Here is a 67,395-nt window from a genome sequence, read left to right on the forward strand (position 1 = left end):
TATTGAAGAGGTAACAGAGTGAAATGTTCTGTATACATCTCTGTAATTAAAGGAGTTCGGAGATGTCTATTTATATGGGTATCGTATTTAAGTAGCCATGCATTTTTTGTCTAATCTCTAATATTTCTATCAAAATGTGCTTGGTTTCCTCAATATTTCTTTCGATAAAAATACAATTTTAATTTCCCAGGGCTATTTGAGGCACTGTGTTACGGCAGCCATAGTGGCTATATCAACAAAAACATCACATGATTCATGATTATGAAAACACTGTTTTTGCATCAATGATATAAGTTGTACTTAAAATATTTTGGTAATGGATTAATTTAATAGAAAGTACATATTTACAATGTAAAAATAGTTTTATAAGTTGCTAGGTTTCAACATATTAGCAACCACAGAAAGTTACCTTGTCTATTAAATATGCTTCTCCTTCCTAAGTTTGTGTCTTGGTCGTGTACAGGTAGTGTTTTGAACATGCTGACTGTCACATCTGGAAAGTCCAGCAGTGATTTGACTTACTTAGATGTGTTATGCGTGACAATACGATAACGCCGTCTCAGATAGTCGTTTAGAAAAGTATCCTCATGCATACATCAATGTCAACAATGTTCAAACGTGTCTATTTATATCTAAAAAGAGTCATTTTTATTATTCGGATTTAGCTCCATCATCATCATCATCATCATCATCATCATGACTATATTTCATACGTAATACATGATTGCCAGTGATCCACTTAATACATTTTAAATGCACTACTTTAAGGATTTGCATTTGTTTAATTGTGTGATTTATTATTACAATAAAACCCACTCATCCTTTCACATACCCATCTTATCCAGCGTCCTTGAAGAATTTCTTAATTTTCTACCTTTACATGCCATAAAGGTCGTTAATTTACTGATGCCGATTATGGTTAATGCTTTGTAAATGACACGTTTATGTATTATTATCATTTATCATGCTGAATAATTTCTAATATATACCTTGGTTTTCTTATTTATTCTAATACGATTTCCCTCCACATTGCACTGATACAGTTGATTATAACCAATGTACTGAATACAGGGATATTTTGAAACTGAAACATTCCAAAATAGGACCTTAAATATTCCCCACCTTCATCTATCTTATTTTCATAGATCTAAAGTATAACACGACAGCACGTGTTTTACAATCACTTCATATATGCCATAGCTAACGCTTGCACTCTGTTGAAACAGTTAAATAAGCAAAAAGAGGAGATATATCTGATTAGGAACACCCGTAAAAAACTATAAGACCGGGCATGCGTACTAAATAGTATGAATGTTAAAGCTAAGGTGTCCCTTATACAGACACTTGACCTTATTATCTCTACGGCAGAAGAATCCGCATTACCTGATCGAGGACACTTATAGCTCAGTCGGTTATATCTTCAGGTGAAAACTGCGGTAGATGTTCCTACACACCCTACCAGCGGTGGCTTGTGTTTCTCAGGAAGTTGTGATGTAGCACAAGCTACTTAAAGGAGATCCACCTCAAAATGTTCTTGAATGTTCACAGGACGAAAAACATAGCAACTTCATGCTCGAGGATTGATAAAATAGTTAACCAAAGCAAGGCCTCTTGCTCATCTTTTAACATATTATTCTCTGATTGAAACACGTCTGCTCAAATTATAGGAAGTTGAGGCAGTAATGATGTGGTGAACCAAATTATTTACATTGCTCTGAATAAAATACAATACTCTAAAACTGTCCTTTAATGCATGTTTCTGTATATGCCAATACATCTGGTTATAGGTTGCAACGTTTTTTAATGGTACATTTTGACATTTTAATATGAAAAATGTCTCCGAGAGGGCAAATCTGGGCAAACTTGTTTTCACCTTCTATACACTATCAAGGAAAGGTAAGAAAAACGCATCCTGAACCAAATTGATTTTATTCATTTTTTAAAATGTATTTTTAAGAAATGACTGGAACATAATATGGTGCATACAATATTTGATATTCACGTCCAAGACACACTCTACTTGTACATTTACAATAAAATACCCCAGTGAACTAATGGTAATAAGAATAGTAGCAATATCTCACCCAGTATCTAATCTGTGATCGCACTTATCAATATCATTATCGTAATAATCTTATCCGTTATTACAATTGTCTAATGCACCATTAGTTTTATTGATATGATTATCGTTATAATATGATCATGATCGCTTTCAATGATATTAATTTTGCTATTATTTTTTTCATTATTTTTAATGATATTTTTTATGATCAAGTCCGTGATCACCTGTTTTAACAGTAATATCTTTATAACTCCTGGTAATTGCTTCGGAGTGTCACACTATATAGCTGTAGATACAGTACTATTAATTATCATACTTAGTACTAACACTCGGAATGTCACACTATATATCTGTAGATACAGTATTATTAATTATCATACTTAGCACTAACACTCAGTGTGTCACACTTCATATCTGTAGAAACAGTACTATCAATTATCATACTTAGTATAACACTCGGAGTGTCACAATATATACATTAGATACAGTACTATCAATTATCATACTTAGTAATAACACTCGGAGTGTCACACTATATATCTATGGAAACAGTACTATTAATTATCACACTTAGTACTAACACTCGGAGTGTCACACTGTATATCTATGGAAACAGTACTATTAATTATCACACTTAGTAATAACACTAGATGGAAACAGTACTATTAATTATCATACTTAGCACTAACACTCGGTGTGTCACAATATATACTATACGTTAGATACAGTACTGGCAATCCAGCGTTTCCAAACAAGTCAATCAACACTAGCGCCATTCTCCTGTACTTTATTTGATGATTTTCCAAGTCCCTTCACCTCCTGATAAGTCACTATCAATTGACTCTGAGTGATACCAGTGAACGACACTTTTGTTGATACCTAAACGTGTCTGCCGTTTTCACTCGATGGTTTGCTTATGCTTTTGAGTGCAATAAAAAAAATCGTGACAGCTATACTTCAAGAAATAATGATACTTTGTTAAAATTCCCGGAAAACAAACAGAAAAGTAATGAATGATCTGTAACAAAATTTCAGTTCTACAACACCTGCAATCTTACAAAAAAAACAATGATATGTTAATATAATCATAATACAAAATCAAATAAAACTAGGGTAAAATATGAACAAAGAAAATATTGACACGGAGACCCTTGAAAAATAAGTATAAAAAAAAATTAACTATGTGTTCCCTAAGCGTTTTCTGCTTCATCGGCGACATCTGTCTTGTAAACCTTGGTAAATCAAAATTATTAATGTCACGTTCTTAATGGAGATCATGATATACGACAACAAAACCAAAAGCCAAATTAACGAGCATCAAACACGTCAAGCTTCATATCGCACCAAGAACTAGAATATTTCTCAATGCGATCACTATGGAAACCAATAATATTTATCAAATTGCATCTAATGAAACTCTGTGTAACGAGTTTGTCCGTCAATTGAAGACTTCCTGCACGGGAATCATGATTATATGATATTAAGTCAGTGACTCGTCGTACACAGATTTAGTCTTCAGAAGAATGGGCATAGTATTGACAAACGGATATACAGCTATTACTAGTAAACTGTAACTAAATATAGCTATAAAGACGATCGGTTATAATTGTTAAATATCATGGCTTGACGTCAGTAAGACAATGTCAATGGCATCTAGTTATACATGCAGATATATCTATCATGTCTCATTTTTAGATATGCAGCTATTTGCTATCAACGACTATCGTATACACATTTACCCATTTAGGCCTCCAGAATCGGAATAAAGAACACGCCAAATTATACTTCATTAGCCACTAACCTCGATATTTCCCTGCTATGAGATTGCTGGCCAATAAACCTTTTCTATTTTTCATTTATTTTAAAAGAAAACCCTGACCTTTTTATTTGCATTTCACACTTATATTTCCGTATTAACGCAACAAATCTAAATTTTAAATCTAAACATGCAAAAGATAAAGAAACAAAAAATATACAAAAATACCGATTAGATTTATCTACTATGATACAAACAAGAAGTTTTTAATTTCTAATCACAATGTTCTTTTTCTCACGCTTCCTACCCTCTCCGAAAGTTGACGTCATCTATGATTGTCCATGCCTTATATGATTATATTTGAAACTTCTACATTCTCTAAGTCCATTTCACTAGGTACAACTCTTCCGATGGTTGCATTCCCCGTTTTTTCGAGCAGACTTATAAGTTTTTTACGTCCTCAAGCGCTAATGATGCATTTCGATAACGCAAAATGTTAAAAGATTACTATAACACAGTCCCAATTTCTTTCTGAAAAAAATTACATCACGAATAAGTGCTGAACGAATGTACGGGTAAACTGTAGCCAAGTGTCTATTTTAAGATGAACTAACATATACAGCATAGACCACGTTAGCAGTCACAAGTAGCACAAAGAACGACACCAGGAATACTCGGTCCATCAACACACCAAACTCCCTTTTCGTTACCGTAGTCAAGGTAATTGTTTCTTCATCCTTTAATTCCATCGCTCCGTCGCTCTTAACTGCATCATTGTTACATGGAATTGAATTAATATCATCTCCAAATTTGTTCTTTCTTTTCTTGGCTTCAAAATGTTTTCGAGGGTAAGTGATTTTTGAAAGCCACATCGGGATTCGCTCTTCATTTTCTGCCAAATGGAATCTAAGTCCAATTGTAGTGAAGAAGAGAATAAGTGCACTGTATGTGACATTACAGATAAGGTACTGGGTGAAGATCGACACTGGATTTGTGACAGGGAGTTTCTCTGATATCAACGTCATGTACACAGAAAACGAGAGAAACATGGTGACGGAGAAGGACACTCTCTCCCCGGAATGTGGGGGTAGAAGGAATACTGCTAAGTTAATGAAGCACAGGAGGACAATGGTGTCAGAAGGTTAACAATGATGAACTCCGGTTTTCGTTGAAAGATAACTCCAAAAGCGATCGTACTCGTTATGTAGGAGGTTTCATTACATGTATAGAAACCATTTACTCTCCACTGTGAGACATCTTCAATAGTAGACAGATTACTTAAACTGACCGGAAGCAACACCAGTTCGTTTAAATAATCCGGAGATGTAAGTTTTATAGTACAGTTATGACGATCAAACGGATAGTAACTCATATCGGGTCGACAGGATGTGCTTGTCATCACTGTATCAGATATTATATGTTGTCCTGTGTAACCACCACGAACATTGCCTTCCAAAAAAATTGTCTTCGTCTTGGTATTTCCGGATGGGTTGTTCAGAATAAGGAATGGGTTCCACACTTGACCACTTTCAAACGTCACATAAAATACTTTGGAAGTTGACATGTTCCATCGCATTATTTCATTAGTCCATGTCGCAGTAAAAGTGGAAGTGCTCACAAGATCTCCTGATATTTCATGAAAAGCATTAATAGAATGAAAAGTCCATGTAACAGAAACATAAATTGGGTAATACTGGTTCCAAACAGGACGGAGATGTTTGCTGTAGTTCTGAAGAAGTTGATTGTGGAATTCTCTAGCAGATTTAAATGTCAGGACAGTGAATTCCAAACCAGATGTGATATGGCAAATGATATTCAGAAGAAATAAAGTGTTGATATCCATATCCTCCAACCGAATAGAATTCTGCTCAGCAACACGATAACGTGTTTGAATGTCATGGGGGTGTTACTTTATAGAATATCTGAATATCTCTGTTATTGCCAGTGGATCATATCTTAATTCATATTGGCCAAAGCTATTATGGAGAATGACAACGTGATATAGGTATATCAACAAATAATCGATCGCCCGTATTTTGTACTGTGACTATATACAATAATACGTGAATAATAAAAGCGCATTTTGAAGCGAACTGATATATCAATAAAGAGTAGGCTATTTGTTAACATACCAATTAGGATTTATATTTCACTAATGGAGTTTTGTTGAAACTGTCCAGAAAATTGACTGACCATAGCCATTCTTCCATGTGATCTGATAAAGGTAAACTCTATATACATATAACGGTGATTCTTTAAGTGCTGGACACAATAATGATTGATTCATAAACTTCAGTGCGTAACGATTGTGAAGCCATTCCTATCTTAATTCCACTGATGTTGTTGTATTGTTCTGTGTTCTGGGTAGTCCTTACATTCATCAATCAGAGCGTAGCTCTGGCCATTGCACCCAACGAAGTGGAATTTCCAAATGACAAGAATTTGATAATTAAAAGCAGTGTTTATTCCTTTCAATAAAAAGTAACCATATTGTCCAACAATTATTGAAAGTAGGTATATACATTTACGTATGTAATGATTTATATTAACTTTGAAAATAGATACTCTGACTGTGCTAATAGCCAGTTATCAAACTGTAAACGTCGTCACGGTTGTCAGCAATGATCAAACTGTAAACGTCGTCACGGTTGTCAACAGTGATCAAACTGTAAACGTCGTCACGGTCGTCAGCAGTAATCAAACTGTAAACGTCGTCACGGTTGTCAACAGTGATCAAACTGTAAACGTCGTCACAGTTGTCAGCAGTATCAAACTGTAAACGTCGTCAAGATCTTCAACAGTGATCAAACTGTAAACGTCGTCACGGTCGTCAACAGTAATCAAACTGTAAACGTCGACACTATCTTAAACAGTGATCAAATTGCTAAAGTTGTCACGATCTTCAGCAGTGATCAAACTGTTAAAGTTGTCACGGTAGTCAACAGTTATAAAACTGTAAACGTCGTCACGGTTGTCAGCAGTAATCAAAATGTTAACGTCGTCACGATCTCCAAAAGTGATCAAACTGTAAACATTTTTTGGTATTTATCCACCCCATTATAGCAATTCAGTAAGTTTTCCAAATAAGAGATGCTGTGCCATTTACCTCCATTTAATTTCATATTTTCCAGATTGCTACTGAGTTTGACAGTTATCCGGCTCATCTTTTTGCCGGAAATCTTACATTACGTTGTTTTTGTTTGGTTTTGTTTTTTTGTTTTTTGTTTTTTTTTTTGTTTGTTTGTTTTTCGTTTTGTTTTTCGTTTTGTTTTTTTTATTCATTAAATAAGTTGTTGTTTAAGTGCATGTGAATTTTCAGTCATCACCTCTCAAGCTTAGGACATAAAGACCAAGAATATGTCGCATGTAATAAATTTCAAAATACAAAGTTGTTAAGATTTGTTTCTGTCGGATACCGCGATATGATAATCCAGCCAACCTAGAGCCGTCAAATATACTGTATAAGAAGCCACTCGGTAGTTTAAAATTCACCTGGTTAGCCCTTTGAAAGGACAAAATGAAACCTAAGCCAAAGATTTAAGCTGGTGAGAAAAGATTTATTTAATGTGTATTTTGACGAAAAAGGCTTGACACATTTACTCAATTGTCATGCAAATATCCCCCCTGATATAGTTAGCATTCTAACAGCAAGTAAGGCCGGGCTGTAAAGCTTCCTAACCAGGATTATGCAGTCACGATGTTTCAAAAATGACATAGAACAAATTTAGTATATGAACTAGTAGCTAGTTTAATTAGGAACTGTCAATTACAGAGTTGTGTGCTCCTTATTCCGTCTTTTCGTAATGGAGGTTATCTGCTTGTGTGACCAGGTGTTAATTGTTACTTCATTCATTCATGTTATTTTCTCGCGTAGACTAATACAGAAACAACAAATACACACTCCCAAGAGCAGATAACTCTTTATTACGAAAAACTCTTAATGATAGTACTTGAATTAACACTGGAACTTTATTGCATTCTGTCCGAATGCTATAAGGTCGATGTTAATGCCTCTTTTCTTTACCCATGATACGTAAATATTACTTAAGTTTGCATTTAACTCGACATTATTTAGGTTTTACGTTTATCTCCTTGCATGCTGGAAAGGTGTGTATCTTCAAGCATAGTAAAAAGGTGTGTATCTCTATGCATGGCATAAAGGTGTGTATCTTCAAGCAAGGTAGAAATGTGTTTATTCTCAAGCAATGTAGAAATGTATCTATCGTCAAGCAAGGTAGAAATGCGGAAAAGTGTGTTGAGAATGAGAAATATCCTGTTTGGAAACCATAGACAAATTGTAGATATAGTACGTAGAGTATTTACGTAACATAATAAATACCTAATAGTGATCGCTGAGTATGGGCTACTAAGTGAAGTGTAGTGAAAGCTCTGGTAAAGTTCGAGGTGAAATAGTATAATAGAAATGCCTTATTAAATCATGTGTATGAAACTAACCCAGAACAACAATAAATATTTCAATTTCTACCCAAATCAGACTCAATGAAACTACTTCAACATTTAATAACCGTAACTTTACGTTTCAAAAAATGTGAAGCGACTGATGCCTGATATTTCTTGTTCTCCGCTTCGGTGCCTGTAAAACAATGGCCGACATCGCTTCGTTTGCGAGCCGGCGCACCACGTCTAGACGTTATTATTTCGCAAAAAAATGCATACTGTCTTTGTTGCACAGTATTATCTAAATTTTCATTAAAGTTGTCGAAAAAATATATTAAATAATGTTCTTATTTAAGTTTCATTGAATATGAAGTAACCACGCTGAAATATATTTCAACCTGTCACAATAATCTGTCTTCAAATGACGGACTATTTGCTTGTATCACGTCAAACGATATGATGACAAGAAACGAAACGAAAGTTTCCATGCTATAGCAAAAGAGATGCGTGAATTGAAATATAAGGGTTGAATCTTGCTTGTGTCGATTTCATGGGATGATGAATTGAATTGGTCTTGAGATAAATTTAATGAACTGCAAAGCAGTTCATGTTGAATTTGTCTCAAGACCAACTCAATTCATCATCCCATTAAATCGACATAAACAAGATTCAATCCTTAAATGAACAACAGAATGTTGTGATATCGTGGTAATGTAAGCAGGTAGTGTTTAAGACATTTTTTTTATCAGAAGAAGTGACATATTGGAGATGAATAGCAGTACCAGGTTAACCGTAGTGAAGTGTCTTGATAAGATGGTGTAATATACACAGCATTGAATGTATTCATCGTATTTGTATTGGATGAACAGCAATACCAGGCTAACCGTTGTTAAATGTATTTTGGAAATGATGTGACATAATAAGCACAGCTTACAATTGCAGTCATCAGAAGTACAAGGAAGGACAATAGCAACACTCTGTCCATCGGCCCACCTTACTCACTTTGCGTTACCGTAGTTAATGGATCTGTCCTCAACCTTAAAATCAAACCTTAAAATCACCCGATTTCTGCTGTTTCATTGATAAACGATTTTTGTGAATTCCACATAGGGATTCGCTCTTCATTCTCTGCCATATGAAATTTCTGTCTAACTATAATAGAGAAGACAATAAATGCATTATACACAACATAACAGATGAGGTCCTGGGTAAAGATTGACACTGGATTTGTGACAGGGAGTTTCTCTAATATCAACGTCATGTATACAGAAAACGAGAGAAACAACCTATATTTATAAATATTGACACGCGCTTCCCAGAGCAAGACAATCGGTGTCGAAGGCTCGTTATGATGACCTCATTGAAAGATCATTCTAAAGGCAGGTTATCACTGTAAAAGGAACAAGCTAGTATTTTCATTAGCAGCACCTCGAACTTTACCGTCCAAAACTCTATCTTCATTGTGGTATTTCTGATTGCGTTGTTTAGCGTAAGCAATTGATTTCACACTTGTTCAGTCAAACGTCACATAAAAGACTTTGTTAGCGAACACATTGCAGCGCATAAACTGATCAATCTATGTAATAGTAAAATATGATGGGGTTGCCATATTTCCATATATGTTCTGAAAGCATTAATGAAAAAAACGTTTCATTCAATAGATACGAAAATTGGGTTAGTTTGATATCTATTTGGACGGAGAAGATTGCTATAGTTCTGAAGAAGATGATTATAAAAATTGACATCAGATGATTCAAACGTCAAATTACTGAATTTCCGAAAGTGTTTGATATGGCAAATGACATTCTAAAGACAAAAAGAATGATGACAAAATACTCAGGTAGATGGAAATGCTGCTTATCATTACGATAATGTGTTTGTCAGTATTGTTAGTCGGCAAGGAGAGTTCATTATCTGTATGATGAACACAAAATGGTAAAGATCACAAATATAAGTGATTATTCTGCCATTTAGATTAATAAAGTTGAGGATCCTTGACAACTGTTTTATCACCAATGTATGCACAATAACTTTCAGGTATGACCGCACAACTTTCAAGAAATGTGCGGCAAGGCCGTAAAATTTGTTACAAGAAGACGTCACGTGACAGCTTCAGAGACTGCCCGAGCAATTAGAATACTGTATGCAGGACAATCATAACTGTCTGTAGCTGCACACTTCAATGTGGTCACAGTGTCATTTCTTGATCATGAAATCGCTTTCAGATGACCAGAAACGTCACCGATAGAACTCGAATGGAATAGGAAAGCCCTTCAGGATCGTTATCTAATTACGTATTATCAGAAATCGGTTTTGCAAGTTCCTAAAGGTTGAATAGCGACTTTTGTCAAGCAACAGGAAGAAGACCTTCTGAAGAAACACTGAGGAATAGATTTCACCGTTCTGGATTACGTGTTCACAGACCCGTGGTATGACTCACACATACCATAGCTTGGAAGCATTGGGCAGCTGCCTTTGTGAATTGGCGGCTACGTCAACGACACCTATCATTTTAAAGGATGAGTCCAGATTTCAACATGACAGGAGGCGTGTTTGGCGTGGGTTTGAGTTAGAGGTATGTTGACTGATGCGTCACTGAACATGACCGTTTCGGTTGGGGCTTGGTAATGTTTAGAGGGGGTTTTTATTGTCGGACTGACTTGTACGTGACTGGAGGCTCACAGGTTTACGATACCGGAATGAAGTACTTCATTCAATGGTAAGAGCCTTTGCGCATGGTGTCGGCCCTGAGATTGTGCTGATGGACGACAGTTCTAGACCACATAGAGATTCACTTTTGAAAAAGTACCTTCAAGTACCTAGTCTTTCACCCAACCTTAACCTGATCGAGCATGCATGGGGCATGTTAAGCAACCAACTGGAACATTTTGAATTTTCAGCGCCATCGAGATTTTATATTTGTTTTAGAAGGATTTGAACATTTTATGTAATCATACGATTCAATGCAATGTATTCAAAGTGGGGAAAAACCGTTTTCTTTTTGCTTGACTTCATTCTTATATTGCTTATTCCAAAAGATTTTGCCTTTCGATACAAATAAATTAACCTTTAAAAAGAGCCTCCAAACTTTTTGTGCCCAGTACATGGTCAATGGTTCAGATTAAGCGCTGATTGGCACAATTGAAGCAGCTGAGAAAATTCCGTTTATGTTCGTTAATAGACAGACATACTAATACTGGTAACCTCGTTTATGACATCCGACAATGAACCATCACTGTCTGTGTACAGGAAATACACCAAATAAAGTAGACAATGTCTTTTCAACGATCTATTACATCAAATGCATTTTGGTTAAATGTTTACATATAATTTAGGGTTAATATTTCACTAATGGAAATGGGGTTATATTTGAATCCTGTCCGGAAACAGCACAACAAATACCATTCATTCATACATTCATTCATTCATTCATTCATTCATAAATCCTTATAGAAGTAAACTATATTGTACATATTATGATTCGTTAAGTGCTGAACATAATACTGATTGATTTGTGAACCTCAAATGTGTTTCCTGTCTCTGATATGTATAATCAGTGACATTGTAAGTATCGCCATTACACTAATGTTGTCGCTTTGATATAAATCTATACAGGATGGCGAGTTATTGATTACATCTTATTACTAACATATTGGATATTTCAATATAATTATACATTTCCTTTTCATCCTAGTCTGTAAAACACCTTCATTACATTGCCAAGGTTATATTCGATATCGCTACCTCTCATTCATATATTTATAGTAAGTAATGCAAAATGGGATGTGAAAAAATATTGCCTTATTCGGGGCCACATATATCAGATAAACCATTTACAGATATCCCATCTTGGCGACCTGTGTTTACGAATACATCACGGACTTTCCCTACTGCATTATCCCATACCTCAACCTTGCTTAAAAGGATTTGAAATGGAACTGTCGATGTTACCTACTTCATGTTTAAGACGTGACTTGTATCGAAACGCTATACAACTTTTGCTTACGTACCCTGTGCTTGAGGAACGAAAGTGTTAACACATTGTCATTGTGCTTACTTAACCGTCGTCTAGGATCCATGATTTCTTCCTTTAAATTTCAGTAAGGATCACACAATCTTCATCTATATTTTACTGTTGAACTTCCTAATATGCTATCAGATAAGATATGCATTAACATACACATATATACTCTGAAACAACACAATGACGTGGTCTACTTGAAAACTTCAGTTTAGAAACACGCAAATTAAGATACTGAAATATAATGAGAATTTGGCCGTTTTCTGTTACTGAAAGAGTCTGTGAGACACCTGGCGCACAATAGCAAAGAGTGATTCCATGGTCCAATTTTCAAAAAATGCACTGGTTTGAACTTATTTGCCTAGTTTGGGCTTCAATGTCGTTCTTTTTTAACATCTCAAACAAAACATGAGACACTTTATACTGATTTAGAATGAAATCTAATTTAAACCGTCATATATGGAATCATTAAATTATCAACACGTGCGTAAATCGTTTGTCCTGACACCAATTAAAGTTTATCGTGCCTCCGCCGAACACACAATGCTATGTTCATAACGAGCACATCTTATTAAAAGTTCACTAATTAGAAAGTTTACAAACACACTGCAGTCATTTGCGTATGATTTCTACCGGCATTAAACAATCATTAATCCATTTTACATCCGACACCCACCTGTCCATTAGATTACACTGGCTTGTTATATAGTTTTCATGCGCTTCATACTCAGATTGTAGCTTTAAGGATATACGTGAACAAATATAACAGTAAACTACGTTAATCAGATCTGACACAAGCCATAAAAAGTCACGAAGCAATGCTCTTAAATGTAAAAGTTGAATTTGCATATAAGGGAATGAATGCTTTTAACAGCAGCGCTATTTTACATCAGAAGTCTGTTTTAGCTAACATTTCTCCATACTTTCAGCAGAAATACCCCTGTGATTTCCTACAGTAACCCCAAACCATTTACATCCAAACTTTTCAACTACAAATGAATGCTGCAAGAACTGAATGTAGATGACCTAAGAAGTACTCCTTTGTCAGCTCGGTCGTATTCTACTTCTACTTATAACTATGGTCCTACTAGGCACAAAGTATCTGGTGAATAAAGCTTAATTCAAACTGTTCAGCTACGACAGCTTAAGTATCGCAAAGCCCTGCCCGTTGATTGGAATAGATTTTCAAGATACTCATGGTTTCCGTTCAAAATATGCCAAAGATTGGGCGAAACGAGATTCACTTTCTGGGTGGGTTAAATCCATTTTGAAAAGGCTCAGCTGCTTGAAATCTAAAATAGAAACAAAACACTTGTCAGCTTTCCTCGATTCTGATGTTAAACCCATATTTCAAGATTTACATGACAAGTACGTTATTGTGACTGTTGTTTAGGGGTCCAATAACTTGATCCTTGTCTGCAAACATTATTTCATTTCCTGCATACAAAAAAGAACAAGGATTGTTTGATAACGGAGGATATCTCGTCTATACAGTATGCTATTTTTCCAAAGAAAAAATACTTGTTCAGCATACTTTGGTACTAAAATTATTTAGATTACCTATTAATGATAAGATGATAAGGATAAGGACCTCTCCCGTATAATTGGATTCCTACATTTCACAAGAATCTATATAAACGACGTTTTAATGCTGGCTCGTCTAGCTCCTCAACCAAACCTTTGTCAATACTAAGAACTCGACAAGGCTTTTGACCGATCTTCAAAACTCTTTTGTAAAACATACTCTTATACAAAAACATTTGATGTTTCCACTCTGCACACCACCATACCAATGCTAAGAAAACTGGAAGAATGCCTTCGTTCTCTTCTTAAGAGCTTTCTTTTTTAGACAGATAACTATACTGAAGTGCATTTCCTGCAAAACAATATATCTAAATAGGACGAAATAAGAAAAATGATCTTATTAAAACAAGTCACAAAGGCCATATAAAGTTTTTAAATAACTATTTCGGATATATTGGCATAGTTCAGATAACAAGAAATATATTGACGCAATTAATCGTATAAACCCCAACAGAAATAGAATTCAAGGAAAAGAACAGCTCTACTACATCAGCCGCTTATCTCGTTCTTTTCCGACAATCAAACCAGTATGAACAACTTTCCAATAAGTTGTATAAGTGTGATCATTTTACTTTCCCTATTGTGAATTTTCCTTCTCTGGAGTGCAACACACCTTCATCCTCATCCTATCGTGTTAACATATCGCAGTAGATTCGATATTCAAGAGTCTGTTCTAATTATCACGTTATCCATCCATGAAATCTTCAATTGCCGGACAAAATCCTAAATCTTTCTTTTGTTCAAATTTTGCCCTAGATCTATTGAATTTGGATTATAATTATGTGTTGATATTTTTCCGTTTTCTTTCTTTTGTCTTTTCTGGGTTTTTTTTTTTTATTATTATTATTATTTAACTCAGTGATAAGATTAATTTAACAACGACACCCACAAAAAAATCTGTAACTTTAAATGAAATACTGTTTAACAATCATTTTCTGGCTGCCTGGATGTCAGATAAAGTAAAGATAGTATAAAATTTACATTGACGACTTCTTTGTTTTTAATCAGACTATGTAAATACAATCCCGTGTCGATACCCATGTTAACACGGGGTAATCGAATCGTTAACTGCTTATTGATTTGCTCAAGAATAACAATAACAGTTGATGTCAATAATGGAACGGAATAACCCAACAACATTAACGATATTTCCTTATAGATATAGTTTGTTGAATGGCATTATTGATATTTGTTCTGCGTGGTAGAGCTTAAAAGCGCCCTCTTTATCATTTACAAAAAAATTGTCAAAAATCAAATACACTGTATGTGCACATAATCCGTTATTTTGAAGTTATCCATCGAGTGAGTAATAGAGACGTGTCAGCAATGGTGACAAACAACAACGAACGTAGGCATCACACTATGAATGCGTGGACCTTTCTGTTCATATTTGCCTGTTTTATGTGCTTTCATGTAAATTGTGACGAGAAAAAGAGTCATGTTGTTGACATCTCCTATGAATCTGTTACCGAGTTACAGCATTTATTGCTACAAAACTACAGCAAAGATTTTCGCCCCATACATAATCAAGGAAGACAAGTAGTGATATCTGTTTTCTGGGAACTACACAGCATAAATGCCTTCAATGAGGTCACAGGAGAGTTCGTAACAAGCTCCAGATTTACAACTGCGTGGGTCAATGAAATGATGAAATGGGATCAATCTTTATACAATACATCTTACATCATTCTTAACAGTGCAAATATATGGATTCCGGTACTTGCTTTCGATAACCCGACTGGAAGTACTGATATCAGGAAGGAATACGAACACGGAACCATTCGTTGTACTCCTAAAGGCAACCATTTCTTTGCGGTAGCGATAAGGACGAGCACAATTTGTCAACCTGACATGCGTTTATATCCGTTTGATCGCCATAATTGCACCATAATAATTTATACACCTGATTATCTAATTCATGAGATTGCCTTAATACCATTCATTCTGACCGATGTTTCTAAATTAATAGTGGTTTCCCAATGGGAGGCTACTAATTTCTACAGCTATAATGACGATACAAGAGATTACAGCCGGCTGGTATTCGGAATTGAGTTCAAAAGAAAACCGGAATTTGTTATCTTTAATCTACTGGCACCAGTTGTCCTCCTGTGCTTGCTCAATATAACAGTATTCCTTCTACCCCCACAGTCCGGGGAGAGAGTGTCCTTCTCCGTCACCATGTTTCTCTCGTTTTCTGTGTACATGACGTTGATATCAGAGAAACTCCCTGTCACAAATCCAGTGTCGATCTTCACCCGGTACCTTATCTGTAATGTCACCTACAGTGCACTTATTCTCTTCTTCACTGTAATTGGACTTAGATTCCATTTGGCGGAAGACGAAAATGAGATTCTTTACGGTTGCCTTCAGCGATTAATCAAAGCCGTATATCTCATTTTTTTCCTTTGTGGAAGACGAAGAAGACAAAAAGAAGATGACCACCAGGTGGCACTCGACAACAAATCTGCTGATACTGTAAGTACCACCGATTCGCTTCCTCCCGTGTTACCCGAAAATCACAGAGATTTGAATAAAGACAAAAACGTAGGAGATATTCTTATGAAAGACTTCGGCAGACTGATTGACAAATTTTGTTTAGTGTTCTTTCTAATGATGATTGTAGCAGGGAATTTAACGTTTGTGTTATATATCGCACTATCTTGATACTTGTTAAATGTTTGTATTGATTTACATACGCTTTAATTTATGTTATATGTATCCTGACTTTATCCTCCTTTCTCTTTACGTCATTAAAGCCCCAATATACGAAAAAATCACTATAAAAAAACAAACTTTATCTTATTTTCCCCGTAATATATGTATCAAAACAAATACTTTCCATGAATTAAGAAAATAAAACTGACTGTTTTCAATTTAACTATGTGGGACCCACAATAATTCATACATTACCGCTCGTAGCGATGACATTGCACATGCGCATATTCCGCGTGTGTAAACATGGCAGACACAGTACAGACGTTCACCAGTCGCTTCCTTTTTTTCCAATCATACATCAGGCCAGTTCTGAATTTTTACATTATAATTGTACGTCGTATCGTTTCTAAACTAATTATTCCTTCTAATAATTTCCCAAAAACTGAATGTTTATCACAGGAATACTTCAAGTCTACGACAAGACTTCGCAAACATGCGTCCTCTACAAGTAGAAACCTCAACTCTCGCGAGATCAGGTCATGAACTTTCCGACGTGGTTCGGCAACAATCGTAATTTCGATGGAGGCTGTTTAAAATGGAGGTGTGTTTACAAATAGCGAGTTTCAACTGCTCATATATCAATACTTTATGCACAAAGTCATGGTAACTATTGTTTGAATAACTTAATTCTAACTATATCTTAGAGAATATATCAATAATTATGTGTGATTCTACATTAAATTTTTGGTGAATGTTACGTATATTGGGGCTTTAAAAATAACATGCCCGTAACTGTGATTGAAAATAAAACTTTATCTGTAAGACTCAATATGTAAAGCATGAGTCTCGTTATTGTACTTGACAAATATATCATTATTCGTACAGGTAAATGTATCGAAAGTCACAAGTTTCAACATTTACCTATGTGACACTTCAAATTCTCTCTGTATAACATATGATATAATGATGTGTGTAGCATGACTTTATAGACAAAGTGTTGAGGAAAACTTTGTGTACATCCATTTTCTATATGTCCATAAAAATAGCTTTCCCATTGCTGTGATTGAAATAAAACTGTGTTTGAGATTGACTCAATTTACAGTATACAACATTGTAACGGGAAGACTTGTTTTGCTTAATTTAGATAACATATCACTGTCAACTGTTTTTAGTATACATGTATTTATTTACAATGATATAAAATGGTCTTAAGTCACTTAACACCAGAATCTCTCACTCTTTCACTCCATTGATAGAACACAATAAAATAATAATAACATTTGTAAAGATGGGATGTGGTCCACACTTTCTATACAACAGTCTAACAACAAACACTAATGTCTCCAAATCACAAGTAGGCAGTAATCCACAATGGTGCACACTGACGGTCAAATGTCCACACACCTACTAGCAGGCTGAATTCCACTTTCAGTGTACTGAGTCCCTAACTACTATAGCTACTCAAGGTACTCCACAACCTTAACCCTCCCTGGCCGAGGACGAATCCTACGTCAACAGACTCGAGGACTGGACGATCATACCAAATAACCATCCCCAGTTGGAGGACTGCATGGACCCTGGTATACATCACCGGTCAATAGCATTGGCCACAGGTCCGTAACACTACGGAAACGTCAATATGAGACCACATCGGCACCAACAATATCGAGTCAAACTACAATATAATTGACATACACTAATCACAAACGTATGGCCTATTATTCTCAATACATTGCAGTAAACATCTTACAAGAACATGTCATTACTAGCAACGCTACAGCAACATCCGTTTTGCGTGTAATACTATAAGCCACAATAGATGTAACCACTGTATGCAACTCATTATACCTATTCATAATTATTCCAGCTTATAAACAGTAATTACTTGACTACTGTTAGGTTTGTTATAGTGTTAAATATTATGCAATATCACTACTTGAACATAAAAATGTACAGCCACCACCTTACTAGCTAACAATAACAAACACACACCTGTTAACACGTGTATACACCTGTACAGTACAGTAGCGACTCTATATAAACAGAACTAGTAATGACATTGTTTACGTCTGTTTACCGCACATAAAATAGTTAAAGTTACTCATGAATTCAACAAAACATGCATAAACCTCTAACGGGTAAGGCACTCTACGAAAGCTGCGGTTTTCGTTGATGTTATTCCCGTATTTACGTTTGTTAACCGGCCATGGTTACCACGCACCTGCTAGTGTTCCCTATTCTCATGTCCTCTCCTCGTTTTCCAGTTCATATCCGGTACAAAATTTTCTACCGTGCGCACGTAATTCAAAGTTCATATGCATGTGATATGTGACAATAGTTAGGTCAGTGATAAGTAAGCCTTCAATAAGGAAGAGTAGAATTCAGGTAATGGCGTGAAAGAAAAACCTGAGAAATGACTATAGGGGGCAACTGCATATTGACCTCTCCTCCCCAAAGTTAACAACAAGGAAACAAATATATATTCACCTGGTGGAGAAGATGTGCAAAAAAAATGTTCGCATTATTCAATCGGGTACTTCATTAGATGTCCATTCGACTTCAGACAGACACGTGGTTGTAGTGAACCAATTATGTTTTGAAATATAAATATAAATAGAGAGGCTTTCGAAAATAACTCAATGAAATATGTAATTGGATACATGTATGTATATGGATGAGGTGGTGGGTGTAAGAATGTGTTCGTGTGTGTGTGGAAGATTGTGAGTGTGGTGGCGTATGTGTGGTTAGAAATAAAAAATTGTTTTCACATTCTCTTATTTAAGATATTGAAAAAGGTGCACAAACGATGAAGTCTTCTAAACATTAGCGCTTTCAGTATAAAGTTTCACATGCTCAACCATTAGGACACATTTACAAAGTACACGGTGGCAAGGATACTATATTTTGACGACACATATACATTCGATGACGTTACAATAAATTAATATAGAAAACTATTATGTTAGTGTTTAAACAATGTGATAAAATCTCGTTTCTAGTATTGTTTGTCCTAAACCGTCTTATATGGACGATCAAGATAGACACATAAAAATGATACTACCCTCAAAAGAGTTGTCCGCCCTTGTCTCAGAAAGTGAATGGCCACTAAAATGTATTGGAAAATGCTGGTCAATCCAGCAGATTAAGGAAAATGGATTAGTTTTAACATATTATCAATACAAGGATAGAACAGCATGGCATGAAACCTGCGGAGGCATCACGTCTAGTAATGAAGTAATGAAAACTATAATAAATATTTCTGATTTTCCTCATAATAAATGTTTAATATATCATTACATTATCATTACATTGAGTGGGAAAAACTGGCATGAAAAGTTCCATTTATCTCATATCAAATAAAATGATTTCATATAGGCATATTTTGAAGTAAACTGATTTCCAACATCCAACTGGAACTGTGTGACGTCATCTCATTATCCTTGCATATGTGTAAAATAAGTGTTACTACATCACATTGGAAGTTGTGACGTGGTCGAGTTGAATGTCATCAAGCGATACCTGAAACAAAGAAACATTTATATAAGACGAGCTAGCAATCGTTATGACATAAGAAAACGGCAAACACATTTAACGTAAAACACTGTGACACCAGAAGACTGTTTAGTTTTTATGAAAAAACAGCTATTCAGTTTCATTGTCTGTCTCTTTTTACTGGCGAAACATTCCTTGGGGGTGGAGAAGTTGTTTTTTCTACTTCATTTTCATTTCACTCATCAGTTTGTCTATTTCGCTATTTAACTGCCACCCTTCTCATATTGGCTATCATATTATTGAATTTAATAACATACATAAGATACCTATTACAAAGTATAGATTTACTACTGACCGGAAACATAGCTTTTGTTTTGTTTTGTTTTGTTTTTTTTTTTTTTTTTTTTTGCTTATATAGTCTGATATCTGGCATCAACGTTCACATGCAGTATTCAGTGTTTTTGTTATTATAATAATATCTTGATCATTTTTATGCCTTTCAAACAAGTGTTACTTCTCCAAAACTCTTTATTTTGTAAAGATAGTTATGACAAATTTGGTGAAATTCTTTGGAAACCTACGAAGTGATTACTGATATTTCGTCAATCAGCAAATAACAGCTTTAACTCGAGGTCAGACTCAGTTGATAACAAACAATGGACGATATTAGCCATATTGTATCTGGTCTCTGTATTGACGTTTCGACATCTTAAGTGGTGAATCTTATTTCATATCTGATATTTCTGATATTCGGAAGAAAATACTTTTACCATTAATGATCGAAAGAAACACCTGCACATGTGTGCTGTCTTGCTACCTTCCTTTTCAGGTTGTATTAAGAGTTATCTCCCTTTTTACCACTCTTTTGTTACATAGTTGCATCGTGCATGCTTCATGATACTCAAAACATCTTAAGGCAACTATCGTGTAAGTTTATTGTATCATTCCTATCTGATATCAGTTTATACTCAAATATTTGATTCCAGTTTAATTCAATTTATTAGTAATACACTGTAATGTGATAATTAATACCTAGATTTAAACATTGATCTTCAGGTCAAATCCATTCGGTATGTCCGTTATACACTGTTCGTTTATTTTCTATAACATGCTTGGAAAATTTAATCATAATTTCGTTTCTTTCAACAAAGTGTAATTTCAAATAGTGGATTTAGTTTAACAATTTAGATTAGGTTGACATAGATGCTAATTTTATTTGCCCCCGATTACGGTAACGGGGTTACATAGTATATTTACATACATGTATATGAAACCACTCAAAGTTAATAGATGTGATTAGTGTGATTAGTATAAAATGTTAAATTCCAAGCTGCACATTTTATATTAACTCCTAAATTTTTGACACATTGTTTTATTCTGTATTTTGCTGTTTTTCACCCTCTCTTGATGTCTGTGGTCATTTACAATGCCAAAAGCAAATAAAGTTGATTCCATCACAACATGACTGTAATAATAATTTTGTTTTTGTATAAGAAAAACTGCTTCCTAATTTGTCAACGTGTTTCATCTCATTTCTCGATAAGATATATCTACCTCCACCCACTTGATAGTGATTACCAAGTGTGTGTGTGCACCGCTGTCATTCGATGATGTTAAAAAAAACGGATTGAAACAGCATACAATATTTAATATCTTACAATATACACGAATATTAAGAGATTAACAAATAATGGTCTTGTCGGGAAAATAAAATTCAAGTTTTGTAATTGTATTTTTGCACATTTTGCTACTTAAAGCAGAATGCAATCTCACATCGCGCAAACAAAACCTTATACTGCCTTTAAATTTTGAGCCCGGCATACAAATAAAGAGTTGATTTCAATCCAGATTGTTGTCTTTTGCTTTGATGCCGAAAATGAATGATGAATCAGATGAGAATCACCAAACATCAGCAGCACCCTACCTGTTGTATCAGGATAGCCAGAATTGATAACCAAGCTGCTCTTGTTCTACTCAGCACTCTCATAAATCGCTAATCCTTAAGATTCAACACTCTTACGACAAAAAAATGTAAACAAACCACTTGTCACGTTTGCTCTCGGAGAACATGCGTCTTTACTCTAAATAGATGTAACGAGCCCACTCATGACCGAATTTTGAATGACAAAAAATGGCACGAATCAGCTTTTAATGATGTCTCGTTAAGTCACGCAATTTTTTATCGTAGTTATTTCTTCAAAAGTCATATTTTATTAAATTATGAGATTAATGTATTCATGTATTATTTTTGATTTGGAAACAAAGCTAAGAAATCAATTATCAATTTTTGATAGGAATATTTCAAGCTGGTATAAAAGAAAACTCTAATTGCGAGCTTATGAAAGCTTAATATAACTTACGTCATCCTGAGTAGATGAATGGTATTTGGAACCACAACAATATTTTCGTCTGGATGATTTCGGTATACAGCTACACAACAGGTCACCCACAGGAACAGTGAGACTTTTGTCTACAGCATCTGACTCTGGTTAAAATGTAAACCACAAACAATTTCTAATAAGCACGTGACGAGATTTACTCATCACTAGAAACAATAATTTGCCAATATAGTAAAATTGCCTTTCCCATATATACCATTTTCAACAATTTCCCCGTGTAAAGTTGTATACTACATTTTCCAAATCAGTGACACGAAAAAAAGGATTTCTTAAATTAATAATACTCCTTTAATTTTGAGATGAAAGCACCAAAGAAAATATTGAGTTACTTACGTCTAAGGCGACTGATAAGCGATCCTGCTATGAGGACAGTAAATATACCGATTGGTCTCAGCCATTTATAGGAAATAGAATATAATATGTTGACACCTTCTCTGAAAGTAAATATGGATAATCAGTTGTTAGTATGAAAATCAAAACGAATTGTAATGTATTCAATGTTAACCAAAAATTACCAGTACACATTTGGAAATCGATAGATTGAACGTTTTGATCAATTTTAAGGAAGGAACCAGACAGTTTTATGTGCTGTTATAAACTGAAAGATAGTATCAATCTGTATTCTTTCATATCCAGAATAATAAAACTGCATGTTTTGGTAATAGGTGTGATATTTCGTTGTTGAGAAAAAGCTACCAGAAAATTCAAACATGTCAACTTAACCTTCAGTCAAACTCAAAATCAAAAAAAAAATGAAGGAAAGGAAGACAAATTTAATCTCCATGGCACCATTTGAACATACTAAAGGTTTTTAAGATGACAGATATGACAGGCATTCAGGATTTCGAACTAAATCGAAAAATACCAACAATTGGTCAGGACCATCTCCAGGTCATTTTTGGCAGTTTCCCACCATTTTAACTTGAAAGTTGTAAATGTAAAAAGAAGTTTACGTGCAAAGCAAGACAACCGACAAACACGATGGCTATTGGTCAGATGACCTATAAACTTGGAATTCAATGAACAATTACGAGGAGAATGAGATCAGCTGTAGAAAATACTTCTAAAGTTACGTACGGTCCTGACGAGGTGGTAATATCGGAAAGTTGCGATGATGCAAATGTCGACATATTACTTGGTGCTATTGTACTGTTTATGTAGCTAGACATATTTGTATTGGTGATAAGAGAAACGTTTGGAAATATGCAGTTTTCCATAGAAGCTGGTTCAAGTTTTGTATTCACGCTGACTACATCATTTATGTATCGTCCGATCGCAAGCCATCCAACAAGTGCACAGCTCATACATCCACTAACCATGGCTCCCTGTAACAAACGCAATGTTCTTCAGCAGTCAAATTGGAGCCTCAGTTTTAATGATAGGAAGATTACATTATATAAAAAGATGGAGATATACACATCTTAGCAGTGTAAGGTCGGTAAATTACAGAATGATTTTATAATTGAGACAATTGAATAGGTAAAGAATATTGAAGAATATGAAAGTTAATTAAGGTGGAAATTGGAATTTATCAAAGCGTGTCAAATATTTTGTTTAGGAGAAAAGAAAATTGAAAGAGTTAATCACTTGAAAGGATTTTAAAGTTGTCAGAACTATTAATATCATACATTACCATTGTGTTCATGTCTCCTGCAATTACCTACATATCTTACCAATGACTTTGTTAAGATGAAAATTACCAATGACTTTGTAGTACTGAAATTGGTATCTTACCAATGAAGTAGAAATATAACGATTACAGAAGTCAATGATAATTTATCAATTATAAACTTGTTACTGCAATCAGTATCTTACCTACGAAGTAGAAATTTATCGATGCCTTACTCAAATTAATATCTTAAAAAAAGAAGTTGAATTTAACAGACGGGTTTCTAATTAGTGTAACTGAATATCTTACCAATGAGTTTGCTCGTGGACAAAACAGTCCAAGCAGAAATATACCGATAATTGCTCCTCTTAAACAGGAACTTGTAGTTCGGAATATCTGAAAGTAGTAAACCAAGTCTCATACTTAACACCATCCAAATAACAATAAGTAACGACAGCACACAAAATACACAGGACGGCGAATACAAGCTGGTATCAATGACAGTTGGATGAAATTTAATGGGCAGAATATTCTTTCTTAGGTCGCCTGTCGTCGTGCGTCGTGCGCCGTGCGTCGTGCGTCTTTAACTTTTCACATATTCGACTTCTTCTCAAGAACCACGGAATAGATTTTGACCAAACTTGGCACAAAGCATCCCAATAGGAAGCCACTTCAAGTTTGTGAAGAAAAAGGGCGTGGCCCCAATAGGGGCCTCAGGGGGGGGGGGTGGGGAAAGGGAGTAAAATTAGGTAAATCTTTAAAAATCTTCTTCTCCTGAACCAACAGTCAGATTAAGTTCATATTTGATATTTAGGGTCCTTATGGTAAGGTCTACAAAGTTTGCGAATGAAAAAAAAATTGGGTCAAAAACAGCACCACTAGGGGGCGCTAAAACGGGTCAAAATTCAACTTTGACCGTTTTCAACCAAATTTGGTAGAAAGCATCTCTTAGTGAAGGACATATGAAATTATGTTGACAAAAGTGACTATGTCCTCTTTGGGGCCGATAAGGGGTGTAAAAGGGGCCATATGTAAAAACCTTCATTAAATGACGACTTCTCAAGAACCAGTAGATGGATTTTGACCAAACTTGGCACAAAGTATCCCCATTGGAGGCCGCTTCAGGTTTGTGAAGAAAAAGGGCGTGACCCTAATAGGGGCCCCAGGAGGGGGGAAAAGGGGAAACTTGATACGAATGTTCTACACATGATCCTGGCAAGTGTTTTCACTTTTTGGGGCGATTCAAAATCCAAGATGGCCACCCTGGCCTCTGTTTGGCTAAGACATTATGGACTTTCTCTCAAGAAACATTGGGTGGGTCATGTTCAAACTTTGTACAGATGTTTCACACATGGTCCTGCACAAATGTTGTCACATTTTTGCAACATTTTAAAATCCCCAGATTATTGACATATATTCTTCAGGTGACCGCTAAGGCCCCTTGGGCCTCTTGTTATGAATAATATTTATATTTGGTCTCATAGGATGGAAACTGTTCTTTCACCCGTAAGCAAAACTCATCTAAGAATCCACCACACTCAATTAAAAGTAACACTTTTGATGAAAGTTTTTTTCCTTATCTTCTGAATTGTCCTCCATTTTTGTATATTTATTTTTAAAGGACACGTAGTTGAATTTAGCTCTGCTGGAATATTTTTCAACATAACGTTAAATACCACTGAATCATTTACACTATGTCGCTATGTCAATGAACCGTTATCATCCAATCTTCATGCTTTGATAAAGGAGAATTATTCTAAATAAAAATTTCCCGGTGTTCGACATAGATTAATGCTTGATAGCTGTTTCAGATGATCTATTCATATTCATCATTTACCTCTCTGAATCGGTTTAACTGTCTTTATGTAGGTAAACAGCTTGCTGATAAAATAAAATGTTACGCATTTCTATAATCTTTTCTATTCACTCCATGAACAAAAGCAAAGTGAATACAGATGTTTACGTTTTGATTCACGTGCATGTATCAGGGCATGTTCTCTTATCTTACCCGTAAATCATTACCGTCATCATTACTGTCACCGGGTATTCAATATTTGTTCTATTGTATGTAAGTAAAATGGAACGTTATTACCTGTACGATTGGGCCTTCAAGACCGGAAACCAGGAAGGCAACGACAACACCAATAGCTCCAAACACCAGGACTGGTGGAAATATAAATAACTACATTTTGTATACAGAATGGGGGATTTTTTTTTTTTTTTTTTTTTTTTCCTTATTACTTATTTTATTATCGTTGTTCCTAAGGAAAAATCAGAAGATTCTTCCAAATACAAAACACTTTGGTTTCTGATTTACTTTTCAATGCATCAGAACAAGACAAAGCTAAAGTATCAGCAATACATCGTAATGAACTTGAAGTAAAACAAATACAACAGATACAAAATTAGCAACGTGTTTGATGATGAATGTAATCATGCTGTGTCTTACCTGATAGCTGTGTGATAATTGTAGACTTTCTATTCGACATAGACTTTGTATGGGGTTTTACTATATCCTCCCAAAACAATGTTGAAAGACCACTCACTGTGGACGACATTGTGCTGAAGAGAAATTAATACCATTTAGGTTAATAAGCTGGTCCTGAATTCAACAACAATATAACGGCAAAAAAACGAAAGAAGGAAAAGTTTTCTTTCCTTAAAATCATTTCAGAAAAATCCACTGCGATTATTTCAAAACTATTTGAACAACTCTCATCTAGTTGCATTTAAAATGTACTGTGTTCTATTGTGTGTCATTTAATTACACTTATCCTATCATACATCATACTTTAGTTTCGTAATTAATATTTTCCAAACTTTTGACATATATCTTTTTTCTGGAGGCTGTCCATTGATTGCATTGCATTGATTAACAATTATTTTAAAATAAAGTGATTATTTTGAAAAGCCCCCTTCAAAACTAACGATAATCCAAATATAGCGCGAAACGCTGCGCCCTCTGGTGGGGAGAAAATTGTTTGTAAACAAATGCATGCGATATGGAGGCATCAAGTGACGAAACGGTGAATTGTTATTTGATGGTTTAAATCTGCCAAACACGGTCTGACATACATAAAATATCACCAGCGATGATGACGTATCACTTACCAACTGTCTAGGAGAGTCTTCATTACTTTGGAAAAGTTTCATTCTTGAACTTGTCCATCTATCGTTCTGCTCTCTTATTGTTATTCGAGGGTGAGCATTTTGACACTGGCCTTTTCTACGTTTTTGTGTGCGATGACGTGACCCGTTTGCTACAAACACGCTTCGACTGGGAAGCCAGATTTGTTTAGTTTTTTCAAACGCATTTGCGCATGCTCACAGGTCAAAGTGTGCATTGGCGACTTGCTCATTTGCATCTGAACAGACGATTAGGATTTCCCATATAATTAATTAAAAATCCGACGGAAAACACGCGCTTGTATCAATATGTCGGCGAGGAAAGTTCATTTGGATTATAGAACTACATTTTTACGGATGAATTTTTAACAAACTTCACCTAATAGCCCCTTTATTGTTTAGTATGAGGTACAGAATATTCATATCCTATTGATACCTGACGCCTGTATTGCTCCAGAATATCGGATATTCTTGTTACTAATAAAGATATAATATTTTGACCAATAAGCAAATGCATTATTTTAAACAAGAGTTATAACTTCTATTCGGAGGAACTGACAAAGTCTTAACTGGTCTTGATTATATTGTTACTAACTACGAATATTTATAATAATTTATAATTATCTCATTAAATGCACAAGTCAATCAAAAGCATTCATAGACGCGATTGACCTCACTTGATCTGGTCTTTACGAATATTTTGTAAATATACCAAACATAAACATTTTCCCTACCTCAACGATGCACTAAATATTGCTGCTAAGTACAATCCGGGGAGGCATGGGGTGTTCTTAAAGATGTCGACTACCATTTTTGCAATTAACTGAAAGTGATAAATATAAACAAAATATTACATGTTTCCATAATTTCAAAGCAAATGAACATTGAAAATAATTTAACGATAATGAAACTTATCAACAGGAAATTGTCAGTAATTACTAAGCTTTGACATATAGCATGACTTTAAGCGGTATTTTTTCGGATAGTAGCAAATTTTGTTACAAAACGTTTATTTTTTTTTTCAATTATATCATTCTGTCCCGTTGTATCATGGTAGCCGCGGTTAGGTATCAAACATCGTAGGAACTTCGTTTCACAATCCACAATTTGACATATCATGTTTCTAATTTCTAATACAAGATTTGTATTGCAATGGGTTTTTTTTATGTCTGTTCGCACTATTCCTTTTAGACAATTCTCATATGATTATGTCATAACTATTGTTGCAAGGTTTTTTTTGGGGGGAGGCGGTTTTTTCAATCATGATCACAACATTTAGATATATTCACATATCCAATGTGTTATATCCATGTAAATGATATCAACATTGATTCATTGTTGTGGTTTTGCGGCCACTTTCCCCTTTAACATTAATTTTTCTTTTGTTTTACATACTACGGTATAATCCATAAAGAACGAATAAATAAGAAAATAAAAATGAACTGAGGTAACTCAACTATAATACACAGTTTGAAATCTACAAAAACTTACCTGGTTCGGATTATTCACCTCCTTTGATTCCAATGGATCACAACCTTTTGCGTTATAGTACGCAAACAGAACGACTCCTTCCAGAGCAGCGATCAGGTTAGTTATAAGAAAAGCAAATGCCGTAAAGAGGTACATTCTGAAAGAAATCATGGTACTAGTAAATAACGTATAATTGTTGGTGTTATCAATAGAATAATCAAATACAAAGTTGTGAACTATTCTTTATTCATATTTCTAAAACGAATTTCATCAAGGATTGTTTATCTTTGCTGGTTGCCAGGATTCACAGTGCAAATATTTTTTTATCGAAGGGATCTGGCGCTTTGAGAGAGAAAACAACAAACTTACAATCAAGCCAAGTCATATAATCAAATGTTTGTACACTATTCGTTCCGCCATTTGTCCTACTATTTTTTTATTTATATTTATTTTACTCTAAATATTGCATTATTAAATCATTACATATTTACTTACATATCAATATGCTGATGTGATTTTATGGGGAAAAACACTTTTTGATGCATTTACAGTTTTAAATAAAATCTTCGTGAAGATTTGTTAGTTGCTAAACAATCATAGCAGGTAAAATGCATATACCAGAATGTTGCTGAAATGTATTTTTAAGGTATGAAAACCAATCGCCATGACTTTTTCTGTCTACACAGTGGATGTGGTAAATTCCTGACGCAAACAAGACGTTTTATAAAGCTAAATCCAATTAGACTTTAAAAATCATTTCTGGAATTGAATTAAGTATTTAATAAATAAGTAAGACCAGTGAAGGCATATACAGTTAAGAATATTTCACACTATAAAACCAGATTTTATGTTAATGACCAGCTATCCTAATTGAAATCATTTGTAATCTGATCATTGAGACAAGCTTCCTATTATAACACGCCAAACGCTGTTTTGTTTTTTTGTTTCGTTTTTTTTTTTTTTTTTTTTTTCTGTTTTAGTGCTTTTTAATAACAAAGCTTAACACACTATACTTTCCATATTGTTTCTACATGTATAGCATGGTCGGTATATGCTCCATGGTTACAACATCATATTGAAACTTTACAACCTAAAGAATGTATTTAAATAAGTTGATAGAAAATATATTAATTGGACGACCTCTTTTCCAACACACCTCTTTGCTGATTTCACTGTTGGTGTAGCCTTAATTCTCAGAAATGACACCTGTGTTAGTGGTACCCCTAGACCAGAGATAGTGCTCCCGACAACGAGGCTCCAAAACGTCTGTCGAAGTGTTGGATCAGGATCAAAGCTGATTAGGGAATAAAAGATTTGTAGCATAAAATAATGGTATCATTATAAAGATATGGTGAATTAAAAGTAAGAATGAGGAGTAAAAATACTACAAGAATTTTCATTTATCATCCCCATCTGGAATTGAACTTTACAAAATTAAGGAAAACAATGTCCCACATATGCATGTCATTTGGAATATTATCGTCATGATTCTCAACCAATCAACCAACATCCTTTAACAAACAAAAGCACAAACTTCTACTTGTGATATTTCGCATGGATAAAGACGCCTTAACTGAAGTTTTATCGTGAAACGACGTCAAGATTTGTGAATGTGTTGAAATGATAATGTCATACTTGAAAAGATTCATACGCCCTTTGTCACTAAACGATGTCCATGTCGCCGCAATTCCTCCCGCATCAATGGTACCCTGATTCAACAGACATTACATGTTATAAATAATATTTTAAGACCTCCACTTGCCCTAGTTTAAGTTTTTAAATTCGATAATCGTATATATGATTTTACTTTGACGTTGTTCTATGAATTAAACACCATTTGCAATGAAACATATTAAATAGGCATCGTCATGTATTCAAATAATGACTTCAATAAATCTAATATGTAATATTACCTTGATTAGCAGTACAAATATTCCACCAAACATCAAAATCGCTTGAACAACGTCCGACCACACCACGGCTTGAAATCCCCCCTAGAAAAGTACAAATATTTTATTCTCTTGCAAATAATTTTAGTCCATTCAAATCAGGATGAAATGATTACTACTAGATTGTCCCTGCTTCTGCTTTTATCATTCTCACATGTTTTATCAGTTATCTTTCGATCAGGACAATAATACTTCCCATGATCCATTGTTACTGACACCACACTTGAAATATATCCCAATATATCATATCATATATCTTCTCAATCAATTTCCGTGTTCATAAAAACATTATTAGAAATTTCTCGACAATAACTTTAACAAATTCGATGAAAGACGGAATATAAAATTATCATAAAGTATAATTTTTAATGTTGAATGATTACGGCCGAAATCTAATCGGATGTAAAACTGTTTATTGTAATGTTGTGGAAACGAAATACCAAATATCTCTAAGGTTCACTGGATATACGCATACAGAAGCCTTTCTGTTGATGACTGTGCCAGAAAATTGGCGAAACGTGAACGTGATGCATTGGTGTCACTTTTCACTTTGCGGTTGTCGGTGCTGATGATATGAATCCCTTTTAAATGTCTAACGTGTTATCTCCACATTCAAGACGTTCGGTTAGGAATTAAATTGATCTCTAATCAGGTAATTTGCTTGCATTGTTTGCTAACTTTCACGGAAATGAACGTTTGTCATGGATTGAAGGTTATGTCATTAGTAAACTACCCCTTCAGATGTCTGATGTTGTTTTGTTTGTTTAGTTTTTGTACCAGGCATTATGATTTGTCAATAATCACGATTTTCGTACAAGAAGTCGTCAGCTGACTGACAAACTCGTAACACAAGGATTAAAAAGATGTAGGTTGATGAAAATTATGTGGATGTATCATGGTAGTTTGCTGGTTGGTTCCGTTGTTGTATATGTTGACCGTAACATTACTTTCTTGGATTGACCAAGGTTTACATAGTGAGTGACATCGATGAAGCAGAAGACGCTCACTGTTCCAGAAATCCTGGTCCGATTCTCCTTGTACATTTTCAGGAGTCCCGAGTATTTTTGTTCTGTTTACATTTTGGCCTAGTTTATGGAATTTGAGTTTGTAATAACAATTACATTGTCATGTTGTTTTTTTCCCCTTTACCATTAACATGACCGAGGACCACAAAATGTAATCAGATAGAGGAAGTGAATTTTTCATTCAAATTAATTACTTTGACTAATTATGGGTATGATTATATGTTTTGTTTCATTAATAAACTTACAATGTAAGTATAAATGACCACTACGACCATAACGCCGACAATGGACACCCAATCTGGAATCTCCGCCACTACAACACGAAAATCATTTATGCAAATCATGCATTCACCAACAAAGGTATTACTATTTTATAACGAACTCTTAAAAGCATCTTCATGTTTGTCGACTTTGTTCACAGATTAATCATTTTGCAGCCACATCTCCGTCATTTCAAATAGTGTCTATACATGTTCTAACTATCCGTTCTTTTGAACCACAATTTACTCTTAATTTTCGCTTTGAGTTGTAATCCTTACCCTCCTCCAGTGTCACTGCAGGAACAAATAATACCGTTCCTAGGTAGTTTAGCTGCAAAACAAGTGAATTGTAAAATAAACCACCATCAATCAGCTAGAAAATACCATGTTGTTATCAATTAGCGTTCCTTCAACATTCCTTCTAATAAATATGAATTGATTTAACTTTTCAATATCTCGTCAATTACTCACTTTGTTGTACTGAACGAAAATCTCTTTCCTTAATTAATGTACCCTAAACGTTTTGCTGTAATCAACAACTTTGTAATACACAATAAATGGCAAAGAAAGTCCGAACGTCGTAATTAAATCCCTTTCTCAGATATTGTAACAGATCTGAAATGCACACCTTTGACTCAGCAGTGATCGCCTCCAATGAGTTACCCACATCTCTGACGTTACTCATTTAACCCAGTCCTATAGTAAATATACTAGGAAACGTACATCGTGCACTGGATATTCAAGTTTTTATCTATTTATGGCATGTATTCCATTGACACTTAAATATTACACTTTCAATTATGAACTGGATTTCTTTTGAGTAGATTGATGATGTATGATATGCAGGTGTCCAAACACACATGCGGATGTTATCTTTACTTTTTTTATAACCTGTGAATCTAGTGACTCTAAATGATATACCTTTTATAATCCAATTGCTCTGGGGGAATTATGACGAACTCTTAATTTACACAACCGAGTGAAATTCAAAAATAATAAATGACAGTGCACCCGGCACCCTGTTTTTACAAATGGCATTATGATATTGAGAAAATATTCAAGTACAAACACGTTTATTTTGATATTCGTTATGAAAGCTGAAAAAATGTGAATAAGCAAGCCGTATTTGTGATAGATATAGTGTTGCATTAATTAGTAGTATATGGAGAAGATCATTTATTTCTTTTATATTTTTTTCCCAATCCATCGACTTTCCAAGTGCGTAATGTACAAAATCAAGCATTTTGAAGAGAGGGAACTTTTCGCGCAAGTCTGGCAGAATATGAATCAACCATTTTGATCAACCATGCGCATTTTAAACATATTTTTTATTTGGTCCTTATTCATTTCCTCGAAGGACGCGTAAACTACACAAATATACAAACTAAGTTCAAGTTAAGGATATCTCTTGCCTGGTAACATCCCTTTGATCGCATACATTTTCACACATACAAACATTAAAGTGATAAACACCATGTCTGAAATATGCTTATATAATGTGCTTAGCTGTCATTATAGTTTATAATACATTACAGAAATATCATGAATAATAAAATTTGAAATTTACATTAATGTTGCCGTTCATCATGAATATGTATAGGTGGGTTTTAGGCAATATCACTCTATGCACCATTTGTAAAAAAAATCTATGAAATGAGAGCGCAGAACAATCCTCCACTAATTTGACAATACAAAAGAATTTATCATTCCAATAGCCGGTTTTGGTTTTTATTCAAATAGCGTATAGTCGGTTACTTTTGCGAGAATATTTTCACTTTTAGCGGTATGTTAACGTGACCACAAAGAGTTAATCCGTGAAATAATGAGACACGTGTTTCCAATATGTCATTTTAGACCCAGATCATGAAATTTGTATTCGTTATCATAGTTAAAGAATTTTACTAAAACATATTGGCCAGTAAAAATAACCACCTTTACAGTGTTTTATAACCTTAAACGGCTCATTAAACTCCCACGTCACATTATATTATTTTAAGTGATGCCTTTATTGTATTATTTATGTCTGTTTGTTTTGTTAACGTCAAAAATTATTAAACTTTAGTTTAAACTTTCATTTCTTACAAAATTTCGGAGGCAGAATTTAGACAATAAACAACATTTCTGTTATAATTTTTTCTAGTTTAGATAGAAAGATAGCAAAATATTAAATCACGGTTATTATACATATTAAAGCGATTTGAATGACCTATAAATAAGTCACTTGTTGGTCTTAATGTAAAGTTGTAGTGTAGATATTTCTTACTTTAACGAAATGGTATTCATATCTGATATAAATGTCCATCTAAATATATTTGACGGCGAAGATATTTGGTCCCGCACTGTTTACAGACAGATCTAAACATGATCTTGCATACTAAAATCCAACTTATTTGTAAGATTATTGTTAAAAATGAAACATAATTTATCATAAATGGTCTGTTTTGCCATGTCACACGTCCATGTAACCAAAATCGTAAGAAACATAGTCACGTCTTGATGACTGTCTCAGCAGATAAAAACTTACTTTAAAGGGAAGTCAATTTGAGAGTTTTTCCATTTGCCAGAAAAACCGTATTCAAAGGGTTCATGTCGTGTCAAATTATTAAACTCGTTAAATAAATTCCATCTTATATTGACACTCATGTAACCTCTTTCTGTAAATATATGCAATTAAATATCCTATATGAAGATAGTTTGATTTCACTTAAATGTTTGACAGAAGAGTCAGATATCGTCGCCTTATTTCTCATAGATAAAATTTCCGCTTAAAAAGTATGGGATATGAGACGACTTTTTTATCAGGTTTAGCAGGATAAGAGTAATGATAATACCTACCCCTGAAATGATACTTAGCACTGTAGCAAACATTCGGATCCCGTGTGACTTGTACCGTAGTTCTAAATACTGCAATAAAAATGAAAGAAACATTTTCATATTTTTTATTTGTTTTATTGTTTGCAACTGTAATGTCTAACAGCATAACTTACAAACATCAGATGTATGATAACTGGTGATTAGATTTGTTTTCTTTAAATAACAAGACATTATTGATCATGTTTATCGTATATACATCAGAACTGACATTCAAGGATACTACAGACTCTTCAACATCAGCCGCCTACCTCAATTTTCTACTTCAATCTAAACTTCAGATTGTGAGAGGTTTTTTTTTTTTTTTTTTTTTGTATTGCTGTACAATATCAGTTATAGTGTTTACATGCCGCAGTTGATTAGATTGCAAGACCTGTTTCCATTTTCACGATTTTCGTGCAAGGAAAAGTAAACTGAAGGACAACCCAGTAACACAGGATTTCAAGAGATACAGGTTGATGAAAATTATGGGGAAGCTTTATAGCCGTCATAGTGATCTCATTGAGAAATATTTCATTTCTTTGTGTGATATGAAGCTGAACGTGTTTGATGTCGTTTATTTGCCTGTTGGTTCCGTTTATGTTCACCTTGTGATATTACTTTCTTGAATGGATCAAGGTTTACATGGCGTCCGGAACACCTGGTATTATTCTCCGTGTACTTTTCAGGAGTCTCCGCGTTTATATTTTGCTTTAGTTTTGTTGAAATGAATTTGGATAATGATTATGTTGATTTTTTATTTTTTCACTCATACATTAAAAAATGTGCATGTGTTAAATGTTCATCCATTGCTCAATTACTTTATTGATTATAGCTTGAAACTTTACACAGGTAAGTTGTGTATGCCTCTCCATCATTTACATTGTCAGGCTGAAGTAGTACATTACTTTGTCTATCTTGTCAACGGTTTTTCGGTCATTAGTCCATCGCAAACACGTTTCTCGCCTAAAGATGTGTAAAAGCATAGTGTAACTACCTGTAATACACAAAACCAGCATAATTTTGGAAAACGTCTTTGATACTCCATCGCAAGGTTGAATGAAACTGATGAATTCCGCACCTGGCATGACCGAAGCCTTGTGATGTCCATTTGACCAAGAACAATGTAAATGTGCTGCCCTGGCCTGAAATGTTACCTGTTATGTCGCATATAGAACACGTGTGGGATGAGATGTTGCGTCGCTGACGTCACCTTCAAAATCAGCCGTTGACGTTACCAGACATGTCACGTGCGTTTGTGAAAATATTAAATGTTATTTCCAAGCATTTTAAGCACACTTGTCGCATCAGTGTTGTCAAGCATGCAGCGATTCCAATGGTGGACACACACGATGAGCTGGACTTTGTTTAGAGAACGTATGTGAAATCTGATCTCTTTCAAAGACGCTGCTGAGGCAATTACCATATAAATTGAGCTGATGTTAATTAAAAATAAGATAAAACACTGTTGAAATCTTTTTGGTGATTTCTTTTTTTCCGCTGGTATAAATATATAATCATGAATATATTTTCTATCTATGTGCCCTATTAAGTCCGTTTCATCCACTATGAAATAAGCATTGGTGTTCGTTATCGACACACACTCTTTTTAATGTCGTCGATGATTATGTATCCTAGTTTCTCGCATATTCAACTTATCAAAGCGTCTATCAGAAAGGAAATATCCCTCAGTTTGAATTGTAGGTACCACAGGGCGAAAACTCCTCAGACATTATGATTTCTTTGTTTATCTGGTTTTCGCTTTTATATTTTTACTGATTGTCTCTTGGATAAAAAGTGATAAAACACTTTTCGCATCAACATGGTAGTTATTACATAACAAGTACTTCGGTTGGACCTAAATTTACAAGGTGTGTAAAAAGTCTTTTTTATTGTCTGGTATTAACCTCTATGCACTGTTTTACGATTTGTTCTTTAGTCGTTGCAACAGTTCTAACTACATCGGTTGTCATTGTTATTTCTCAACTATGTGTGATAAATCTTCAAAATACTTAGAAAAGAAAAACGTGAAAAAAGGAAAAACAAATGATCATACTAATCTCATACAGTAAAGCCCCGCTAAGTCGAACTCCTCGGGCCTGTGTCAATAGTTCGAGGAATACAGGGTATTCGAGTAATCAGAGGTTGGTCAAAATGCTTGTTATCACTAATATCACAGAGAGTAACGGCGTGTCGGCTTCAGTGACTATTTTTCTATACGTACTGTTTGTTTAGATAGGCCTAATTACGGACACAAAGATATGTGAATCTAATCATAGAAAAATGCAAAAACAAACTCGTTGTTTAAAAGGCAGCTAAGGCATTAGCTTAATTTATGTATCGGGTAACATTCCAGGCTAGACTCCCGGGTGACAAGTTGGAGAAATGTTGTGATCTGATTCACAGCTTTTTAAGTAGAGATAAGTACCATTTACGTGAGCTTCAGAGTTTAATTGGTCTCCTTAACTTTGCATGTTCTGTTGTGATACCAGGTAGGCCATTTTTGAGAAGACTTATTAATCTTACAATAGGTGCTGCGCATTACCGTATCAGGTTGACGCGGGAGGTCAAGGCAGATTTGAGCATGTGGTTAACCTTTCTAGCTCATTTTAATGGTTGTAATTTTTTCATACAAGAACAATTTGTCTCAAATGATACCTTGCAGCTGCATACAGATGCTGCTAGCACTCTAGGTTATGGAGCTATTTTTAAGGAGCAGTGGTTTAATGGTTCCTTTCCTGCTGATTGGAAAGTGTATCACATTTCTAATCTGGAATTTTACCCCATTTTACTAGCCTTGAAAGTTTGGGGTTCACTGTGGAAAAAACACAGTATCTTATTCTTTACAGATAATGAGGCTCTGGTGCTTGTCATAAATAAGCAAACCAGCAAGGATCCAACATTATTGCATATGGTGCGATGGTTGGTTTTGCATTGCTTACGTCTTAATATTAACTTTCGAGCAAAGCATATTCCGGGTGTTAAAAATGATCAGGCTGGCTCTCTTTCTCGGTTGCAGATGGAAGCTTTCAGGGTCCTTGCACCATCTGCTCAGAGAGAACCTGTGTTTGTACCAGAAACGTTCATTCCACAGGCCTTTTCAAACACATTGAAGAACTTTTAGCGTCGTCTTTAGCTCCTTCCAGTAAAGCAATTTATACTAGGGCTTGAAACCTTTTTGACCAGTTCGCTATGACACAGGGTTTTTCATCAGGGAGTGCTTGCATCTCTCCTTGTCATATTGCTCTATTTGTTGCCCATCTGCATCATAAACAATGTTCACTTAAGACTATTTCAACATATTTGTCAGCAGGAGCATATGTACATAAGCTTCTGCACAATTTTGACCCTACAGAGTCTTTCTTAGTGAAGAAATTAGTTGCAGGTTGTTATAGATTAAGTCCTTCAGTGGATATGAGACTACCAATTACGGTTGAAGTGTTGAACACGATACTTAAGGCTCTACAGCATGTTGCTCAGAATGCATTTGAAACTGCTTTGTTTCAAGCAATGTTTCTTTTTGCTTTTAGTACATTTGCTCGAGTTGGTGAGATTGCAGCAACAGAAAGTACTGTTAATCTGGTTCAGTTTCAACATTTTACATTCTCAAGATTACAGACTCCACCTACTGTTCATGTGGATTTTTATAATTTCAAACATAACCTGCAAAAGAAACGTCATGCTATTACATTTAGTCATGGCCCTGCGGTCTTCTCTGCGGTAACGGCACTTAATACTTACCTCACATATAGAGGCAAGGGAGAGGGTCCTGTCTTTTTACTACTGAATCAGAAACCTGTGCCACGTGCTTGCTTTGACCGTATGTTAAAGTCCTGTTTGGCATTCGCAGGCTTGGACAGTTCTGTGTACAAAGGTCACAGTTTTCGTATTGGGGCAGCATCATATTGGTCACAGAGAGGCACGTCAGACTCTCAGCTTCGTTCTTGTGGTAGATGGTCCTCAAATGCTTTCAGAAAGTCAGCTGCTCCATAACCGGATTGCTGGGGCCATTTGGTTATCTTTATGTAGCTGTTTAATAGGGCTAGTACCTCTTTAAAGCCTAAATACTGCTATTTTTAATGGACCCACCTGTCAGTCGACATCATGTCAAGTGTATGTTTGACAAACTTGCTGCATTTCAATATTTTGGATACACCCCTTTTCTTACATGGATGCTCTTTTTGTGCTGGGTAAACTTTGCGTACGGTGACATTATTGTTTTATATTCCGGACACAATTTTAGTTGTCAGAGCTTGCTTGGGCCAGTTCTGTCACCTGATATTTGAGGTGCTCACATTTATAACTTTTGCCGTGGTGTGTTATGGACTGTGTGGTGCACTTGTTGTGCACTGCCTTTGCGGCCGTTTATTTTGCAATCATCTTATTTAACTTGTAATGTGTATATATGTATCTTGTTCTGATGGTGCATATTTTTTCAGAGCTTTTCTTTTTGCAGCTATATGTTTTGATTATGCATGTTTTAACAGAGCTTGCTTGGGCAAGTTTTGTCACACCGATTTATGGCCATTAGCCCTCTGGCTCAGGTTCCTGTTAGTCGGTCATGTTCGTTGTGCCCTTATGCATCATTTTGATGCTGAAGATAGATAGTTTCAGACCTTGCGGTCTCTGTTAACAATTTTTAACTATTGTCTATTGGTATTTTTTCTTTTCATTTTCATATGCAATGTTTAGTTTAGTAAATTCTTTGTAAATGTGAAGCATCAACCAGTTTGGTCTGGTAGATGTAGATCAAGTGTCTTCACATTCATCGGATTAAGTTCATTTTGGTATACTAATAAGAATCTTGTTGGATCTTGCTTGGGCCAGGTCCATTGTTTTTGTTTGTTGCCAATGTGTATATTCAATCAAAAGATAACTATGTGGCTTGGGTAGTTTTGTATGGGTTTCCAGCCTTGTATTTCCACAACTTTAATATTCATAGGTCGCCTTTGTAGGGAAGACATTTTGTCATGTCTTTGTGGCGGTTTTTTTGTTAACCCCACATTGGCTTTTTATAATTACTAAAAAATAATCTTTTGTTCATTTTACGGTTTTTGTAACTGTAAGACATGTTTTTAATTTCATAAATAAATACAAAGTCACCCTCTCTGTAAGGGTGGCCTTTTTCATTCATACTCATTGTTGTGTCGTTTCTTGTCGTAGTGTGCAGATACATAAAAGGCAGCTAAGGCATTAGCTTAATTTATGTATCGGAAACACTATACAAGATATTTTTATTGTCAAAATTTTTGTTCAATATATATACGAGTTATTCCCCTTGATTTTCTTTCCAAAAATAACTAAGAGTTATGTCCCTTGAATTAGAGGGTCATCGGTCATCTGATTGGTCAGTTACTTTCGCGCGGATGCTGAGACCCCTCTCATAACGCAGCCATCTTTATTTGTATCAATACGTAGTTCAATTAGTGGAGTGGATTTGCATTTGTTATGCAAAATTTACCCACCCACTTCCACCCTATCATCTGTTATATAGTAACGTTATTTATTATCAGCAATTGTGGCGGTTTTTTTGTTAACCCCACATTGGCTTTTTATTATAATTACTAAAAAATAATCTTTTGTTCATTTTACGGTTTTTATAACTGTAAGATATGTTTTTAATTTCATAAATAAATACAAAGTCACCCTCTCTGTAAGGGTGGCCTTTTTCATTCATACTCATTGTTGTGTCGTTTCTTGTCGTAGTGTGCAGATACATAAAAGTGTATAAATGCCCCTTGGGGAAAAATTCGTTACAACGATACATCAGTAGAAAATCGTTCCGTTATTAGTGTGTCATTTCGTAATTTGGTTTTACTGATTAAAAAAAGCTTTCGGTATAATGTTACAATATCATTCAATTTTTTAAGTCAAGCTAAACCACGTGTGTACTAGAAAGGTAATGATCAAATTACTGCATAAGGTGTGAAGTATCAGCACAGGTAGGTAAACCTGTCGTTAATCCCTTAATTGGCTGCTGTCATGTCGGACACCTGTCAAGTGTGACACAGGTGGATTACATGTTCGAGGAAAACATTGGAATATACTATGGTAATATTAGGGTACGGGGATAAATATGAGTTCGACGAAAAGGGGGTATTCGACGAATAGCGGTTCGAGAAATCCGGGGTTTTATAACATAGAATATATAAGGAAACGGTAGGGACCGAGCGGGCAGTTCGACGAATACAGGGTATTCGTGGAATGCGGGTTCGAGTAAGTGGGGTTTTGCTGTAATTAGATCTACTCAAAAAAGGAAAACATTTGTATTGAGCAAATTACTTTCTCAAAGTTCAAGTTCTAATCGCTGACATATCCCTCAGAAGGGCTTTAAAATTGCATTTTCATTTCAAAATCGCTTCCAATAACAGTTGGAAATTGGACCGCCATTTGATTATTTGAAGGAATTGCAAACACAAACAAAATACATTTGACCGAATATAAGAATCATAGTAAACAAAACTAAAGCAGGTTTTTATTTCCGTATTTATCAGAAAGATCGCCCATTGTGACAGGATGAAGTAGACATATTGGTCAAACGTCGGCGACAATATCCCGATTTATTATTATCCACCCAAATGTCGCGGTATTAACGAAATCTGTATGACCATTTAAATTTGTCGTATTTGCCTACCTCAGAAAATGGAAAATAGTGTCGGAAGCATTTCTTTCAGCAGAATCATCCTGCTTTGTACTTATCCTCATTTGCATTGTGTCACTTTTTTAAGATTGATTTCGACAGATTCTGATTTTCCGCATTTGCTGTGTAGGTGTTACCAATTCAGACCTTGGCTCCACTGTATTTAATTCTGAATATGTGTTTGAAAGATGATTTTGATGTGTGTGTATTTTGCATAATGTTATTCGGGAGGTGTCGTAACACCATACAAATACAGCGCTTCATGGATATACCATTACCTTTGTTTACTTGTATTTCCACATTGATCAGTTTGTAAGGGTATGAACTGTTTTTTACAATGACGTAGACTGGATGACGTATGGTTGTTTCAAAAAGACAGGAAATATATGTATTTCATAAACGCGTATCATCTAACTTGCTCTTTTCCGTGATGGGGGAATAAGTTTCATTCTTAAATAATTGAACGAAGTTTTCAAGATTGTTGATTATATGAGATACACTACAAACAAAACAATTCGTGATTTTTATAGATATGATATCAAATCTACACTGTTTACCTTAATAAACAACAAATTTAATAATGACATGTCAACATAAGAAGATAAGAACAAAAGAAAGATTAACATGGCGACCCTTAGAATATTAAAAGGCACCAACCATGTAAATCATAATGAATCCACGCGAGTGACGTCACGATAACGATGTAAACAAAAACGATATTATGAATTTCAAATATCAAACATTTTGCTTGAAAAATCAATACAAATCTTTCCTTTTGTCCCATGAAATAATTTTGCAGATGAACTAGGGAGGACATTATTACATTTTGAAATCTTTGTAATAACAATATCAAAGTATTTAGGGGAGGCAATTTATCGGCTGATGCTTAACTGATGAAGTAATCATGAAAAGTACCTCAAATATACTTGTAACCTCCAATCTCTTCAGTGTAGGCACCAAAAGATGTCGATTCAAAAGGTCAGCAAAGAAGTAACCAAAGTTTGCCATATACCACTGCATACCATACATGTACACTTCCGCCGGAACACCCAACATCGTGATGCCTGATTCATAGGAAACTACTAGCGATATTGCCACTGGGATAGCGGCCATTTGTCCACTGCCCAATAAATACTGGGAAGTTGTCTTGTGTTTTCTTCCTTTCAAAGACTGATACAGACCAACTCCAAGTGACGTCATCACTGCTACGGCAATGATAGCATAATCCTCCCATTTCAGAAACGCCATTTCAGTGTCAACTGTCAGTTATCTGAATAAAAAGAAAAAAAATGAATTAACTGTATTAATACATCGGGGAAACGAGTCTTTTGGACCCAGATATTCCTTAGTGTGGTTGTATATGTTGCTTCATGTACATCGATTCATTAAAGTATTAATACGAACTATACTAAGTTTTGACTAAATCGCTGAGGTCACGATGTCTATGATGCATTAGTTAAATGGGGTATCGAGTGTTGCATAGTCATATACCAAATCTAAATTTTCTATGTATTTATCTTTTTAACAAAAGGAACACCTTCAGTGACTGTAATTCGTATTCCACCAGCCAAACGACATGTCTCTGTTGACAAAGTACGTTCTGTTTATTGGAGCGGTAACCAATAGCGATGCTATGTATACATCTTTGTATTTAAAGGAGCTGGATGTTGTCTATTTATATGGGTATCTTATTTTAGTAGCCATGCATTATTAGTCTAATCTCAGATATTTCTGTCAAAATGTGTTTGTTTTTCTCAATATTTCTTTCTATAAGAAAAAAGAGTATCAATCCCCCAGTTTTATTAGAGGCACTGTGTTACGGCAGCCATTTTGGCCATAACAACAAAAACATCACATGATTCGTAGTTTCGATCAAATTTTTCTGGTATCAATTATATAAGTTGTACTTAAAATATTCTGATAATGGATTAATTTGATAGCAAATACATATTTACAATGTTAAAAAGCTTTATAAATTGCTAGTTTTCAACGTATTAGCAACAACAGAAAATTACCTTGTCTATTAAATATGCCTCTCCTTCCTAAATATGTGTCTTGGTCGTGTACAGGTAGTGTTATGAAATGCTGTGAACGTTTATACAGTGATTTTACGGTGGATGGACCATTCAACAGTGATCCGCTTGAAGTGTTTGAAGCTTTGGTGTTTTTTGTCAAGAATGCAAGCTATTAAGCAGTTTGTATTTTTGCATGTTTGATATTTAAAATATGTAGATGATATTTGAAGATAACCGGCGTTTGAGATGTCCTTATTGTATGGTATATTTGACTTGTCTCACATTACGTCTGTAACAAAGGCTTACACATGTAATTTACCTGTCCCTTTAAATGACGCTTGAACGTTTATTACAATGGAAAAAACCAGAAAGTTGACTTTGATGTGATATTTTGGCAATTGTTAAGGAAAGGTGTACTTGCATTGAGTGCGTTTGTGTAGCCGTGCGTAACGGACGATAGTGCTAACAGCCATGGCAAATCTATATTTAAAAGCAATATTGTGGCATATTTTAATAATGAGGAAAAACGCTAGTGAATATGAAATAGAGTATTTACGACGGTTTTCTGTCTAAACGTGTGTGTAGATCCGAAAACCAGTCCTCATGCCAAAAGTATGCAAGTGAAATATATCATTTATATGAATATATTCAAGGCAACATCAGTGAAAAGGTCCTACAAAAAGTGTAATGAGTCAACATGGATTACGGAGCGCTTCATCTAGGCGGTATGGACGTCTCCATCGTATGCGTTACCAGTCCTAAGCCAAGCGATGGCCAACATCGAAACAGAAATTAATTTAGCGCGATTGACCATATTGCTATACGGCTAAAAGACAAAAATCACGAAATCGCTGATGATCCAAATCGTGTTTTTATTACGAATGTGATGGAATTAAAGCAGATAATCCAGGCAAACAATGACAGTATCACAGCCCGTCGGAATAGTATAGAAAAATCAATGAACGCTGACTTGAAAAATATGAAATGTATCCTTGAGGAGAAAAATATTGAAATTGGGCGATTGAAAACGCAGTTGGAACAATATAAGGAAATGAGATACAATCTCGAACCTGTAACCCTGCAGTTCGGTTTTAGGAAAGAGATGGGTGCGATTCTAGCTATTTTTAGTGACAAAGAGGTTGTGTATTTTTTCACTGGAATGGAAGTCACTGCTTTACATTCCTTTCCTTGATAGCGAGAAAGCTTTTGACATCATATGGTGAAATGGTCTTTTTTATAAACTTTATGAGCGTGGTATTCGAGGGAAAATTTGGAAACTTACCTTCAATTCTTATGTGAACACTAAAGTATGTATCTGATTGAAGAGCTAACTCAGTAATTACATGAAAATCTCGCGCGAGGTAGGCCAGTGGAAAATTCTCAGCACTTTTATGTTTGAATTATATGTAGATGAATTGATGAAGATTTTATGTGAGATAAAGTGTGGTGTTAACATTTTGAGCATGCATAATCCTGGGATTTTACTAGCTGATGAACTAACTAAATCCAGCCTACAAGATCCGCTTGAAGCGTCACGAACATACGCCTTCAATGGACAACTAAAATATAACGTTACCAAGAGTGCCGTTATTATGTTTAACAACAGAAATCAATCGGTGAAACATGACTTCTGCATAGGGGTAAAATAATGATGGCCGATTTATGAATGTTTTACTTGGAGGAGAAATTATGGCATCGGAAATAAGTCTCGAGAACTGAACTTCACTTATGACTGAGTCTGCAAACACAATATGCGTATTAAAGCCTGCACTTCTACATTGGTAGCAGCGCCTGTAGTGTTAATTCACATTTCTCACTTTAACAATAATTACATTGCTATGGGCCAAACCATTCCTTGTACATAGTTGTTTCATTTTCTATATTTCTATAATCATATTTTGTTGAATCAAATTTCACATGTTGGAGGGAATAAAGATATTCAATTCAATTCAATTCAAATATATTGAAGAGGTAACCAAGAGAACTGTTATGTATACACCTCTGTATGTAAGAAATTGGATGCTGTCTATTTATAGTTGCCATGCATTATTTGTCTAATCTGTAATATTTCTATCAAAATGTGCTTGGTTTTCTCAATATTTCTTTCTATAAGAAACAATAATGTTAATTTCCCAGTTCTATTTGAGGCACTATGTTACGGCAGCCATTTTGGCCATATAAACAAAGCATCACATGATTCTTAGTTATGATCAAATATTCTTGCAGCAATTACATAAGTTGTACTTAAAATATTCTGATAATGGGTTAATTTGATAGAAAGATCCTATTTATCATGTAAAAAGAGTTTTATAAGTTGCTAGTTTTCAACATAGTAGCAACCACAGAATGTTACCTTGTCTATTTAATATGCCTCTTCTTCCATGTCTTGGTCGTGTACAGGTAGTGTTTTGAACATGCTGACTGTCACATCTGGCAAGTCCTGCAGTGATTTGACTTACTTAGATGTGCTATGCGTGACAATACGATAACGCCGTCTCAGATAGTCATTTAGAAAAGTATCTTCATACATACATCAATGTCATAAATGTTTTTTTATTTATTCTTATCTAAAAAATAAAGTCATTTCAATTATTCGGATTTAGTTCCATCCCCATAACATCATCATCATCATCATCATCATCATCATCATCATCATAAATATATTCATATATATAATACATAATTCTCAGTGATCCACTTCAAACATTTTATATTACTGTAATTTTCTCATTATAAAATTTTGATTTTTTCCCTGCACATATTTGTGATACAGTTGATTATAACCAATATACTGAATACAGGGATATTTTGACACGGAAGCAGTCCGAAATAGGACCTTCAATATTTTCCATCTTCAATAGATCTAAAATATAAAACGACAACAGATGTTTTACAAGCACTCCATAAACGCCATTAGATCTTCAGGTGAAAGAAGGAAAATCTGGACAAACTTGTTTTCGCCTTTACGATTAAGAAAAAATTACGAAAAATGCATATTTAACCATCTTTCCTTTATTCATTTATTATTTATTTATAAAAGTGACTAGAACCTAATTAATTTGGTGCATACAATTTGATATTTGATACGTGCAAGACACATACTACATGTACATTTACAATAGAATATGTGCAAAATTGACCACAGTGAACTTAATGGTAATAAGAACAGGAGCAATATCTCATCCAGTATCTGATCCATGATCGCTTTTATCAATATCACTATTATAATCTTATCCGTTATTACAATTGTCTAATGCACCATCACTTTTATTAATATGATTATCGTTTTAATATGATCATGATCGCCATTATTGATATTAATTATGCTGTAAGTAAATCCGTGATCACCTGTTTTAACAGTAATATTTTTATAACTCCTGGTAATTGCTTCTTCTCCCTCCCAATGACACTACCTTGCCTAAATCATTCGCATTTCCGCTTCACCGTGTCTCATAAACTCCATGCCCATCAGCTTATCAGTACATCTTTATGCCTATTTATGATAAGATCATTGTATGTCTTTAAAATATATTGTACTTACTTAACTAACTACGTTTAAATTTACTTATCAAAAACTTACAGGCAGGTCATACTTATTTCAAATGATTCCTTTCTTAAGTCACCTTCTGTGTATGTATAATATATAAAACACCTGGTAATAAAAATATATTACTTATATCTTAATCATCCTTCAATTTAAACCTATTACGCAAACATTCTAGAAGTATTCTATTAATCACCTAATTAGTACTACAATGTAACACTCGGAATGTTGCGTCATATATATGTAGATACAGTACTATTAATTATCATACTTAGTACTAACACTCGGAATGTGACACTACATATCTGTAGAAACAGTAATATTAATTATCATACTAAGTACTAACACTCGGAGTATCACACTACATATTTATAGATACAGTACTATTAATTATCATACTTAGAACTAACACTCAGTGTGTCACACTATATACGTTAGATACAGTACTATTAATTGTCATACATAGTACTAACACTCGGAGTGTCACACTACATATCTGTAGATACAGTACTATTAATTATCATACTTAGAACTAACACTCAGTGTGTCACACTCTATACGTTAGATACAGTACTGGCAATCCAGCGTTTCCAAACAAGTCAATCAACACTAGCGCCATTCTCCTGTACTTTATTTGATGATTTTCCAAGTCCCTTCACCTCCTGATAAGTCACTATCAATTGACTCTGAGTGATACCAGTGAACGACACTTTTGTTGATACCTAAACGTGTCTGCCGTTTTCACTCGATGGTTTGCTTATGCTTTTGAGTGCAATAAAAAAAATCGTGACAGCTATACTTCAAGAAATAATGATACTTTGTTAAAATTCCCGGAAAACAAACAGAAAAGTAATGAATGATCTGTAACAAAATTTCAGTTCTACAACACCTGCAATCTTACAAAAAAAAAAACAATGATATGTTAATATAATCATAATACAAAATCAAATAAAACTAGGGTAAAATATGAACAAAGAAAATATTGACACGGAGACCCTTGAAAAATAAGTATAAAAAAATTAAACTATGTGTTCCATAAGCGTTTTCTGCTTCATCGGCGACATCTGTCATGTAAACCTTGGTAAATCAAAATTATTAATGTCACGTTCTTAATGGAGATCATGATATACGACAACAAAACCAAAAGCCAAATTAACGAGCATCAAACACGTCAAGCTTCATATCGCACCAAGAACTAGAATATTTCTCAATGCGATCACTATGGAAACCAATAATATTTATGAAATTGCATCTAATGAAACTCTGTGTAACGAGTTTGTCCGTCAATTGAAGACTTCATGCACGAGAATCATGATTATATGATATTAAGTCAGTGACTCGTCGTACACAGATTTAGTCTTCAGAAGAATGGGCATGGTATTGACAAACGGTTATACGGCTATTACTAGAAAACTGTAACTAAATATAGCTATAAAGACGATCGGTTATAATTGTTTAATTATATCAAATATCATGGCTTGACGTCAGTAAGACAATGTCAATGGCATCTAGTTATACATGCAGATATATCTATCATGTCTCATTTTTAGATATGCAGCTATTTGCTATCAACGACTATCGTATACACATTTACCCATTTAGGCCTCCAGAATCGGAATAAAGAACACGCCAAATTATACTTCATTAGCCACTAACCTCGATATTTCCCTGCTATGAGATTGCTGGCCAATAAACCTTTTCTATTTTTCATTTATTTTAAAAGAAAACCCTGACCTTTTTATTTGCATTTGACACTTTTTTTTCCGTATTAACGCAACAAATCTAAATTTTAAATCTAAACATGCAAAAGATAAAGAAACAAAAAATATACGAAAATACCGAATAGATTTATCTACTATGATACAAACAAGGAGTTTTAATTTCTAATCACAATGTTCTTTTTCTCACGCTTCCTACCCTCTCCGAAAGTTGACGTCATCTATGATTGTCCATGCCTTATATGATTATATTTGAAACTTCTACATTCTCTAAGTCCATTTCACTAGGTACAACTCTTCCGATGGTTGCTTGTCCCCGTTTTTTACGAGCGCTAATGATGCATTTCGATAACGCAAAATGTTAAAAGATTACTATAACACAGTCCCAATTTCTTTCTGAAAAAAATTACATCACGAATAAGTGCTGAACGAATGTACGGGTAAACTGTAGCCAAGTGTCTATTTTAAGATGAACTAACATATACAGCATAGACCACGTTAGCAGTCACAAGTAGCACAAAGAACGACACCAGGAATACTCGGTCCATCAACACACCAAACTCCCTTTTCGTTACCGTAGTCAAGGTAATTGTTTCTTCATCCTTTAATTCCATCGCTCCGTCGCTCTTAACTGCATCATTATTACATGGAATTGAATTAATATCATCTCCAAATTTGTTCTTCCTTTTCTTGGATTCAAAATGTTTTCGAGGGTAAGTGATTTTTGAAAGCCACATCGGGATTCGCTCTTCATTTTCTGCCAAATGGAATCTAAGTCCAATTGTAGTGAAGAAGAGAATGAGTGCACTGTATGTGACATTACAGATAAGGTACTGGGTGAAGATCGACACTGGATTTGTGACAGGGAGTTTCTCTGATATCAACGTCATGTACACAGAAAACGAGAGAAACATGGTGACGGAGAAGGACACTCTCTCCCCGGAATGTGGGGGTAGAAGGAATACTGCTAAGTTAATGAAGCACAGGAGGACAATCGGTGTCAGAAGGTTAACAATGATGAACTCCGGTTTTCGTTGAAAGATAACTCCAAAAGCGATCGTACTCGTTATGTAGGAGGTTTCATTACATGTATAGAAACCATTTACTCTCCACTGTGAGACATCTTCAATAGTAGACAGATTACTTAAACTGACCGGAAGCAACACCAGTTCGTTTAAATAATCCGGAGATGTAAGTTTTATAGTACAGTTATGACGATCAAACGGATAGTAACTCATATCGGGTCGACAGGATGTGCTTGTCATCACTGTATCAGATATTATATGTTGTCCTGTGTAACCACCACGAACATTGCCTTCCAAAAAAATTGTCTTCGTCTTGGTATTTCCGGATGGGTTGTTCAGAATAAGGAATGGGTTCCACACTTGACCACTTTCAAACGTCACATAAAATACTTTGGAAGTTGACATGTTCCATCGCATTATTTCATTAGTCCATGTCGCAGTAAAAGTGGAAGTGCTCACAAGATCTCCTGATATTTCATGAAAAGCATTAATAGAATGAAAAGTCCATGTAACAGAAACATAAATTGGGTAATACTGGTTCCAAACAGGACGGAGATGTTTGCTGTAGTTCTGAAGAAGTTGATTGTGGAATTCTCTAGCAGATTTAAATGTCAGGACAGTGAATTCCAAACCAGATGTGATATGGCAAATGATATTCAGAAGAAATAAAGTGTTGATATCCATATCCTCCAACCGAATAGAATTCTGCTCAGCAACACGATAACGTGTTTGAATGTCATGGGGGTGTTACTTTATAGAATATCTGAATATCTCTGTTATTGCCAGTGGATCATATCTTAATTCATATTGGCCAAAGCTATTATGGAGAATGACAACGTGATATAGGTATATCAACAAATAATCGATCGCCCGTATTTTGTACTGTGACTATATACAATAATACGTGAATAATAAAAGCGCATTTTGAAGCGAACTGATATATCAATAAAGAGTAGGCTATTTGTTAACATACCAATTAGGATTTATATTTCACTAATGGAGTTTTGTTGAATCTTTCCAGAAAATTGACTGACCATAGCCATTCTTCCATGTGATCTGATAAAGGTAAACTCTATATACATATAACGGTGATTCTTTAAGTGCTGGACACAATAATGATTGATTCATAAACTTCAGTGCGTAACGATTGTGAAGCCATTCCTATCTTAATTCCACTGATGTTGTTGTATTGTTCTGTGTTCTGGGTAGTCCTTACATTCATCAATCAGAGCGTAGCTCTGGCCATTGCACCCAACGAAGTGGAATTTCCAAATGACAAGAATTTGATAATTAAAAGCAGGGTTAATTCCGTTTAATATAACGTAACCATATTGTCCAACAATTATTGAAAGTAGGTTTATACATTTCCGTATGTAATGATTTATATTAACTTTGAAAATAGATACTCTGACTGTGCTAATAGCCAGTTATCAAACTGTAAACGTCGCCACGGTCGTCAGCAATGATCAAACTGTAAACGTCGTCACGGTTGTCAACAGTGATCAAACTGTAAACGTCGTCACGGTCGTCAGCAGTAATCAAACTGTAAACGTCGTCACGGTTGTCAACAGTGATCAAACTGTAAACGTCGTCACAGTTGTCAGCAGTATCAAACTGTAAACGTCGTCAAGATCTTCAACAGTGATCAAACTGTAAACGTCGTCACGGTCGTCAACAGTAATCAAACTGTAAACGTCGACACTATCTTCAACAGTGATCAAATTGCTAAAGTTGTCACGATCTTCAGCAGTGATCAAACTGTTAAAGTTGTCACGGTAGTCAACAGTTATAAAACTGTAAACGTCGTCACGGGTGTCAGCAGTAATCAAAATGTTAACGTCGTCACGATCTCCAAAAGTGATCAAACTGTAAACATTTTTCGGTATTATATCACCCCATTACAGCAATTCAGTAAGTTTTCCAAATAAGAGATGCTGTGCCATTTACCTCCATTTACTTTCATATTTTCCAGATTGCTACTGAGTTTGACAGTTATCCGGCTCATCTTTGTGCCGGAAATCTTACATTACGTTGTTTTTGTTTGGTTTTGTTTTTTGTTTTTTGTTTTTTTTTGTTTGTTTGTTTTTCGTTTTGTTTTTCGTTTTGTTTTTTTTATTCGTTAAATAAGTTGTTGTTTAAGTGCATGTGAATTTTCAGTCATCACCTCTCAAGCATAGGACGTAAAGACCAAGAATATGTCGCATGTAATAAATTTGAAAATACAAAGTTGTTAAGATTTGTTTCTGTCAGATACCGCGGTATGATAATCCAGCCAACCTAGAGCCGTCAAATATACTGTATAAGAAGCCACTCGGTAGTTTAAAATTCACCTGGTTAGCCCTTTGAAAGGACAAAATGAAACCTAAGCCAAAGAGTTAAGCTGGTGAGAAAAAATTTATCTAATGTGTATTTTGACGAAAAAGGCTTGACACATTTACTCAATTGTCATGCAAATATCCCCCCTGATATAGTTATCATTCTAACAGCAAGTAAGGCCGGGCTGTAAAGCTTCCTAACCAGGATTATGCAGTCACGATGTTTCAAAAATGACATAGAACAAATTTAGTATATGAACTAGTAGCTAGATTAATTAGGAACTGTCAATTACAGAGTTGTGTGCCCCTTATTCCGTCTTTTCGTAATGGAGGTTATCTGCTTGTGTGACCAGGTATTAATTGTTACTTCATTCATTCATGTTATTTTCTCGCGTAGACTAATACAGAAACAACAAATACACACTCCCAAGAGCAGATAACTCTTTATTACGAAAAACTCCTAATGATAGTACTTGAATTAACACTGGAGTTTTATTGCATTCTGTCCGAATGCTATAAGGTCGATGTTAATGCCTCTTTTCTTTACCCATGATACGTAAATATTACTTAAGTTTGCATTTAACTCGACATTATTTAGGTTTTACGTTTATCTCCTTGCATGCTGGAAAGGTGTGTATCTTCAAGCATAGTAAAAAGGTGTGTATCTCTATGCATGGCATAAAGGTGTGTATCTTCAAGCAAGGTAGAAATGTGTTTATTCTCAAGCAATGTAGAAATGTATGTATCGTCAAGCAAGGTAGAACTGCGGAAAAGTGTGTTGAGAATGAGAAATATCCTGTTTGGAGACCATAGACAAATTGTAGATATAGTACGTAGAGTATTTACGTAACATAATAAATACCTAATAGTGATCGCTGAGTATGAGCTACTAAGTGAAGTGTAGTGAAAGCTCTGATAAAGTTCGAGGTGAAATAGTATAATGGGAATTCCTTATTAAATCTTATTTAATTAAATGTGTATGAAACTAACCCAAAACAACAATCAATATTTCAATTTCTGCCCAAACCAGACTCAATGAAACTACTTCAACATTTAATAGCTGTAACTTTACGTTTCAAAAAATGTGAAGCGACTGAAGCCTGATATTTCTTGTTCGCTTCGGTGCCTGTAAAAAAATGGCCGACATCGCTTCGTTTACGAGCCGGCGCACCACGTCTAGACGTTATTATTTCGCGGAAAAAATGCATACTGTCTTTGTTGCACAGTATATCTAAATTTTCATTAAAGTTGTCGAAAAATATATTAAATATTGTTCTTATTTAAGTTTCATTGAATATGAAGTAACCACGCTGAAATATATTTCAACCTGTCACAATAATCTGTCTTCAAATGACTGACTATTTGCTTGTATCACGTCAAACGATATGATGACAAGAAACGAAAATGAAAGAAGAAGTCAGTTCCCATACTATAGAAAAAAGAAGCGTGAATTGAAATATAAGGATTGAATCTTGTTTATGTCGATTTCATGGGATGATGAATTGAGTTGGTCTTGAGACAAATTTAATGATCTGCGAAGCAGTTCATGTTGAATTTGTCTCAAGACCAACTCAATTCATCATCTCATGAAATCGACATAAACAAGATTCAATCCTTAAATGAACAACAGAATGTTTTGATGAGTTAAATCTACATTGTGATATCGTGGTAATGTACGCAGGTAGTATTGAAGACATTTTGTTTATCAGTAGAAGTGACATATGGTATTTGTATTGGAGATGAATAGCAGTACCAGGTTAACCGTAGTGAAGTGTCTTGATAAGATGGTGTAATATACACAACATTGAATGTATGCATCGTATTTGTATTGGAGATGAACAGCAGTACCAGGCTAACCGTTGTTGAATGTATTTTGGAAATGATGTAATATAAACAGCACAGCTTACAATTGCAGTCATCAGAAGTACAAGGAAGGACAATAGCAACACTCTGTCCATCATCCCACCTTACTCCCTTTGCGTTACCGTAGTTAATGGATCTGTCCTCAACCTTAAAATCAAACCCCCTGCTGCTCACATTAACTAGTTTATCAATGTTGCAATTCTTCAATTCTTTCTTTCCGATTTCTTGTTTGCGACACGTTTCCATTGATAAACGATTTTTTGTGAATTCCAAATAGGGATTCGCTCTTCATTCTCTGCCATATGAAATTTCTGTCTAACTATAATAGAGAAGACAATAAATGCATTATACACAACATAACAGATGAGGTCCTGGGTAAAGATTGACACTGGATTTGTGACAGGGAGTTTCTCTAATATCAACGTCATGTATACAGAAAACGAGAGAAACAACCTATATTTATAAATATTGACACGCGCTTCCCAGAGCAAGACAATCGGTGTCGAAGGCTCGTTATGATGACCTCATTGAAAGATCATTCTAAAGGCAGGTTATCATTGTAAAAGGAACAAGCTAGTATTTCCATTAGCAGCACCTCGAACTTTACCGTCCAAAACTTTGTCTTCATTGTGGTATTTCTGATTGCGTTGTTTAGCGTAAGCAATTGATTTCACACTTGTTCAGTCAAACGTCACATAAAAGACTTTGTTAGCGAACACATTGCAGCGCATAAACTGATCAATCTATGTAATAGTAAAATATGATGGAAAAAAACGTTTCATTCAATAGATATGAAAATTGGGTCAGGTTGATATCTAGTTAGACGGAGATGATTGCTATAGTTCTGAAGAAGATGATTATCAAAAATGCCAGCAGATAATTCAAACGTCAAAGTGTTCGATATGGCAAATGACATTCTAAAGACAAAAAGGATAATGACAAAATACTCAGGTAGACGGAAATGCCGCTTAGCATTACGATAATGTGTTTGTCAGTATTGTTAGTCGACAAGGAGAGTTCATTATCTGTATGATGAACACAAAATGGTAGGGATCACAAATATAGGTGATTCTTCTGACATTTAGATAAATAAAGTTGAGGATCCTTGACAACTGTTTTATCACCAATGTATGCACAATAACTTTCAGGTATGACCGCACAACTTTCAAGAAATGTGCGGCAAGACCATAACATTTATTACAGGAAGACGTCAGCTTCAGATGCTGCCCGAGCAATTGGGATACTGTATGCAGGACAATCATAAATGACTGTAGCTGCACACTTCAATGTGGTCACAGTGTCGTTTCTCGATCTTGGAATCGATTTCGAATTGGAAAGCCCTTCAGAATCGTTATTCATATACGTATTATCAGAAATCGGTTTTGCATGTTCCTAAAGGTTGAATAGCGACTTTTGTCAAGCAACAGGAAGAAGACCTTCTGAAGAAACACTGAGGAATAGATTTCACCGTTCTGGATTACGTGTTCACAGACCCGTGGTATGACTCACACATATCATAGCGTGGAAGCATTGGGCAGCTGCCTTTGTGAATTGGCGGCTACGTCAACGACACCTATCATTTTAAAAGATGAGTTCAGATTTCAACATGACAGGAGGCGTGTTTGGCGTGGGTTTGAGTTAGAGGTATGTTGACTGATGCGTCACTGAACATGACCGTTTCGGTTGGGGCTTGGTAATGTTTAGAGGGGGTTTTTATTGTCGGACTGACTTGTACGTGACTGGAGGCTCACAGGTTTACGATACCGGAATGAAGTACTTCATTCAATGGTAAGAGCCTTTGCGCATGGTGTCGGCCCTGAGATTGTGCTGATGGACGACAGTTCTCGACCACATAGAGATTCACGTTTGAAAAAGTACCTTCAAGTACCTAGTCTTTCACCCAACCTTAACCAGATCGAGCATGCATGGGGCATGTTAAGCAACCAACTGGAACATTTGGAATTTTCAGCGCCATCGAGATTTTATATTTGTTTTAGAAGGATTTGAACATTTTATGTAATCATACGCTTCAATGCAATGTATTCAAAGTGGGGAAAAACCGTTTTCGTATTGCTTGACTTCATTCTGATATTGCTTATTCCAAAAGATTTTGCCTTTCGATACAAATAAATTTACCTTTAAAAAGAGCCTCCAAACTTTTTGTGCCCAGTACATGGTCAATGGTTCAGATTAAGCGCTGATTGGCACAATTGAAGCAGCTGAGAAAATTCCGTTTAAGTTCGTTAATAGACAGACATACTAATACTGGTAACCTCGTTTATGACATCCGACAGTGAACCATCACTGTCTGTGTACCGGAAATACACCAAATAAAGTAGACAATGTCGGTTCTTTTCAACGATCTATTACATCAAATGCATTTTGGTTATATGTTTACATATAGTTCAGGGTTAATATTTCACTAATGGAAATGGGGTTGTATTTGAATCCTGTCCGGAAACAGCACAACAAATACCATTCATTCATACATTCATTCATTCATTCATTCATTCATTCATTCATTCATACATCCTTATAGAAGTAAACTATATTGTACATATTATGATTCGTTAAGTGCTGAACATGATACTGATTGATTTGTGAACCTCAAATGTGTTTCCTGTCTCTGATATGTGTAATCAGTGACATTGTAAGTACCGCCATTACACTAATGTTGTCGCTTTGATATAAATCTATACAGGATGGCGAGTTATTGATTACATCTTATTACTAACATATTGGATATTTCAATATGATTATACATTTCCTTTAAATTCTAATTAGTAAAACACCTTCATTACATTGCCAAGGTTATATTCGATATCGCTACCTTCTATTTATATATTTACAGTAAGTAATGCAAAATGGGATGTGAAAAAATATTACCTTATTCGGGGCCACATATATCAGATAAACCATTTACAGATATCCCATCTTGGCGACCTGAGTTTACGAATACATCACGGACATTCCCTACTGCATTTTACCTCAACCTTGCTTAAAAGGATTTGAAATGGAACTGTCGATGTTACCTACTTCATGTGTAAAGTGACTTGTATCGAAACGCTATACAACGTTTGCTTATGTACCCTGTGCTTGAGGAACGAAAGTGTTAACACATTGTCATTGTGCTTACTTAACCGTCGTCTAGGATCCATGATTTCTTCCTTTAAATTTCAGTAAGGATCACACAATCTTCATCTATATTTTACTGTTGAACTTCCTAATATGCTATCAGATAAGATATGCATTAACATACACATATTTACTCTGAAACAACACAATGACGTGGTCTACTTGAAAACCTCAGTTTAGAAACACCCAAATTAAGATACTGAAATATAATGAGAATTTGGCCTTTTTGTGTCACTAAAAGAGTCTGTGAGACACCTGGCGATAGCACAGAGTGATTCCATGGTCCAATTTTCAAAAAATGCACTGGTTTGAACTTATTTGCCTATTTTGGACTTCAATGTCGTTCTTTTTTAACATCTCAAACAAAACATGAGACACTTTATACTAATTTAGAATGAAATCTAATTTAAACCGTCATATATGGAATCATTAAATTATCAACACGTGCGTAAATCGTTTGTCCTGACACCAATTAAAGTTTATCGTGCCTCCGCCGAACACACAATGCTATGTTCATAACGAGCACATCTTATTAAAAGTTCACTAATTAGAAAGTTTACAAACACACTGCAGTCATTTGCGTATGATTTCTACCGGCATTAAACAATCATTAATCCATTTTACATCCGACACCCACCTGTCCATTAGATTACACTGGCTTGTTATATAGTTTTCATGCGCTTCATACTCAGATTGTAGCTTTAAGGATATACGTGAACAAATATAACAGTAAACAAGCCATAAAAAGTCACGAAGCAATGCTTAAATTTACATGTAATGAAGAAAGGTTTGATATAATGCATTATACTCTTTTATCACATTTAATTCATAAATTTGGAATTTGCGTTATTAAATCAATTTTTTTTTTATTGGTTTCGACAGGTTTTCATGTAGTCAAAACATGTTTTTAAACCTATAATCTTAAATGTAAAAGTTGAATTTGCATATAAGGGAATGAATGCTTTTAACATCAGCGCTATTTTACACCAGAAGTCTGTTTTAGCTAACATTTCACCATACTTTCGGCAGAAATACCCCTGTGATTTCCTACAGTAACCCCAAACCATTTACATCCAAACTTTTTCAACTACAAATGAATGCTGCAAGAACTGAATGTAGATGACCTAAGAAGTAATCCTTTGTCAGCTCGGGCGTATTCTACTTCTACTTATAACTATGGTCCTACTAGGCACAAAGTATCTAGTGAATAAAGCTTAATTCAAACTGTTCAGCTACGACAGCTTAAGTATCGCGAAGCCCTGCCCGTTGATTGGAATAGATTTTCAAGATATTCATGGTTTCCGTTCAAAATATGCCAAAGATTGGGCGAAACGAGATTCACTTTCTGGGTGGGTTAAATCCATTTTGAAAAGGCTTATCTGCTTGAAATCTAAAATAGAAACAAAACAGTTGTCAACTTTCCTCGATTCTGATGTTAAACCCATATTTCAAGATTTACATGACAAGTAAGTTATTGCACCTGTTGATAAGGGGTCCAATAACTTGATCCTTGTCTGCAAACATTTCATTTCCTGCATACAAAAAAGAACAATGATTGTTTGATAACGGAGGATATCTCGTCTATACAGTATGCTATTTTTCCAAAGAAAAAATACTTGTTAACCATACTTTCGTACTACAGTTCAATTATTTAGATTACCTATTAATGATAAGATGATAAGGATATGAACCTCTCCCGTATATATTGGATTCCTACATTTCACAAGAATCTATATAAACGACGTTTTAATGCTGGCTCGTCTAGCTCCTCAACCAAACCTTTGTCAATACTAAGAACTCGACAAGGCTTTTGACCGATCTTCAAAACTCTTTTGTAAAACATACTCTTATACTAAAACATTTGATGTTTCCACCCTGCACACCACCATACCAATGCTAAGAAAACTGGAAGAATGCCTTCGTTCTCTTCTTGTAAGAGCTTTCTTTTTTAGACAGGTTAACTATACTGAAGTGCATTTCCTGCAAAACAATATGTCTAAATAGGACGAAATAAGAAAAAGGATCTTATTAAAACAAGTCACAATGGCCATATAAAGTTTTTAAATAACTATTTCGGATATATTGGCATAGTTCAGATAACAAGAAATATATTGACGCAATTAATCGTATAAACCCCAACAGAAATAGAATTCAAGGAAAATAACAGCTCTACTACATCAGCCGCTTATCTCGTTCTTTTCCGACAATGAAACCAGTATGAACAACTTTACAATAGGTTGTATAAGTGTGATGATTTTACTTTCCCTATTGTGAATTTTCCTTCTTTGGAGTGCAACACACCTTCATCCTCATCCTATCGTTTTAACATATCGCAGTAGATTCGATATTCAAGATTCTGTTCTAATTATCACGTTATCCATCCATGAAATCTTCTATTGCCGGACAAAATCCTAAATCTTTCTTTTGTTCAAATTTTGCCCTAGATCTATTGAATTTTGATTACAATTATGTGTTGATATTTTTCCGTTTTCTTTCTTTTATCTTTTCTGGTTTCTTTTTTTTTATTTAACTCAGTGATAAGATTAATTTAACAACGACACCCACAAAAAAATCTGTAACTTTAAATGAAATACTGTTTAACAATCATTTTCTGGCTGCCTGGATGTCAGATAAAGTAAAGATAGTATAACATTTACATTGACGACTTCTCTGTTTTTAATCAGTAAATACAATCCCGTGTCGATACCCATGTTAACACGGGGTAATCGAATCGTTAACTGCTTATTGATTTGCTCAAGAATAACAATAACAGTTGATGTCAATAATGGAACGGAATAACCCAACAACATTAACGATATTTCCTTATAGCTATAGTTTGTTGAATGGCATTATTGATATTTGTTCTGCTTGGTAGAGCTTAAAAGCGCTCTCTTTATCATTTCTATAACTCATACCTTACACACATTTTGTCTTAAAATCAAATACACTGTATGTGCACATAACCCGTTATCCATCGAGTGAGTAATAGAGACGTGTCAGCAATGGTGACAAACAACAACGAACGTAGGCATTACACTATGAATGCGTGGACCTTTCTATTCATATTTGCCTGTTTTGTGTGTTTTCATGTAAATTGTGAAGAGAAAAAGAGTCATGTTGTTGACATCTCCTATGAATCTGTTACCGAGTTACAGCATTTATTGCTACAAAACTACAGCAAAGATTTTCGTCCCATACATAATCAAGGAAAACAAGTAGTGATACATGTTTTCTGGGAACTACACGGCATCAATGCCTTCAATGAGGTCACAGGAGAGTTCGTAACAAGCTCCAGATTTACAACTGCGTGGGTCAATGAAATGATGAAATGGGATCAATCTTTATACAATACATCTTACATCATTCTTAACAGTGCAAATATATGGATTCCGGTACTTGCTTTCGATAACCCGACTGGAAGTACTGATATCAGGAAGGAATACGAACACGGAACCATTCGTTGTACTCCTAAAGGCAACCATTTCTTTGCGGTAGCGATAAGGACGAGCACAATTTGTGAACCTGACATGCGTTTATATCCGTTTGATCGCCATAATTGCACCATAATAATTTATACACCTGATTATCTAATTCATGAGATTGCCTTAATACCACTCATTCTGACCGATGTTTCTAAATTGATAGTGGTTTCCCAATGGGAGGCTACTAATTTCTACAGCTATAATGACGATACAACAGATTACAGTCGGCTGGCATTCGGAATTGAGTTCAAAAGAAAACCGGAATTTGTTATCTTTAATCTACTGGCACCAGTTGTCCTCCTGTGCTTGCTCAATATAACAGTATTCCTTCTACCCCCACAGTCCGGGGAGAGAGTGTCCTTCTCCGTCACCATGTTTCTCTCGTTTTCTGTGTACATGACGTTGATATCAGAGAAACTCCCTGTCACAAATCCAGTGTCGATCTTCACCCGGTACCTTATCTGTAATGTCACCTACAGTGCACTTATTCTCTTCTTTACTGTAATTGGACTTAGATTCCATTTGGCGGAAGACGAAAATGAGATTCTTTACGGTTGCCTTCAGCGATTAATCAAAGCCGTATATCTCATTTTTTTCCTTTGTGGAAGACGAAGAAGACAAAAAGAAGATGACCACCAGGTGGCACTCGACAACAAATCTGCTGATACTGTAAGTACCACCGATTCGCTTCCTCCCGTGTTACCCGAAAATCACAGAGATTTGAATAAAGACAAAAACGTAGGAGATATTCTTATGAAAGACTTCGGCAGACTGATTGACAAATTTTGTTTAGTGTTCTTTCTAATGATGATTGTAGCAGGGAATTTAACGTTTGTGTTATATATCGCACTATCTTGATACTTGTTAAATGTTTGTATTGATTTACATACGCTTTAATTTATGTTATATGTATCCTGACTTTATCCTCCTTTCTCTTTACGTCATTAAAGCCCCAATATACGAAAAAATCACTATAAAAAAACAAACTTTATCTTATTTTCCCCGTAATATATGTATCAAAACAAATACTTTCCATGAATTAAGAAAATAAAACTGACTGTTTTCAATTTAACTATGTGGGACCCACAATAATTCATACATTACCGCTCGTAGCGATGACATTGCACATGCGCATATTCCGCGTGTGTAAACATGGCAGACACAGTACAGACGTTCACCAGTCGCTTCCTTTTTTTCCAATCATACATCAGGCCAGTTCTGAATTTTTACATTATAATTGTACGTCGTATCGTTTCTAAACTAATTATTCCTTCTAATAATTTCCCAAAAACTGAATGTTTATCACAGGAATACTTCAAGTCTACGACAAGACTTCGCAAACATGCGTCCTCTACAAGTAGAAACCTCAACTCTCGCGAGATCAGGTCATGAACTTTCCGACGTGGTTCGGCAACAATCGTAATTTCGATGGAGGCTGTTTAAAATGGAGGTGTGTTTACAAATAGCGAGTTTCAACTGCTCATATATCAATACTTTATGCACAAAGTCATGGTAACTATTGTTTGAATAACTTAATTCTAACTATATCTTAGAGAATATATCAATAATTATGTGTGATTCTACATTAAATTTTTGGTGAATGTTACGTATATTGGGGCTTTAAAAATAACATGCCCGTAACTGTGATTGAAAATAAAACTTTATCTGTAAGACTCAATATGTAAAGCATGAGTCTCGTTATTGTACTTGACAAATATATCATTATTCGTACAGGTAAATGTATCGAAAGTCACAAGTTTCAACATTTACCTATGTGACACTTCAAATTCTCTCTGTATAACATATGATATAATGATGTGTGTAGCATGACTTTATAGACAAAGTGTTGAGGAAAACTTTGTGTACATCCATTTTCTATATGTCCATAAAAATAGCTTTCCCATTGCTGTGATTGAAATAAAACTGTGTTTGAGATTGACTCAATTTACAGTATACAACATTGTAACGGGAAGACTTGTTTTGCTTAATTTAGATAACATATCACTGTCAACTGTTTTTAGTATACATGTATTTATTTACAATGATATAAAATGGTCTTAAGTCACTTAACACCAGAATCTCTCACTCTTTCACTCCATTGATAGAACACAATAAAATAATAATAACATTTGTAAAGATGGGATGTGGTCCACACTTTCTATACAACAGTCTAACAACAAACACTAATGTCTCCAAATCACAAGTAGGCAGTAATCCACAATGGTGCACACTGACGGTCAAATGTCCACACACCTACTAGCAGGCTGAATTCCACTTTCAGTGTACTGAGTCCCTAACTACTATAGCTACTCAAGGTACTCCACAACCTTAACCCTCCCTGGCCGAGGACGAATCCTACGTCAACAGACTCGAGGACTGGACGATCATACCAAATAACCATCCCCAGTTGGAGGACTGCATGGACCCTGGTATACATCACCGGTCAATAGCATTGGCCACAGGTCCGTAACACTACGGAAACGTCAATATGAGACCACATCGGCACCAACAATATCGAGTCAAACTACAATATAATTGACATACACTAATCACAAACGTATGGCCTATTATTCTCAATACATTGCAGTAAACATCTTACAAGAACATGTCATTACTAGCAACGCTACAGCAACATCCGTTTTGCGTGTAATACTATAAGCCACAATAGATGTAACCACTGTATGCAACTCATTATACCTATTCATAATTATTCCAGCTTATAAACAGTAATTACTTGACTACTGTTAGGTTTGTTATAGTGTTAAATATTATGCAATATCACTACTTGAACATAAAAATGTACAGCCACCACCTTACTAGCTAACAATAACAAACACACACCTGTTAACACGTGTATACACCTGTACAGTACAGTAGCGACTCTATATAAACAGAACTAGTAATGACATTGTTTACGTCTGTTTACCGCACATAAAATAGTTAAAGTTACTCATGAATTCAACAAAACATGCATAAACCTCTAACGGGTAAGGCACTCTACGAAAGCTGCGGTTTTCGTTGATGTTATTCCCGTATTTACGTTTGTTAACCGGCCATGGTTACCACGCACCTGCTAGTGTTCCCTATTCTCATGTCCTCTCCTCGTTTTCCAGTTCATATCCGGTACAAAATTTTCTACCGTGCGCACGTAATTCAAAGTTCATATGCATGTGATATGTGACAATAGTTAGGTCAGTGATAAGTAAGCCTTCAATAAGGAAGAGTAGAATTCAGGTAATGGCGTGAAAGAAAAACCTGAGAAATGACTATAGGGGGCAACTGCATATTGACCTCTCCTCCCCAAAGTTAACAACAAGGAAACAAATATATATTCACCTGGTGGAGAAGATGTGCAAAAAAAATGTTCGCATTATTCAATCGGGTACTTCATTAGATGTCCATTCGACTTCAGACAGACACGTGGTTGTAGTGAACCAATTATGTTTTGAAATATAAATATAAATAGAGAGGCTTTCGAAAATAACTCAATGAAATATGTAATTGGATACATGTATGTATATGGATGAGGTGGTGGGTGTAAGAATGTGTTCGTGTGTGTGTGGAAGATTGTGAGTGTGGTGGCGTATGTGTGGTTAGAAATAAAAAATTGTTTTCACATTCTCTTATTTAAGATATTGAAAAAGGTGCACAAATGATGAAGTCTTCTAAACATTAGCGCTTTCAGTATAAAGTTTCACATGCTCAACCATTAGGACACATTTACAAAGTACACGGTGGCAAGGATACTATATTTTGACGACACATATACATTCGATGACGTTACAATAAATTAATATAGAAAACTATTATGTTAGTGTTTAAACAATGTGATAAAATCTCGTTTCTAGTATTGTTTGTCCTAAACCGTCTTATATGGACGATCAAGATAGACACATAAAAATGATACTACCCTCAAAAGAGTTGTCCGCCCTTGTCTCAGAAAGTGAATGGCCACTAAAATATATTGGAAAATGCTGGTCAATCCAGCAGATTAAGGAAAATGGATTAGTTTTAACATATTATCAATACAAGGATAGAACAGCATGGCATGAAACCTGCGGAGGCATCACGTCTAGTAATGAAGTAATGAAAACTATAATAAATATTTCTGATTTTCCTCATAATAAATGTTTAATATATCATTACATTATCATTACATTGAGTGGGAAAAACTGGCATGAAAAGTTCCATTTATCTCATATCAAATAAAATGATTTCATATAGGCATATTTTGAAGTAAACTGATTTCCAACATCCAACTGGAACTGTGTGACGTCATCTCATTATCCTTGCATATGTGTAAAATAAGTGTTACTACATCACATTGGAAGTTGTGACGTGGTCGAGTTGAATGTCATCAAGCGATACCTGAAACAAAGAAACATTTATATAAGACGAGCTAGCAATCGTTATGACATAAGAAAACGGCAAACACATTTAACGTAAAACACTGTGACACCAGAAGACTGTTTAGTTTTTATGAAAAAACAGCTATTCAGTTTCATTGTCTGTCTCTTTTTACTGGCGAAACATTCCTTGGGGGTGGAGAAGTTGTTTTTTCTACTTCATTTTCATTTCACTCATCAGTTTGTCTATTTCGCTATTTAACTGCCACCCTTCTCATATTGGCTATCATATTATTGAATTTAATAACATACATAAGATACCTATTACAAAGTATAGATTTACTACTGACCGGAAACATAGCTTTTGTTTTGTTTTGTTTTGTTTTTGTTTTTTTTTTTTTTTCTTATATAGTCTGATATCTGGCATCAACGTTCACATGCAGTATTCAGTGTTTTTGTTATTATAATAATATCTTGATCATTTTTATGCCTTTCAAACAAGTGTTACTTCTCCAAAACTCTTTATTTTGTAAAGATAGTTATGACAAATTTGGTGAAATTCTTTGGAAACCTACGAAGTGATTACTGATATTTCGTCAATCAGCAAATAACAGCTTTAACTCGAGGTCAGACTCAGTTGATAACAAACAATGGACGATATTAGCCATATTGTATCTGGTCTCTGTATTGACGTTTCGACATCTTAAGTGGTGAATCTTATTTCATATCTGATATTTCTGATATTCGGAAGAAAATACTTTTACCATTAATGATCGAAAGAAACACCTGCACATGTGTGCTGTCTTGCTACCTTCCTTTTCAGGTTGTATTAAGAGTTATCTCCCTTTTTACCACTCTTTTGTTACATAGTTGCATCGTGCATGCTTCATGATACTCAAAACATCTTAAGGCAACTATCGTGTAAGTTTATTGTATCATTCCTATCTGATATCAGTTTATACTCAAATATTTGATTCCAGTTTAATTCAATTTATTAGTAATACACTGTAATGTGATAATTAATACCTAGATTTAAACATTGATCTTCAGGTCAAATCCATTCGGTATGTCCGTTATACACTGTTCGTTTATTTTCTATAACATGCTTGGAAAATTTAATCATAATTTCGTTTCTTTCAACAAAGTGTAATTTCAAATAGTGGATTTAGTTTAACAATTTAGATTAGGTTGACATAGATGCTAATTTTATTTGCCCCCGATTACGGTAACGGGGTTACATAGTATATTTACATACATGTATATGAAACCACTCAAAGTTAATAGATGTGATTAGTGTGATTAGTATAAAATGTTAAATTCCAAGCTGCACATTTTATATTAACTCCTAAATTTTTGACACATTGTTTTATTCTGTATTTTGCTGTTTTTCACCCTCTCTTGATGTCTGTGGTCATTTACAATGCCAAAAGCAAATAAAGTTGATTCCATCACAACATGACTGTAATAATAATTTTGTTTTTGTATAAGAAAAACTGCTTCCTAATTTGTCAACGTGTTTCATCTCATTTCTCGATAAGATATATCTACCTCCACCCACTTGATAGTGATTACCAAGTGTGTGTGTGCACCGCTGTCATTCGATGATGTTAAAAAAAACGGATTGAAACAGCATACAATATTTAATATCTTACAATATACACGAATATTAAGAGATTAACAAATAATGGTCTTGTCGGGAAAATAAAATTCAAGTTTTGTAATTGTATTTTTGCACATTTTGCTACTTAAAGCAGAATGCAATCTCACATCGCGCAAACAAAACCTTATACTGCCTTTAAATTTTGAGCCCGGCATACAAATAAAGAGTTGATTTCAATCCAGATTGTTGTCTTTTGCTTTGATGCCGAAAATGAATGATGAATCAGATGAGAATCACCAAACATCAGCAGCACCCTACCTGTTGTATCAGGATAGCCAGAATTGATAACCAAGCTGCTCTTGTTCTACTCAGCACTCTCATAAATCGCTAATCCTTAAGATTCAACACTCTTACGACAAAAAAATGTAAACAAACCACTTGTCACGTTTGCTCTCGGAGAACATGCGTCTTTACTCTAAATAGATGTAACGAGCCCACTCTGACCGAATTTTGAATGACAAAAAATGGCACGAATCAGCTTTTAATGATGGTTAAGTCACGCAATTTTTTATCGTAGTTATTTCTTCAAAAGTCATATTTTATTAAATTATGAGATTAATGTATTCATGTATTATTTTTGATTTGGACACAAAGCTAAGAAATCAATTATCAATTTTTGATAGGAATATTTCAAGCTGGTATAAAAGAAAACTCTAATTGCGAGCTTATGAAAGCTTAATATAACTTACGTCATCCTGAGTAGATGAATGATATTTGGAACCACAACAATATTTTCGTCTGGATGATTTCGGTATACAGCTACATAACAGGTCACCCACAGGAACAGTGAGACTTTTGTCTACAGCATCTGACTCTGGTTAAAATGTAAACCACAAGCAATTTCTAATAAGCACGTGACGAGATTTACTCTTTCCCCGTGTAAAGTTGTATACTACATTTTCCAAATCAGGTGACACGAAAAAAATGATTTCTTAAATTAATAATACTCCTTTAATTTTGAGATGAAAGCACCAGAGAAAATATTGAGTTACTTAC

The 67,395-nt window shown here is 34.9% G+C and overlaps 6 protein-coding genes across 6 annotated transcripts; 3 read left to right on the forward strand and 3 right to left on the reverse strand.

Moving 5' to 3' along the window:
• Positions 1–4,417: 4,417 nt before the first annotated feature.
• On the reverse strand, positions 4,418–4,867 carry LOC132564615 (uncharacterized). The gene has a single exon (XM_060229262.1). The coding sequence runs from the start codon at positions 4,865–4,867 to the stop codon at positions 4,418–4,420; it is 450 nt and encodes a 149-aa protein (XP_060085245.1).
• A 10,280-nt stretch (positions 4,868–15,147) lies between these two features.
• LOC132564616 (acetylcholine receptor subunit beta-like) lies at positions 15,148–16,485 on the forward strand. The gene has a single exon (XM_060229263.1). The coding sequence runs from the start codon at positions 15,148–15,150 to the stop codon at positions 16,483–16,485; it is 1,338 nt and encodes a 445-aa protein (XP_060085246.1).
• A 3,456-nt stretch (positions 16,486–19,941) lies between these two features.
• Positions 19,942–42,544, reverse strand: LOC132564617 (sodium-coupled monocarboxylate transporter 1-like). The gene is made up of 16 exons (XM_060229264.1): positions 42,212–42,544; positions 34,642–34,710; positions 32,086–32,137; positions 31,792–31,859; positions 30,486–30,566; positions 30,208–30,281; positions 29,729–29,866; positions 28,594–28,729; positions 27,837–27,925; positions 26,426–26,538; positions 26,069–26,139; positions 24,286–24,372; positions 23,445–23,692; positions 22,701–22,801; positions 22,329–22,453; positions 19,942–19,995 (listed from the first exon to the last, which is right to left on the reverse strand). The coding sequence occupies exons 1-16, from the start codon at positions 42,542–42,544 to the stop codon at positions 19,942–19,944; spliced, it is 1,839 nt and encodes a 612-aa protein (XP_060085247.1).
• On the forward strand, positions 37,849–38,649 carry LOC132564614 (uncharacterized). The gene has a single exon (XM_060229260.1). It carries the CDS (start codon positions 37,849–37,851, stop codon positions 38,647–38,649), a length of 801 nt encoding a protein of 266 aa, XP_060085243.1.
• A 6,493-nt stretch (positions 42,545–49,037) lies between the features above and the next one.
• Positions 49,038–50,003, reverse strand: LOC132564618 (acetylcholine receptor subunit alpha-1-A-like). The gene has a single exon (XM_060229265.1). It carries the CDS (start codon positions 50,001–50,003, stop codon positions 49,038–49,040), a length of 966 nt encoding a protein of 321 aa, XP_060085248.1.
• A 9,910-nt stretch (positions 50,004–59,913) lies between these two features.
• LOC132564619 (acetylcholine receptor subunit beta-like) lies at positions 59,914–61,251 on the forward strand. The gene has a single exon (XM_060229266.1). The coding sequence runs from the start codon at positions 59,914–59,916 to the stop codon at positions 61,249–61,251; it is 1,338 nt and encodes a 445-aa protein (XP_060085249.1).
• Positions 61,252–67,395: the final 6,144 nt, after the last annotated feature.

The sequence above is a fragment of the Ylistrum balloti genome, unplaced genomic scaffold, assembly GCF_031769215.1.
Source record: "Ylistrum balloti isolate Yb309-2 unplaced genomic scaffold, AGI_CSIRO_Ybal_v1 Utg372424, whole genome shotgun sequence".
In the NCBI taxonomy this organism is placed as follows: domain Eukaryota; kingdom Metazoa; phylum Mollusca; class Bivalvia; order Pectinida; family Pectinidae; genus Ylistrum; species Ylistrum balloti.

Bases quoted from the DNA above. Each gene is read 5' to 3' on its own strand.
- LOC132564615 (XM_060229262.1), bottom strand. From the start codon at position 4,867: ATGTTTCTCTCGTTTTCTGTGTACATGACGTTGATATCAGAGAAACTC.
- LOC132564616 (XM_060229263.1), top strand. From the start codon at position 15,148: ATGGTGACAAACAACAACGAACGTAGGCATCACACTATGAATGCGTGG.
- LOC132564614 (XM_060229260.1), top strand. From the start codon at position 37,849: ATGACACAGGGTTTTTCATCAGGGAGTGCTTGCATCTCTCCTTGTCAT.
- LOC132564617 (XM_060229264.1), bottom strand. From the start codon at position 42,544: ATGGCGTTTCTGAAATGGGAGGATTATGCTATCATTGCCGTAGCAGTG. The intron at 26,539-27,836 runs GTAGGGAAAATG...ATTTCTCTTCAG, and splicing joins ATATTTAGTGCATCGTTGAG to CACAATGTCGTCCACAGTGA. The intron at 22,802-23,444 runs GTACGTAACTTT...ATTTACTTTCAG, and splicing joins ATTACCACCTCGTCAGGACC to AGAAGGTGTCAACATATTAT.
- LOC132564618 (XM_060229265.1), bottom strand. From the start codon at position 50,003: ATGTCAACTTCCAAAGTATTTTATGTGACGTTTGAAAGTGGTCAAGTG.
- LOC132564619 (XM_060229266.1), top strand. From the start codon at position 59,914: ATGGTGACAAACAACAACGAACGTAGGCATTACACTATGAATGCGTGG.